This window comes from Chionomys nivalis, chromosome 12, assembly GCF_950005125.1.
Source record: "Chionomys nivalis chromosome 12, mChiNiv1.1, whole genome shotgun sequence".
Lineage (NCBI taxonomy): Eukaryota > Metazoa > Chordata > Mammalia > Rodentia > Cricetidae > Chionomys > Chionomys nivalis.
In genome coordinates this window covers 44252087-44323666 of record NC_080097.1, presented here as the reverse complement: position 1 = coordinate 44323666, position 71580 = coordinate 44252087, and the positions used below count along the sequence as shown (strand labels likewise).

Sequence of the window (71580 nt, the reverse complement as noted above, 5' to 3'; positions counted from 1 at the left end):
CCCAGTTCGAAAGCATGACGACCTAAGAAACCACATTGGTTGAAACACCATGTAGGATCCTGAAATGACTCCTTTGACAGCCAATCACAGGCCTCAAATGGTGTGAAACACTGCTACACAGTTAGGATCTCATTCAGCCAAAAGCAAAGAATTGTCCAAAGAGCTGGGAGTCAAACCAAGCAGGTGGCTCATAAAGGCTAGGAAAATGCACTTCCTCTGAGCTATCCCTGGAGCCCTAAGAATCTTCCAGCTTTAGCCTCTCTGACCTTATCATGAGTTCATAACGTTTTCTAGAAGTCAGTGTGAATTACTTAAAAGAGTGGTTCTCAACACATGGGTCACCTAAGACCACCAGAAAACACACATATTTACAATATGACCATAACAGTAATGAAATTACAATTATGAAATGGCAGCAAAAATAATTTTACAGTTGGGGGTCACCACAACATGAGGAACTGTATTAAAGGGTCACAGCATGAGGAAGGTTGAGAAACACTGGCCTAAAGGACATCATAAACCCCACAGCACGTTGGAGGTAAAGGCCATTTTCTAGTCCAGGTCTAACCTGGTGACTGATATTGTCAATTTAACGGGGCCCAGAATCACCTAGGAGGCAACTTACTGGTCTCTGAGGAAGTTTTGAGATTTGATTAACTCAAGTGGGAAAGCCCAATTTTACATTGGGAAGCACTTTTCCCTGGGCTGGGGTCCTGAACAAAATAAATAATAAACGAGAAAGAGAGTTGAGTGCCAGCATTCATTCACCTCTCCCTGCTTACCAACTGTGTGGGCAATGTGGCCACCTGCCTCACTCTCCCACTTCCCACGGCTTCTCCACCACGACAGACTATACCCTCACATTGTGGACCAAATTAAAGCCTTCCTCCTTCAGATGTTTCAGTCAAGTATTTTGTCACAGCAGCAGAACGAGGAACTAATATTGTTCCTTTAGAGCTAGCTTACTAGGCTGCTTGTGACAAACTTTTATCCTGTGCTGTGCCCACAGAGAAAATAGATATTTGAGCAAACTACAAAGTTGCAGAGGAGATTTCAAAAGGATCCAGGCCTTCCAGCATCTGTTCTTGGACCATCAGATAGCAAAGTGTTCCCAGGGAGACAGTTCTCTAGTTGAAGGCTTGCCTGTCTTCCAGCAGGTTCTGGTGAAAGAGACCTAAGTATACCTCACATCCAACTGGCCTAACCTCCGACAAGGGTTCGTGAGCCCTGGATGTCAGCTTCCTTACACAGCGTGCTGGCCAGGACACCTGTAAATGTGCCAACAGCTTCCAGACACCTGTCCTTTCTCAGGCCCTTGTGCGGGGTGTCACCATTCTCAAAGACGCCTTGCTCCAGCACACAGTCAAGACTACAGGAAGTGGGCCCACTCCAAAACATCACCACAGCTCATTAACTCCTCCTATTAGTCCAAGGCAATTCAGGATCATTCAGCGTGAGATGTGGGATCTGGGAGGAGAAGGCCCCCTAGCCCAGCCTCATTGCTTTCTCCCTTTGCACAGCTTACAGGACTCAGCATCCAGCCAGGCACTATCACATGACTGAAAGGAAGACACAGGCTGCTTTGCTTTGTAGGGTTGAGGGTAGCATGGTTTCTACATTTGTAGGGTTTGGGGGTAATGTCACACATTTTTGATAAACTAGAATGAAGGGGAAAAGGGGGAATTAAAGAGAAAATAGGGGAAAGGTCTTCAAGGAGCCCTGAAACATAAACAGAGATGGTTTGTGCCTTAAAGCAAACAGGAACTATCTTGCAGGATGCTGTAAACAGAGGCAGACAACAGTCACTCCATGCCCGTGCTTATGATTAAATGAGGTGTCAATTTTGGCTTAACTCTTCAAATTAAAAAAAAACAACTTAATCTGCAACTTTTCTTCCACCTTAAAAAATGTCTAGCCAAGCATGTTCAGAGATTACAACAGAAAAATCAAATGCCTCAAACTGCCTAATATCCATGGAAGAGAAGCAAGGTCTGTGCTTCGGTCTTGGCCTGACAGCCCACCAGGAAGTGTGGGGAAATCCTGTCTCCATGTCAAATTAGTAGCATAGGGGCTGCAGAGATTTGAGTCACCAATTCAGGGCACTGGCTGCTCTTCCAGAGGATACAGCACCCACATGGTGGCTCATGGCCTGTAGAAGGCATAGATGTAAAGATCTGGAGAATCTTTATGTTGTTGTTGTTGTTGTTGTTGTTGTTGTGTATATGTGCCATGTGTGTACAGGTGCCTGTAGGAGCCAGAGAAGGGTGTCACATCCCCTGGCATTGGAGTTATGGCTGACTATGAGCCATCCGATGTAGGTGCTGGGATCTGAATTCAGGTCCTCTGGAAATACAACAAACAACCTTAGCCATTGAATGATTTCCACAGCCTCAAGAACACAGGTCATTACAAATCATTTCAAGTCATTAGAGAACTATTAATTAGTCAATAAATTTACATTTTGAAGATGATCTGCTATGGGAGCACATTCCACTCCTTCAGCCAACAGCCTTTAAGATACCAGCCCACTTGGGCATGGTCTCTTATACTATAAATGCAGCTGTAAAGCCTGTGCTTGCTCTCTTGGTTCCGGCTCTCGCTTCCGGCCACTAGACTCTGTTCCTGTTCCCCATTCATGCAGAGGATTGTCATCTAGGACAGTGATCTGTAAGTCTTCCCTAAACAAATAACCATTTATTATTCATAATTCTGAACTAGTGTGGGATTATTTTGTGACTTCCACCATCAGTGATCAATAATATATTTTAAACAAAAGAATACCAAAACTTAGCCGGGCGGTGGTGGCGCACGCCTTTAATCCCAGCACTCAGGAGGCAGAGGCAGGTGGATCTCTGTGAATTCGAGACCAGACTGGTCTACAAGAGCTAGTTCCAGGACAGGCTCCAAAACCACAGAGAAACCCTGTCTCGAAAAATCAAAAAAAAAAAAAAAAAAAAAAAAAAGAATACCAAAACTTTCCTGTAAACTACCACAATGCATGACAGGTACAAATCTAAGTGAAAAAGATGATTTGTGAGGGCATGACTAGACCTGAGCTAGCTGTTTAGGGCTCCAATTTATGGGCTAACTTAAGTCAACACTAACTAAATCAATGAACACTATCCTACCCTAACTCAAGGTCATAGGTGCATACTGGGAGAAACATAGATTAGGAGAAAGCAAAGATTCACATATCAAAGTCAATGTCTGGTTTTGAGACTTGCACTTCATTCCTAAAACTCATGAATATGACCTCTAACCAAACATGGGACCAAAACACAAGGCTGTGACTACTATTCCTAGATTGCATCCCTACCACAGTTGCTTTCCACATTTCTGATACTTTTACCTGCCTTGGAAACCCTTTTCTTCCTTTTGTGCTGCCTCATCCAATCTTAACATGAGGGCAGGTGCCTGGTCTTATTGCAACTTGATATGCCATGTTTGGCTGATATCCCTGGGAGGCCTGCCCTTTTCTGAAAGGAAATGGAAGAAGAGTGGATGAAGAGAGTGGAGTGTGAGAGAGACCCAACAGAGAGGAGGGAGTGGACACCTCAGTTGGGATGTAATAAATGAAAGAATAAATTTTAAAAGAAATTAGAGCCCACCCCCTTTCCTACCAGAGCTGCCATGAAAAAAAAAAAAGGACAACTTCATCAGCAAGAGATACTCAAATATGTAAAGCACCAGGAGAAGGGGAGTGGGAGGGGCTTTCTCTACATTTCCCCTGAGGATGGAGTGGAGTCTCCTGTGAACCAGAATGACACAAAGGAGGAGAAAACAGGTCAGAAGACAGGGCAAGGCAACACGAGATCTACTCTTCCAAATACCCTTTCTGGGCAAGCAGAGACAATACAGACAGAAGTTCCATTGGGTGCCTCCACTTATAACCCTCCTGTCATCTACACAGCCCCTCAAAAGAGACTCACATTCTGCCTCTGGGACAAGTGGACACCATCAGGGGAGTATGGGAAAACCTCTAGGAAGACAAGTGACTGGTCCCTCCCTTTGTGGCTGAGCTGCTGTGTTTACTGAGTGGCGACAATATGCATGGCCCTGCCCGCACATCAAAATGACCCTTGTAATATAACTGGGACTGAAATACCATCTCCACTCAACAGATGACACAACCAAGGATCAAATCAAAAGTTCCCTGCTCAAGGCATCCATGTGCCAAGATCAATCTTCCTCCACAATGTTCCTTACTCTGTTCATTAGACCCTAATACTCCTAGGTACACACACTTGGCAGGAGTCAAAGCTGGGACCCAAGAAGACTGCAAGGAGAAATCTTTGCCTGAATCCTCAGGGATGAGGGAGAATTATTCAAAGATGGGCAGGCAATTGGGTATCACTCTCTTCACCGAGGATCCAAGCAAAGCATTGTGTGAGAAGTCTAGCCTGGACAGAAATGGAGAAGAGGTGGTCATGTTATACTGGAAGATAACCAATCATGAAACAAGGGAGGGAGGGAAGGGAGGAGGGAGGGACAGAAGGAGGGAAGAAAGGGGGGAGGGAAAGAAAGGACAGTGTAGTAGTTACTTTTTCTGTAGCTATGATAAAACACTTTGGCAAAATAATTTAAGGGGGATAGAGTTTATTTTGGCTCACAAGATAATCAAATTGGCAATCAACATTAACATAGTCTCATCCACCATGACTGACTGTATCCTCAAATGTGATCAGACCATTATATATATATATATATAAAATGATATATAATTATATATATATATATATATATATATATATAATGTCTAAATGTCATCATGAAACCCATCACTACATATAAATACAGGAGACTGGAATCAAATTTCTAGAAAGAAGCTCCTTCTTCCAGCTTGACTGTGCTAAAGCTGACCTTCCTCCAAGGGCATGGCTTCCCTCCATGATCCTCTGAAATACAGTACACATTTCCCACGCTCTTCCATTACAGCTGGGACATGTGGCTTTTCATTCTCTAGAAAGCCTTCCAGAAAGCATGCATGCTGTCTGGCTCGTCTCCTCCCTGACTTTCCTCACGGCATTCCTGTTTCCCTAGGAAACTCCTAGTACTCACTAAACATGCCAAGCAGACGGTAACCTTCACCCCAACCCTATGCACTGCCACCACCTGGATGACACTCATGTCCCAAAATCACTTGTCTACACCAAAACTACTTACTTCACTTCTAAAATCTTTGTCTCTCGGACTTCTAGGCCCTCCTCGAGGGAGACATCCTATCATGACAGCATTCTGCTCCCTTTTTCCAGTCTACTCTGGCTTCCCAGAGTGTCCAGGCCCTTGGTGCCTTTTGTCTAAGGCTGTCCACCTTCCTGTTTCACCTCCACCTCATCTAGACCAGGCCAGAGCAGCAGAATGTTAGCATCCTCTGCACCTACCCTCTTCTGCTGCCTTCTGCCTTTGGGCTAAGTTCATCGAGAGACCAAGGTGCCGAACTCTATGTTCCCCAGGATGAACGGCGGGGCTCACACAACCGTGGAGAGCAGCCATTCCTGGCACACACTGTTTGATCTTAGCTGAAGTCTAACTTCTGCTCAGGAGGCCCGTCTCCTCCCACAGTTAGCATTCTTTCCTCGTGGTCTGCAGTGAGATTCCATACTCCACAGCCTCTATGAGCTTTCTGCCTAGCAACGAGGTACCACCACGCTCCCTACGTCATTTTTGCATCTGATTTTGAAAATAAGGCATGTCTTCCAGTTAATCCAAATCCAAAGTATTTCTCAATCTAGACCTACCTTCCCAGACAGTTGTTTTAAAGTTCATTCCTCTTCCATGTTGGACACATCTGTGTGGCATGAATTTTCCCTCTTTTTCTCGACTTTCCATCTTCGCCCATCTCCGTAACTCCATCCATCTCCTTGGATTTTTAGCTTATAATTTTTCTTGAGCTTCTCCCATCTTTAAAATAAAAAGTGACTGTGTCTCCAAGTATCACTCGTTTTAATTACATCATATTTTTATATACACGCATATATACATGTGGAAGTCAAAGGACAACTTGTGAGAATCGGTTTTCTCCATCCATTACGTGAGTCCCAAGGATCGAGTTCAGGTCCATGTCCTTGGTGGTGAGCACACTGAACTGCTAAGCCATCCCACTAGTCCTCAAACTTTCACTTCTAGATGATACCCTTCATAGCCAGCTGGGCAATTAAACACCCCCAATTCCTTAATCAGATACATAATGTTAGGATTCCCGCATTATGTTGGCCCCTGTCACCTGGCAGGATGAATCCAGGCAGTACCTTGGCCAACCCAGGGTCCTATGGCTGCTACATCAATATGTAGTCTGTACAGAGGTGCAGAGAGAGGTCCCTTTAAGAGACAAGCTCCGCCTACTCTCACCCTCTCTGTCTCTCTATATGTCTCTCTGTCTCTCTGTCTCTCTCTCTCTCTCTCTTTCTCTCTCGTTTCTCTGAAGAGGTATGCTGCTTCTTGCCTCTTCTTCCTCTCTGTCTCTCTATATGTCTCTCTGTCTCTCTGTCTCTCTCTCTCTCTTTCTCTCTCGTTTCTCTGAAGAGGTATGCTGCTTCTTGCCTCTTCTTCCTCTTTCCTTATTTCTCTTTCTCTCCCCCCCCACCCACTCCATTTATCTCAATAAAAGTCCCATGTAAACTTTGCCTGCATGGCGTGTCTGTCCCTCACCTGCTGGGGGCTCCCACCCACTGCATGCCCCCTTGGCCTGCCAAGGTCTCTCTTGCGCCATTTTACAATAAGCACAGATTCTAAACTCAAATACAGCTATAAGGTTTACAATATTTTTTTAAATTTCTGTATTGGACTGGTGCGACATCTCAGTGGGAAAGTGAACTTGAGTTTGAACACCAGAACCCAACTCTAATAAACTGTCCTCTGACAACATGTGTGCATGTGCATGCACACACACACACACACACAAGTGTTAATTATTTTAATTTTTGCAATTTCTTTTTTAAAAAATAACGTGTTACCTTTAAAAACCATCTTTTTAAGTACTCTCTAGTATATTCAAAACTGGTCTCAAAGTCATTATATAGCCAAGGACAAATTGAACCTCATATACACCTGACTCCACCTCCTGAGTGCTGGGGTTATATGTCACCTCACCTTGTTTTGTGCGGTTCTGGGTACTGAACTCAGGGCCTCAGGCATTCTGGGAAACCACTCTACCAACTGAGCCACATCACCAGTCCTAAATGTTTCTAACTTGCATTTTATTTAATTTTACATGTATAGCTCTTTTGTCTGTATATATATATGTATATATATATATTGCATGCGGTGTCCATGGTGGCCAGAAGAGGACACTGGGTCCCCTGGAACTGGAGTTGTGGATGGTTGTGAGCCACATGTGGGTGCTGGGAATCAAACCCAGGCCCTCAGGAAGAGCAATCAGTTCTCTCACCCCTTGACCCATCTCTCCAGTCCCCTGATGAGTTTTTATCTTCACGTTCTCTTTTATCTCCCTGCTACAGAAATAATGAAATCTCAGCTCCCTCTCCTGTCCCTAACCAGATATACAAAGGCCCCTTTTCCAACTCATCTTCCTCCTTCCCCGGGTTGTGATACCATGACTACTGGCTCAACTATTCAGCACATACATAATTACATCTCCATATCTTATAGCTCGACGTACTGTAATATTTTTCTTGGTTCACATTTCTTTAATACAAGTAATTTTTTTCTCCAAACTATTTTTCTTTGCTCTAATTCCCACACTGACCAAAAATAAATCAATTAATTAATTAAAATTTCAATACAGTGAAACATGAGGAAACCCATCACTTGCCCTTGTCTCTCTTACATAATCCCGCCCGCGTAAGTCCCACCAGAAAGGGTTGTCTCTCTCCTGGATGTTTAGATAGCTTCTCCCTGAGCTCTCCTTCAATGTCATCCAGCTTCCTTCTTCTTCTTCTAAAGGGAAGCCATGATTCCTAGTTCCTAAATCTTCCTGATTCTTCATTTACAGCTTCATTTTAATGAGCATAGAAGAGTCTTTCTAAAAAAGAAGTAAAAAAAAGATACTTTTTTTTTTCATTTTGGAGACCTGGAAAGTCTGTATACACTCTTGACCAGTCATTTTTTTATGGCAAGAGTTACAGGTTGGATACTATAGGCTGTCTCTCTCAGCAGGAACTGCTGAAAAATGTTACATATTTCTAGGACCCTGAGCTGGGTTTATTTTGTTGTTGCTTTTTGTTTATGTGTAGTTGTTCAAGATAGGGTTTTCTGTGTAGCCCTAGCCATCCTGGAACTTGCTCTATACATTTGTAGACCAGGCTGGTCTTGAACTCAAAGAGATATGTTTGCCTCTGCCTCCTGAGTGCTGGGATTAAAGGTATGCGCCACAACTGCCTGGCCTGAATTTTTTTCTTCTTTCCATTATTCTATACCCTCATTGGCCCTTTCAGTCTGGAAAGATTTCCAAAGTTTGCTCCTATTTTTTTTTTATATAGTTAACTACACTGTTCTCTGTTTTCTTTCTTTCTGGTCAGACATTTAACCTCCTGAGATGACTCTTATTTTTTTCATCTTTTCTATTTCTTATCAATGAGTCTTTTAGTTCTATCTTATGAGGGAGGCTCCAGGACACTGTCTAATTGCTTTTTTAAATTTCTACCAACACATTTCAGTCTTCAAAAAGCTCTTTTCTGCTCCAGAGTGTTTCCTTAAATAACAGCCGCTCTTCGATACATAAGTCAACAGAACAAAACATAGGCCCAAACTGAGTGCGTATAACTGATGTGTGACAAAAATGCCAAAAATTACACCTTGGCAAAAAGAGAGCATGGACAACAAATGTCGCCAGGAGAACGACATCCACACACAGAAGAATGAAACTGGACCTCCTTGTAGCACGAATTCTAAGACAGGAGTGATATGGCGAGGCAAGAGGAGACAGGAAGGATCTCATTACAGTGCGAGCAGCAGTCAGTCTGAGGAGACAGTCTGAAGGGGCAGTCTGAGGAGGCAGTCTGAGGGGGTAGTCTGAGGAGAGAGTCTGAGGGGGCAGTTGGGGGAAGTGTGAGGAGACAGTCTGAGGGGACAGTCTGAGGGGGCAGTCTGAGGGGGGCAGTCTGAGGGGGCAGTCTGAGGGGGCAGTCTGAGGGGGGCAGTCTGAGGGGGCAGTCTGAGGAGACAGTCTGAGGACAGTATCACTCCTTTGGTCTGAACTGGCAGAGGTAAGAACTCTAGTGGCTGCTGCTCTGCTTCTCTGATCCTTCAGCTTTCACCCCCTGATAGCTGACTCCAAGTTTTTATTAAGACCAATTAGAATTCATGTTACATCTATTACTTGTGGCCCTGCGCACGCACGCACACGCACACACACACACACACACACACACACACACACGAGAAACTCAGAGATTTCACTGAGACACCTGAAGCCTCTAGGAGCAAACAGAGGCAGTACCCTACAAGATAAAGGTTTGGAAAGGGACTCTCTGAATAGGAATCGATTTTGTCAGGAATTGAGGCCAGCAATGGGCAAATGGGGCCTCATAAAACTAAAGAGCTTACTGTAAAGTAAAGGAAATGATCAAGGGAAGAGGAAGTCCACAGAGCAGGAATGAGGGAATCTTCACCAGCTATCCATCTGACAGAGAATTAATATACAGAAATCCAGAATATATAAAGAACTCAACAAAACAAAAACAAATGTCCCATTTTAAAGATGGGCTATGGCTCTGAGCAGACAGTGAGCAAAATAACAAATAAAAATAGCTGAGAAATATCACAAAAAGTAGTAACAATTAGGGAAACTCAACATCATTAGCAATTAGGGAAATGCTAACTAGAATAACACTGAGATTTCATTTGACGCTAGCCAGAATGTCTAGAAGTCAGAAGACAGCTGACAACGAACTGTGGTGAGGATGTAGGGAAGGAGGAGCCCCCATTCACCATTGGGGGAATTACCAACTGCTGCAGCCTCTGTGGAAATCAGCATGGAGAACACTCAAAAAATATAAAAATAAATCTACTCCTTGGCATGGGACTCAACATCCTACTCCACAGATATTTATTTAGCCATGTTCATGGTGGTTGTATTCCCTGTAGCTAGGAAATGGAAACAACCTCAGTGTCCTTCAGCTGATGAGTGGATAATGAAAATATAGTGCATGTTTGAAATGGAATATTATTCATCCTTTAAAATGGGATTATTAAATCTAAAAATAAATAAGAGAAACTAAAAAAATATTAGATTGAGTGAAGTTGCTCCTATTCAGAAAGTCAAAAGCTGTAAGCTCTCTTTCATATGTGGTTCTTAGCTCCAAGTCTTTAGATCTGAGTCTATAACCTGAATTAATGTGAGAAGCCAGGCTAGGAAAGCGGTCCCTAGACCAGGGAGTAGGGGGAAGAAGCCATGCTAGAGAGGGGCGCTATAATAGCAACAACTAGTATGAAGGGGAGATTTGGGGAATGGGGGAAGGTGCTAGGCAAGCAGCTGATTGCCAGTGCAATCAATTGTCCTGTCCGGCTCTAACACCCACAGATCATAGTGGCCAGCACGGTCAAATATTCTCAGCGGTGCAGTGATGACACTTACATTTAGAAATAACCAACAGCCTTGTAAGACTTAAGGCCGCTCAGTAGTGGGGAAATCATGCTTGGTACTGTAAACCCAGTTGACTCCCTGGGGCTGATGAGGCTGTGGACCCAACTTCATTCTAAATATCTATCCTTATAGCCACAAATAAGGGCAGCTCCTCCACCGCACTCCATCCCCATCAAAGAAGCTTCTTTTAACAACAGCCATTACAGAAAGCTACAACTGGTCAAAATACAAAGAATAACTGACAACAGGGAACCCACCCAGAAGGGGCTACATTAACAATACAATACACCTATAACTAAGACTCAGGAAACGTTGAAGAAGATGGGGTATAAACATTATAACAGGTATCTGACAGGGCTGCTGTACCCAAGAAATCTCAACAATGAGGCCACCTAGACAAAATCTATGAAATGACAGTAGACGATGGCATGCCAGTGTGGATGGGGCAGTGCTCTCTGGGGGGGGGGGTGAGCTTCCTGAAAGGTTGTCCAGTCCCAAATGATTAACCCTAAACACATACACGTGAGCAACACTAACTGGACTTGGTAGGCTGTACTTATATAGTTATATGTATATGTGTGTTCGACAGCAATAAAGAGGAGCCCCTGAATTTGAGAAGGAGTGGGGTTAAAGAGTGAGAGCGCAGGAGGAACTGGAGGGAAAAAAAGGGAGAAATTCCGTAAGTATATGAAATTCTCAAAAAAATAATCAAACAATATCCTGTTATTGTTTCACGGGTATATTTCTTAATCCAAGGATAGCATTAATCTATTTTGAGGGGTTGTGGTTACTTATTATGTGTGTTGGTTTGATGTGTGGGTGTCAACCCCTGCACACATGTGGAGCCATTTCTGTCCTTCCACATCTACTCGGCTTCTGAGATTAAATTCAGGCCAAAAGCCTTGGAAAGCAAGTATCTGTACCCACTAAGCCATCTCGCCAACCCCTCTGTGGTGGTTTGAATGAAGATAACCTCCATAGGCTGTGACACTATTAAGAGGTGTGGCCTCGTTGGAGGAAGTGTGCCACCTGGAGTGTCCTCTGAGGTTTCAGATGCTCAAGCCAGGCCCAGTGTCACTCCCTCTTCCTGCTGCCTGCAGATCCAGATGTAGAATTCCCAGCTCCTTCTCTAGCACCAGGTCTGCCTGGGTCCCGCCATGCTTCCCTCAATGAGAATAAAGGGCCAAACCTCTGAACTGTGAGCCAGCCCCAGGTAAATGCTTTCCTTTATCGGAGCTGCTGTGGTCATGATGCTTCTTCACAGAAATAAAAACCCTAAAACACCCTATTTTGAGTCTTTATTGTGTTTTCTGCTGTTTCTTTATCTGTTGAATTTTCTATCACATTCATTATAACCATATACGTATATGTAATATACACACATATATACATATAATTTTTGGTATATTCTGAGTTCTAACTCTTTATACCTAATGGTTAAGCACCAATCATTTACTAAATGCACTTCTTGAACAGATTTAGATCCAGTCTTCTGCGTGGTCTATGCCAAGGACAAGATTTCCCAGAAATCACTTATTCTCTTTCTGCATGGAGTTGGGGGTGGGGGCTCTACTTGAGGGGTGGGAGAGGAAGACTAAGGGAGCTTGTCTAAAGCTTCACTTAGTGTCCTGCTTGCAACAATGTAGCTGCAAAACTAGTCTCCGGGTTCTGGAAGAGGAATGAAGGTGGAGAGAAAGGACAGAGGGCGATCAACCTCAATATGGGAGAGCAAGCATAGCTAACCGCTCAGTAGGCAAGTATCCTCTCATCCACCCTGTCTGCTTTCTGTTCTTGGCTTCCTTCAGTGGTACCTGGAACCTCTGATTCCTAAGCCCTTCTGACTGGCTTCATCCCCTGCTCCACTCTTACCGACAGTCAGGTGTTCAATTTCCCTGAAGGAAGAGGAGGGAAGGAGGAGAGGGAAGGAGGACAAAAGGGAGAGAGAGGGAGGATGAATACAGGAGAGAGAGAAGGAGAAGGGAGCAGAGAGGAAAGGGAGGGAAGGAGGAGGAAAAAGAGGGAAGATGAAAAGTGAGGAGAAAGAAAGGCTAGAGAAGGGAGATAGTAAAGAAGGCGGGACAGAAAGAGAAGGGACAGGAAGGGAAAGGACAGGGATGCTGGGAACGCAGGCCTTTATTGAACACCAGTTCGGTCTTACACTGCTCTGGGCCTGCCACTCTAAGGCCAGGCAATACCCTTGACTGAGCACGGGTAGCCTTATTCTTATTATACCTGTGAGGGAACGCTTCTCAGCCGTCCTATCAGGTAACTTGGCCAAGGTAGCACAATTAGCAAATGTAGGTTTTCCAACTCAGGGTTCCGTGACTCCCAGGACCCACCTCCTCTAACCTGTCTTGGGTTGAGGGAAATCCAAAGCCGCTGTGACTACAGTCACCTCTTAGGTATAGGGCTTCATGTAAGGTGGTCTCACCTCTGGGTTTGGCCTTGGAGGTCCTTCTACATTCTGATTCCCTCAAGTCTCGCTGGCCTTCAATGGCAGCTAGCAGATTATTTCCTCCTCTCTGGAAGGGGCCCAAGGCCCTGTATTCTCAGCTGCTTGGGCTGAGATCTGAAGGCCAGACCAGTCTCTGACGTCACTCGGCATGCCTGCTACTTCCACTGGGCGGTTTATGCTGGCACAGCCCAGAGCAGGGGCTGGCTGGGAGAGGATCAGCTCAAACACTGTTAATAAGAGGCAGCTGGACTTTAAAAGCCTCCTTGACAATGTAAAGAAACGAAGTCAGATGTTTGTGGAGCAAGTGTTGAAATGGATGTGCTGGGGGCTCCTCCCTGCTTCCTTCCCTGAATCCAAATTCAAGTGTAGGCAGAGGAAACAGACACTGGCTATGTGAGTCAGGGTCCCTAGACCCAGGAGGGGTCACATTAAACGGCCTTCTTGTAAGTACCTCGGGCCACGGCCCCGTAAGGCAACATGAATAAAGCGTTTGAATGGAAAGGGAAAAGGGGCACAGAAGTTAGTTCCTTTGAGGATTCACTTGATGGAACTGGAGAGGTAGCTCAGCCAATCAGAGCACTTCCTCCTCCAGAGGCTGTGAAGTTCCCTTCGGTTCCCATCTCACAACCTCCTGTGACTCCAGCTCCAGGGGAGCCAGCGCCCTCTTCTGGCCCCTTTCACACAGACACGTAGACAAGAACAGAAAACTCTTTAGAACCTAAAAAAGATAAGCGATAGAGTCACACCACCCACAGTAGCTGGGTGTGTTGTGAACGAATCCTCTTCAGGGATTAGAAATCAACCAGACCAGGCAGGATGTCTTACCACAGCTATTTCTCTTGCGGTTTGTTCTCATATCTTCCCCTCCAGTAACTCCAAGGCCTCTGGAGCCCACAGTGTGTGTTCTGTCCTCCCTTACTCACGAGATTTTTGGCTGAGGTCTGTCATTTTGGGTCCTGTCATTTCTGCTAGCCAGTGACTTCTATAGATGGCCCTGTGAAAAAGCTGCTCTTCATATTCAGGCCAAGGAAGCTCATATGAAAGGCTAGTGTTCTCCCTCCTGCTCAACCATGGGACCTTTGGACTTCACCATCTTTCTTTCCTTGTCTACTGTGGTGGTTTGGATATGAAATGTTCCCAGCGGCTCACGTATTTGAACATCTGGTCAACAGCTGGCAGTGTTTGGAAACCTTCGTTGTAGAACCTTCAGGAGATGGAGCCTCCCTGGAGGAAGTGAGTCACTGGATGTCTGCCTTAAGTGTTTATGACCCAACCCACTTCCTGTTCACTGTTTGCTTCCTGAGTGTGACTGCAATGTGGCCAGCCAGCTGCCTACTCCTGCCATTTTGCCTTGTATGCCTGCTGTCTTCCCCACCATGACTATGTGAACTATATCTCTCTGAAAGCATAATTCAAAATAAATGCACCCCTCCCTTAAATGGCTTTTGTCAGGGCATTTCATCACAGCAATAGAAAAGTGAGGCCCCTGCCAAGAAACTTCTCCAGGCATGGGGAAGGTTTAGTTGAGATCAGTTCACATCTCTCCTCCAGACACATAAGATGAAAAAGAATCATCCAGATTGAGGACCGGAGGAAGCCTCTTTCATTCTCAAAAGCAGCCTGTGTGAGCCAGGCTTGGTGGCAGACACCAGCGATCCCAGAACACGGGGGAGGCTGGGTCAGGGAGACTTCAAGCTGAAGGTAGTAAGTGCAAAGGTCCTGAATCAGAGCAGAGCTGGGCATCTGGCGCAGCTGGAAAGTGCCAGGTGATGGCGGACAATCAGACTGATGAGATTGCGTGATGCACTTAAAAACCAATGAGCAGGCAGAACCAGCACAGACAGGCCCTGCGGGCCAATGAGAGCAAGGTCCAGCGAGGGTACCGTGAACAGCAGCATAAGGAGTGTTAGTTACAAACAATTGCTTCCTAAGACGGTTTCTCTCTGGCACCCATGTAGAGAACACACGGAAGAGGAACTATAGCAGGGCGAGGGAAGGAAGGGAGTTGCTGGGTAAAATAAAGAGGCTTCCGGGCTTGGCAGTGGACATAATAGAGACAAGTTTTGGAGACAGAGCCAATAGAATACTTGAACACTATAAAGGATGACAAGAAATGGCTTTGGAGAGTCAGGGATGCCAGCTGATGATAGAGTGTTTGTCTGTGTAAGGCCCCAGGCTCGGTGGCCAGAACTGAGAAGGGCGGAGGAAGGAGGGAGAGAGGACAGATGGGGGAGGGTCAGGAGCAGCTATGGTGCCTGAGCTCAGCAGGGAGCTGACTGTGTCACTTAACCTTCGCTTAACAGCCACACTGAAGTCAAAGGACACCTTCATTTTTCACCCTTCCATCCCTCCCTTCCCTAAAAACCCTACTACAAGAGGCTGGAAAGATAACTCCATGGCTAAGAGCACATACAGCTCTTCCAGAATTCCAGAGGACCAGAGTTCAATTCCTAGCACCAATGTCAGGCAATGCACAGCAGCCTATAACTCCAGCTCCAGGGATCCAACACCCTCTTCTGTACTCTGAGGGTAGCTGCATTCACACACACACACACACACACACACACACACACACACACACATTTAAAAAAATAAATATTTTTCTTTGATTAAAGAGAAAACTTGCAGCTTTAGGAACAGGGTCATCAGAAGCAAAACAAGGTATGGGGCTCACTCAGCCCCACCCTCCTCGGGCCAGATGTCCCCTCCCATTCTTTCTCCCTCACCCTTGCCAGCCACTCTCTTCCTGATTCGCCCCTCTGTCCTGACCATATCCTAAGTCCAGTTTCACCCACTTTCCCAGGAAACTTTCTCTTCCCAGCTTGGTGCCGTCTGCTACAGGAAGCAATCACTCGGGTGCCCCAGACTGAAGCAGTTGCATAATATCCAGCCAGGCTCCCAGAGCTCCACAAAGCCGTGCTCCCAAAATACCCTGTGAATGAGCCCCAAATAATGCCTGAAATTGTATCTGGCCTGCTATGCCCGGCGCACTCACATAGGAGGTGGGTGTGGCTAGGCCAGACCAGACACCTGATAGTTTCTCACCACTAAAGAATGACTGGAAAAGGGATTAGGATTAAATGGACAGGGGGTAGCTCCAGTGATTTGGACTGCAGTGTGAGGAGCTGACAGGAGAGCAGTTTTCAGAGCTAAGCCCTGGGACCACAGCCCTGCAGTGAACAAGGGACTCTTCGTGGAGGCCAGGATCTCTGGGATCATTTCTCTTTAATGGACAGAGTCACCCCCACCCTGTCCACAGCACACAGTTAATCAGTGCTGTGCTAAGGCTGGACCATTGTCCTTCTCCAAAGCCAGGCTTCTGTCTGTGAATGACCATGGCCACAGTGAAGTCAGTTGTCACAAATGCAGGCCAGACTGGGGTGCTGGACACAGACCACAAGGTGGTACTCCTGAGCAGACTTGAGACCATGAAGAGATTCTCTGAACTGAAGAATGAGATGCTGTGGTGTGGGATGTTTGCACACTGTGTGAAGATGTATCGCTGCGATTGGTGTAATAAAAAGCTAGGTAGGAGGTATAGGCGGGACTTCTGGGCAGAGAGAGAACTCTGGGAAAAAGAAGGCAGAGTTGCCAGCCAGATGCAGAGGAAGCAGCATGGGCTATATGGAAAGATCAGGTAACAAGCCACATGACAGAACATAGATTTTAATTTTAAAAAAAAAAAGGCTAATTTAAGTTATAAGAGCTAGTTGAGACAAGCCAAGATGAGGTTGAGTTTTCACAAGAAGTCTCCATTTCATTATTTGGGAGCTGACTGGCAGGACAGAGAAAGACTCGCCACTATGCTCACCTACAGTACCAGCTACTGAGAGACTGAGGCAGGAGGATCACTTGATCTAAAAAATTGGCACCATTCTAGGGAACACAGCTCTCTCAAAAGAAAAAAAAAAATATAGGGGCAGGAGAGATGATTCTGCAGTTAAGATCACTGGGTGTTTCTGCGCAGGACCTGTGCTTGCTTCTTAGAACTCACATGCGGGCTAACAACCACTTGTAACTCCAGTCTCAGGGGCATCCAGCGCCCTCTTCTGGCCGCTGTAGGAATTGTGCACATTGATGCACAGACACACATGCAGGCAAAACACCCTTACACATAAAATTAAAATAAGTAAATATTTAAGTAAATAAGCTTTCTGGGTTTGTCCCTGTTGAAATTCCCCATGTCACTTGTTTTGATATCATGGCATTCTAGTCCTGATGCTAGTTTGACAACACAGTGGTCAGGAAAAGCAAATCAGAAACCAAGGATGGAAGCATAGTCCCTAGGACCAGAGAAAAGAAGCCAAGCTTCCCACTTATGGGGCTCCCTTCCCACCTATGGGCTCCCTGACTTCCACAGCAGAGCTTAAGAGGCCAATGCTCCTTGTTGCTCTTAACCCTGGCTCACACTTCAAGTTGACCCTGCGTGTCCCAGCTGCTCTCGGCTCACCTCAGGCCCCCTCTGCAAGCCAACCTCCACTCCTTCACCCACCAAGAAAACTGAGGCCACAGGCTAACCACCTGCCTTTCCTGGGCCCAGAAAAGTAACTAATGCATAGATATTCTACCACATACAATAAAAAAAAAAATGAATGCAAAATCTAAGATGTCACATAAATGACCAAAAAAAAGAAGTCATTTAAAATCCTCTCCCCTTGAGAAACCATCTCTGAACCCCATCTTTACTGGCGACTCTTTGGGCTCTGTTGGTTCCACTATCACAGTGCCTGTTTAAACACCTATTACTTCCCGCCCCACCTTCATGCAGCAGCCGTCAAACTGCCAAGAAATCATTCTGGTGATGCTCGGTGTTTAAAATCACCTGCAGGGTCCCAGTTATACCATGAGGGCTGCTCTCTGTGTTCCCATGTCTCTGAGCTGTCGTCATTAGGGGATTTCCCCCCACACGCCCACCCAATATCAATTATTAGTCTCAGTGTCACTGGACCAAATGGATACTCCTAGGGGATCCTTCAGTGCCTCTGAGGCCGGGAACCTAGCAATGCACCTGGTTTAGCTACACACCTGGATTATATTAGACACATTACAAATGTTTATTAACTGAACTGTTGAACCCCAAGCACTTATCCCATTAGTCAGTCCCTTCCTGGGGAAAATTCGAGAAAAGTAGAAAGTGAAGGACGTGATTTAGGGAAGAAGGAAGGGAGGGAGGAAGGCAGGGGGAGAGAGGGAGGGAGAGAGGGAGGGAAAGAAGAAGGGATGGAGAGGAATGGCAGAAGCAGAGGACAGAGCAGAAAGAACAGGCAGGGAGGCCTATCCAGCCCTGGAGTTTCAGCGGATGGGACACACCCCTCCCAGTGCCATTCCTTGCCTCCTGGGGTGTCTTGTTCTGGAAGTCTGACTCATTCTTTATCTTGGGGGACAGCCAGAGTCCTCCCATATCACTTCCCAAGTGGGGTCTAAGACAGACCCTGCTGCACACAGAGGTATTCCAGATTCATCTTCATTTGAATTCAAATATCCCATTGGTCAAGGCCCTTGGCCGCCTCCAGAGAGCCCTGAGAACCGCGATGGGCGCCTGTGGGCCCTCAGCAGCTCGACAGCTGCGCCCTGTTTAGCTTGGTGATTTCATTTTAAGACAGGGTCTCTTGTTGTTCTTAGGGAGAGGAGGGGAGCAGGCAGCAGGGGAGATTCTGAGTGATGACAGTATCCTTGGGGGGGTATACTGAACATCAGGGGGAAATTACCTTCCTGATGACTCAGAAACAGGAAACAGTGACCCAGAGGCAACACACGGAGGGCAGGCGTGCACATATGTGATGACGTCACTTCCCCTTTGTGAGGGTGGGATAGGAGTGGAAGAAGGGAAAGACAGCAAACCGCAGGGGGTGGGGGTGGGGGACAATCTTCTGTGTGTCTTTGCTCACATGCCCACATCACCAGCCCCCCATTCCTGTACTTACGCAGGGATTTTGCTTATGTCACGTGACCTGTTTCCTCTCTTACCCCCCTCAGGTTCTGGCTGAAAAGACAGAAGCCAGAGTGGGGGGCAGACACTCAGTCCCTGAGAAACCAGCACACCAGTGGTAGGAACCTCTGAGCACTCATCGAAAGGAACCTGGCTCCTGAACCCCCAAACTGCTTGTCCACTCCACAGGTGCCACCCCACTACCCCTACTGTACTACTAGGAAGGGAGGGTAGCACCCCTCACAGCTAGCAGCCCCACACAGAGCAAAGGTGGGGAGACTCAAGAATGCGCATTTGAGCATCCAGAACCGAGTTTGAGCCCAGCAGGTGCCCACTCCAGAGGAAAGTGTATAGTAACTATGGCACTGGGTGAACACTAGGTACTGAAAGTCCATTCTCAGTAGTACCAGAAAGTGGTAACCCAGGCTCCTAGGTGGGCCCATTCTGTCAAGCACTGAATCAGCCCAACCCCCAGTCTTCCACCATGACAAGGTCTTCCTTTATCCACAAGCCATCAACTTTGCGTAGAATCTTCTCTGTTTGCACAGCTTCGTCCTCCACCCCCAGGAGCCAGCAGGTGCAGGAGTCCCAGCAGAGAACATGTGGGGAAGGAAGTTTGTGGACTAGCATTCCACACGCAGCAGCTTGCTCATGGCCTCTTCTCTCCATGGGAGTTCAGGGTGACACACGGCCCAGCTGTAGTTTCTATGACAGCACACAGACCACGGACAGAATGTCACAGACACCAGACCGTGCACAGATGCTGACCCGGGGTCCACCCACATTTGTCTTCTCTCTCTGTCTTCTTTAGAAAAGGAGAGGGGGACAAGGGTCAAGGTGCCACCCTGCTTAGCCAGTCACTTATAAGAACCAATCTGTGCCACTCCAAACAAGACTGGCGTGATGCCATGAACCCAGTCAGCAGTTTCTTAGGACCCCGGGACTTCTTCCCATTCACACTTGAAACAATGCCTCCGCTTGAGCATGCAAGAAGTCACCACGGAGGGGATGGGGAAGAAACAGCTCTATCCAGTTTTGTCTGGGGAAAGAACCGGTGGGGCCAAGTGAGTGTGGGAATACCACGGCCCTGGGCATCATATGGTCCCCCTGACACCATCATGTGGTCCTCAGCTCTGGAACACCCAACCCTTGTGGTCTAGCCATTACTTACCAGGCAGAATGCCTACTCAGAACACATTTGAGGCTGGAGATGAGGTAGATGCCACGGTTCGAGCTGGGTCATTGCAGCGAGGCAGACTCCGTGGACAATTGCAAGAAGGGACAGAAAATGACTTGCTGGTATGATGAGAGGTATCTCTCAGGTATTATCAAATATGGTCCCCACATTTACCCCTGAAAGTAGCATTGCTATGGAAACTGAGGCTCAGAGATGCCAAAGAATCCTGGACCTCAGCATGGACCCTGCCATGCTCACCCCGCAGTGATCTCTGTTGCCTTTGAGGGTGCAGGAACAGGGCATACACACGGTGTCACAGAGTACCCATCTCAACAGAATGTGTCCCACTGGGCTAGAGGGGTGGCTCAGTGATAGGGCACTTACCTAGCATGCACAAGGCCCTTCGTCTATCCTCAGACCCTCAAAAAGGGAAGAAAATATCTCTCTCCAGTTTCTCCCATAATGAAACCAGAAGTTGAGCCATGGATACTCATCCGTGGGGACGTGAAAAGGTTTCAGAGGTTCCCATCCTCTCATCTATAGGCTTCAGACATCTGACCAAACCAATTTTTTAAAATACTAAATCTTTGGAGGTTAAAATAGACAAGTGATGTCTACAGCTTGGGGTTGGATGGGAGGTAGAACGGTTGAACTTCTGGTGAAGATGGAGTCTCCACCAGGAATGATCAACCCCAGGCTTGGTTGGACAGCTGCAGACATCCCACTACACTGTGGACTTCAACTGGGTAGGTTTGTTGGCATGTGAATTAAATTTTAATGATACAGATTAAATTTAGTGATATAACCCAACCTGGCCTACACAGCAAATCTCTGTCTCAATACTAAAGTAAAACCAAAGTAGTAACTTAACATTCTTATTGACAATAATTTTTTCATACAATCATTCATTCTGATCGTGGTTTCTCCTCCCCCAGATCCTCCCCACTTCTCCACCCAGCCAACTCTGTGCCTTCTTTCTCTCTCTTTAGAAAACAAACAGGCAAATTAAAATAAACAAATATAAACCAGAATTTTTTAAAAGAAAGAAGAAAACACAATAAGCATGCACACGGAGAGACACACATACACACAAAAACACAAAACCCATAAGAACACAAAATCAGAAACAAGTAGAAGGCTAGCAAGATGAAAAATGTCCATAGAAAGAACATCAGACAAAACCTACAGAAACATACCATTGAGTTCATTTTGCGTTGGCCACCAATGGTTGGGCATGGAGCTTACCTTTAAGTGTGCTTTATATACGCAGTGAGACTCCATCAGAGAAAACTAAGTTTCCCTTTGCAAGTGACTGTCACTTAGAGAGAGCTGCTTGGTTAGGGATGGGAGCCCACATCCTCTCTCCCCTCTCAGCACTAGGACACTATCTAGCTTGGACCTTGGAAGGTCCTGTGTGTACTGCCACTGTCTCTGTGAGTTCATGTGTATGTCCATCCTGTTGTGTCTGGAGGATGCTGCTTCCTTGGTATCATCTATGCCCTTTTTGACTCCTCTTACCCATAGTTCTCGGAGCCCTAAGGGGAGGGGTTTGATGAAGGCATCCCATTTAGTATTAAATATAGCATTTACCTTTGAGAAGTTTTGAATTAATTGCAACAAACAAACATGTGCAAAAGGCAAGGTGTCACAAAGAGGCATTGAAGGATGCCAGGAAAGGGAAGGACCAGTTCTGGCTACAGTGTTAGAGAAGTCAGGGCTGGTTGGATTTTCCTAGATAGGGGGAAGGAGAGCCAATGTTTCTAGGCCAGAGGAATAGGAACATGGGTACAGACAGACCACAGGCATGAATTCATATATGACTGTATGAATCCTTCCCAGAACATGGTGACCCAAGAACAGAAAGTTGTTGAGCATACAGATACAATGGTAGCTCACAATACCATGTCAACTGTCCATGACTGTGTAACAAAACCCCCAAGACACAGAAGATATTGACAACTCCCGTTAGTCCACAGTTAGCCAATCTACTGTAGGCTTGGGACAATGAGTTACTTCCACCGCACAAAGGACTCTTGGTGTCCCTAACACCAAGACGGAAGATGACTGAGTTCATAGCCTGGTATCTCAGCCAGAGGATGGCTGCTGCTAACCTAGTGCTAAATATCTGTCTCGGCTGGGCAATGGTGGCGCACGCCTTTAATCCCAGCACTCAAGAGACAGAGGCAGGCGGATCTTTGTGAGTTCGAGGCCAACCTGGTCTACAAGAGCTAGTTCCAGGACAGACTCCAAAGCTACAAAGAAACCCTGTCTTGAAAAACCAAAAAAAAAAAAAAAAAAAAAAAAAAAAAAAAGTCTCTAACTCCTTTCCTCCCAGCCTTGTGCTTTGTATTTCATAGGGCTAGGGGTAGAACCCAGTGTTTCACACATTCTGGGAAAGCGCTCTATCTCAGCTGTGCCTCTAGCCCCAGGCTTTCTCACATGGTGTCTCAAGACACCAAAAAAAGCAAAAGTAAAAGTTACAGAGCTCTTGGGGCGGGGCGGGGCGGGGGGGGGGGGGGGGAAGTGCTGCAAAACGGACACAGCATGACGTCTGCCAGGTTTTGGCAATCACAGTGAGGCCTAAGTTCAACCCGAAACTAGAGAGGAGGCGAAGTGCAGAGATGTGAGTTTGAGAAACTTGATCTCCTGGGTGTCTGCCATGGTATCAACTAGTCAGCCATGAACTTGTCTCCAAAGCATTTCCCGGCAACCTGACTATGGGAAGGAAGTGGGAAACCTCCCAGAATGTGGGACTGAAAGCAAAAGTAGGAAAAACTAAGTTCCGGGCTGACAAATTTGGGTAGTTGAGAATATTCATGTGGGGGCAAATATCTCTCGCAAGAGGCGGTGGTCTACATGGCCCAACATCTAATAAAAGTTGAGAAAGACCTCTAGCTGAGCGGTGGTGGCATGAGCCTTTAATTCCAGCACTCAGGAGGCAGAGGCAGGTGGAGATTTGTGAGTTCAAGGCCAGCCTGGTCATGAGTTCCAGGACAGGCTCCAAAGCTACACAGAGAAACCCTGTCTTGGGAAGGGGGCAGGGAGAAAAAGAGAAAAAGCCCCCTGGTAGCACCAGGATGTGCTGCTAGCAATACGAATCCTCATCATGTACATCAGAAGCTACCACCTCCTGTGGAGAAGTGCAATCAACTCAACAGTTGAAATGTGTCTCTGGGGGGCAAGGGGAGTCTTGGGGAGATTGTGAGAGGCTTTGCATATGTATTGGCCTTATCTCCTCCCTCTCCTCTGCCTTTCCAGACAGGCATGCTGTAACCCAAAATCCAGTTCAGGGAGTGAGTGAGATAAAAGACAGACACCACCTACATCAATCAGTCTTCCTTTATACAGCATGATGGTAACTAAGAGATCCTCAGGTTCCCCTGAACCAATTACATGGAGGGACCCTGTTCTCCTTCTGGGCCTTTCTCCCCCATCTTTACATTGCATTCCTATGAAACCCAGCCTGCTCTGGGCCCACGTTCTCCAGATGACCTACTTCCCTTGCAGCAGACTGCCTGACTGTGAGCACAGATAAAGCAAAGCCACCAAATGCTGCCAATAACACCCAATGAATTGCACCAAGAACCACAGCCCACCTTGGACGTTTTCACCATCAGGCAATCAATTTTGCTCCTCTGAAGACTTGGATTTTTATCAGCAGTGGCTGCTTCAACCAGAAACCATTCCTTGGAGCAAATAAAATACATCTCTGAAAAATCAAACTGGAGCAAAGTACAGGGACTATATAGTCTGCAGACAACCAGCTCCCAGAATTCCCTGCTAGGTCTGATCAGGAATGTTTCATCCACTCTGAGGTCTGCAGCCCTCAGGATCAGCTGTTAGGGGGACTTCTAGTACACCCCCATTGTTTCCTTTCTCGCCACCTTCTACTGTCTGGCATCCCAAGGGTCTTCACACCTCATGATGCCCAGAGTTTCCTATCTGAGCAACTTCCAGGGAAGTTTTCAGCCCCATCACAAAAAGTTTCTCTAGGTTCCTAAATTATCCCTTCTTCCTAATATTAAATCTCTGATTTCCGAAACTCTGAGGACCTACATGCAGTGTGGTGAGCAATCAGTCATAGGCATTATTCACCTGAAATCTACTGAAAAGCTAAATTTTCAGAGTTCTGGCCACAAAGGAGGGGAGAAGGTACACTCTCAATCGATAATAGCACTTTGACCAAGCCTGATGACTTCAGTTCAACCTCCAGAAACCACGTGATGGATTGATAGAAGGTACCCTCTGACCTCCACGTGGGCACTGGAACATATGCACCCTCACACACAAAGGCATTCACACACAATTATACATACATACATACATACATACATACATACGGGGAAAGGTGAATAGGGGCTTCATGGGGTAGCAATATGCTATGATCATCATTTTATATTGAATACATATATCATCATGTTAAATACCTTAGCTGAAAGGTGTGTGTGTTTTATTTGTGAATTCTCCTCATAAACCTGGAAGAAAAAGAATTAAAACCAGTGGGATTTCAATTGACTATGATGTCACCTGAACACCTGTTTGATAAGAAAGCTCTTGATGACCTGGACAATGAATGTGTCCCCAGATGGAGTGCAGGCCAGACAAGGGCAACATTTGGAGACGCATCGATGAGACTCTTCCTTGTCTTATTTAAAAAAGTCTGAACCAGAGAGAGAGAGAAAAAAAAAAATAGAAGGATACGGACCACTTCCAAACACGACACCCCGCCACACCTCCTCTTTCAAAAGTTTTCAAAGGTTATTTAGTATAAATGTCAGCCACCACCCATGAAGACCCTTTGTGTACACACAATTACACTGTCATGCCAGGAAGAAGGAGAGTCGCATGCCACTCGCATAAACAAGTCGCCCGTGACATCCCACCACTATAAACCCCAGAGGTGAGGGCTATTTCCAACGAAACTCATCTCTGACGTCACGCCCTCGGTCTGGCAACCATGACTTTCCACTCGACAAGACAGATAACCTGGGCCTGGGGCAGAGGCTGGGTGCCAACAACTCCCAAGGAGAGGGAAAATAAAGAAGCAAAGGGAAAAAAGGAAGACTGACAATTAACAAGGAGCGCCATCTAGGGGGCTTATGAGGTAAGACATTTCTTCAAGCACAGGCCAGCCTGGGAGTAGCACAGCCACCATCCTGGAACCTAGACCCTAGACTTTTTGCGATCTCTCCATGGGTCCTACTGGACAGCACATCTGAGGCTGCGTTCCTGGCACTTCACAGCCTTGCCAGAGTCCAGAAGACTGCCATCAGGGCATCGCAGGGGCAGTCTCTGCTTGGAACACCTAAGACAGCATGAGGAACGTGGCAACAGCGGCGGCGTAGCAGATGCTCTTCTGTGGTTCCAGGGCAGTAGTTTTTAAACACGGATACCATATTTGCAAATTTCCCCAAGTGATCATTTGTAATTAGAAGAACTAATAGTTCCATAGTCAAGTGTAAGATTCATTACTACTTCTTATATACTTAATAATCGTCCATATCCGTGGGGTGGGGTGCATTCTCAACACACACACACACTATGAAATAAAAAAGTTCACCTGCACAACTGACTCAAGGTTCCCATCCATGCAAGAATGCAGATAAGCAGAATTCTCTTTCCTTCTAGTCTTCCCATGCATTAGGGAATGCCTTTCTACCTGGGAGGCTCAATCCATAGCCTCAAGTACAAGGCTGTGTACAGTAAATGACCAGGAAGGCCATGTGGGCAGAGATAATGAATCAAAAGTCAAAAATCATGGCAGCACAAGGTGGTGGTAGGCCAGCATGGAGTGGAGTTAATGAGGAACCTCCAGAGGGAAGAGAACGGAGCAACACAAGGGAGGCGTGGCAGCACAGAAACGTATGGGTGGTTAGGGGAGCCGGTGTCTAGGTGTGCCCTGACCAAGCGTCAGCACACGCCAGCACACTGGTGTGGCTGCCCTCACACAGACACTTTTTCCCCTCCACAGTTCCCCTCACTGCTATGCTATGCCACGTCCCATAGGTCTCAGTAACACACACACACTGACCTCAGTATGTCCTCAGAGGCCGTGACTCTCTGAATCCTGGGCCACCATTTCCATTTGCCTGCCCACGTGGCATGTTCCAGAGAAATGAGAAGCAAACTAGAGTGGCTGCTGAGTGCACTCACCGAGGAAAAGAAAGAAAGGAAGCATCGTGGCCTCCTTTCCGGGACCCCAAAATAAGAGACAGAGGTCTTGACTCCCGGCTGGCTGCTCACCAACTGTTTCTGTGAATATCAGTACCCAGAGAACATCCACAGGATTTCCACTCTCTGCGCGCCAGAACAAGAAGTGGAGCAGGGATATAGGAAAGTGGTAAATACAGACAGGTTAGTGATAGCAAGGAAGCTCGCAGAGGAAATGGGTGGGTTAGGAGAAAAGGTAAGGAATTCAGCGGCAGGCTGGCAAGGTGGCTGCTCTTCAGAGACCTGGGTTTGCTTCCCAGCACCTACAAGATGGCTCACAACCATACATGATTCCATTTCCGGGAGACCTGACGCCCACTCCTGACCTCTAGAGGTACCAGGTATGCATGTGGTGCTCATACATCCATGCAAGTAAAACACTCATTTGTATAAAATGAAATTTAAACATACACACACGCACGCACACCACACACACACACGAAGAGGACATTCGATGGCATCCATGCCCAACATACCGGGACCTTTGTAGGTCACTTGTTCTGTGTGTACTTTGTGAACACGTTGTGTTACATGTTAATCTTCCTGGGGAGGGGTTTCTGGTTTGGTTTCTTCACATGTTAATTTGATTCCATTCTCCATCCTTCTCTCCTGCTACATGGTTTAAAACTTAAAAAGTGGTGAATGAATGCCTTCATTTCTACCCACCTCCCCCTATCTGCACAAGATTTTGTCAAGATAGACAGATGCATGTTCCTGAGCGAGCCAGGACGGCGCTTTCATTGTTTGCTCTGTTCAGGGAGGCCCAGATGTGGCATCATCAGAACCTTCAATCTCACTGTGGCGTTAAATGATATCTGTGCTCTTATGCTGAGTGGGAGAGAAAATGCTGGCCAGAGGGGCTCTCGTGTTCCCTGCTTGGGCTCTCGGACTCTCACCTCTGGTGGAACAAAACACAGCGCTCACCTCCAAGGAAATAAGAGAAAGTTTATTCTTGAGTGAAGTACGTTGGCCCAGGAACATGAGTTCAGGTTGCCAAAAATCGCACGTAGCAATGTGGAAGCGGTTCTGTGCAGTTCTCACAGTTACAGAATAAAAGAAAGCCACGCATCAGGGCATTTTCCAGATGTGTTGATGGAGGCAATCAAGGTAGACAAGGTTGCCAGGTGGTGATGGCGCACACCTTTAATCCCAGCACTCAGGAGGCTGAGGCAGGAGGATCTCTGGGAGTTCGAGGCCAACCTGGTCTACAAGAGCTAGTTCCAGGACAGGCTCCAAAGCTATAGAAAAACCTTGTCTCAAAAAAAAAAAAAAAAAAAGTAGACAAGGTTATAGCAAAAGGGGGGAAGGCCTCTGTGATGGTTTTCAGGTGCTATCCAGTGACAGTCTTGACTTGTGAATTTGTAGAAGCCAACAGACTAATAGATCACTACTAGGTTTCCCCTAATAGCCGCAAGGAACTTGGGACAGACAAAGGGGCCAGCAAAGAATGGTTACTAAAGGGACCTGTGGATAGTCCCAGACCGTTTCATTCGAGATCTGCAGCTTTCCGACTTTACCCAATGAGGAAATAGAATCGGCCTTGCGGACTTTTTCACACGGGTGCGGCTTTGTCCTAGGCACTTCAGATCAAGTCTCTCCGCCTCTTGCAAAGTTTGCACACATGAAAGCCAGAGATGACCTTCAGAGACAAGATCTAAAAGCCTCCCTTCCATGCTCCACGTCTATCGAAGGAATAGACGTGGGGACAGAACTCTGCCAAGCTGGGATGGGTGGAGGTCTTCTACCCCCTCGATACCTTACCAGATTTATACTCTTTAGCCCAGGCGGGTGGCAGCACAACTGTAGCAGGAAGAGTCTAAATTCCACACCTCCTACAAAGTGGACATCTGCCCTGGCGCTCAAGTGGGTCTCAGACACATAGCCACAAAATGCTTCTCTAGTCAAGGCAAGTAGATATAGAGCGGGCTTTATACAACAGGGCTGTCCAAATGGCAGGTTTCTCTTCCTACTGGTGCTGATCACAAACAGCAGAAATACCAACGATTTCACTGGCCATTTTGTATGTTGGACGTCCAGCTACACAGCACATAATGCAGGACCTGTGTTGGTCATTTCTCTTATAGTACATGCCTGAAGTCTGAAAAAACTCCTGCATACAATGTTTGGACATTGTAACAGTTACTTTTTTGCTTCTGTGATAAGATGCTATGGTTAAAACAACTTATAGGAATTTACTTGGGTTTATGGTTCCAAAGGAACAGGAGGAGCCCTTTGTGGTGGGTAGGCAGGGCAGCCAGCAGCAGGCATGGGGCAGCAGGAGCAGGACACTAAAATGTACATCTTTTACTGGAATTAGCACCTATATCAGGCTATATACTCTCAAAGCCTGCCCCAAGTAACCACTTCCTCCAGCAAGGCTACACCTCCTAAAACTTCCCCAAACAACTGCAGACCTAGTGCTCAAATCCCTGAGCCTATCTGTAGGAGACATTTTCATGCAAACCACCGCAGGCGCATAGAGCTGCACAGCTTTTGCCACTGATCCCAAGGCAGTGAGTGCTCAAGAGCCTCCCTTCCCATAGTAGCTGCATTATAAGTGGTCACTTAAGATCTGCACATAAACAGACCCCGAGATGAACCTGTACGGCTTCCTCGGTAGTCAAAAACCTTACTTACGAAATCAGCGAAAACATAAGCAATTATCTTTGCTTTTGTTTTTCAAGAAAGAGTTTCTCTGTGTAGCCCTGGCTGTCCTGGAGCCTGCTTTGTAGACTGGGCTGGTCTCAAACTCAGAGATTGGAGAGCTCCTGCCTCCTGAGCACTGGGACTAAAAGCGTGAGGCACCACACCCTGGCATAAGCCATTATCTTTTTTTTTTTTTTTTTTTTTTTTGGTTTTTCGAGACAGGGTTTCTCTGTGGTTTTGGAGCCTGTCCTGGAACTAGCTCTTGTAGACCAGGCTGGACTTGAACTCACAGAGATTCGCCTGCCTCTGCCTCCCGAGTGCTGGGATTAAAGGCGTGCGCCACCAATGCCCGGCTAAGTCATTATCTTAATGAGACATAAAAGCCTATTCCTTTACGCAAATGTTACAAAAGCAGCATATTTTTAAGAAACCCTCGTTGCTTTAGACACAGAAAATTGCGTTTTAATTTTGCATTCGTGCATTAAATTTTGGAAGGGTCTTTAAAATAAACTTACATTTTGGAGCATCTTTTACAAAACTTTTTGATAATAACAGCAATGACCATAAATGAACTACCTCACCAGGTGCATAAGTGTATCCCAAAATGTGGTGGCCTCTCTAGTCAGGGCTAGAACACGAACATTGAAAGACCTCACCCTCGGGCCGGAGAGACGACTCAGCAGCTATGAGCCACTAGCTGTTCTTGCAGAGGCACACACACAGACACAGAAACAGACAGAGGAGTGAAGGGGGGGGGGGGACAACCTAAAAAGATTCTGCTGTTTTGAAAACCTCAGCCTAAATGGGAGTTAAAAACCACATGATTCAGTGTCAACTTATCAGGGCTTCAAGCGGACACTTAATTCCAAATTACACTTGATTCTCCATGGATGAAGCCTGAGAAAGTCTGTCACACAGACCAGCTGAGGAGCTTGCCAGCCTGAGTGACATTTGCTCTCCTTCCAGAGTTTCCAGGGCAGCGCCTTCTCTTAAGAAGCCCAGAAGGAGCTCAAACCAAGTGGGTGCATGACATAATATTTCCAGCAGAGGGCAGTGTTGGCTCAAAATTTCCACATTTCTCCCTGGTCTAGCGTCTTGAGATATTGGTTTATAACAATTTAAAAGCGCTTAAAATTACCCATAAGCCCGTCCATCACTCCTTTCAATGACATGAAATGTACTCCTCTCTTCCAGTCTCACCTCCTGAAAGTCAGTGACTATTAACACTCGGTTGTATTCTTCCTCAGTCCGTAAAGCTAAGTATAAATCCACTGTGAAGCACTGACTGCTCTTTCAGAGGACTGGGTTCGAGTATCAGAACCCACATAGCAGCTCACAACTATCTGTAGCTCACCAGAAGATCCAACACCCTCTTCTGCTGTTGCCAGAACCAAGCAAGCTTGTGGTGTACAGACATACATGCAGACAAAACACTCACACAAAAAATAATAAAAATGTTCGAGGCCAGCCTGGTCTACAAGAGCTAGTTCCAGGACAGGAACCAAAATCACAGAGAAACCCTGTCTCGAAAAATCAAAAAACAAAATATTAATAATAATAAAATAAAAATGATTATTTGGTTACTGGAGAGAGAGCTAAGAGCACTGAATTCTCTTCTAAAGGCCTTGGTTCAATTCTCAGCACCCACATGGCAGCTCACACCTGTCTATAACTCCAGTCCCAGGACTTCTGACACCCTCACACAAATATACATGCAGGCAAAACACCAATGAACATAAATTAAAAATAAATGATAAATAATAATAATTTGTTTGTTTTTCGAGACAGGGTTCCTCTGTGTAACAGCCCTCGCTGTCCTGGAACTCATTTTGCAGACTGGGCTGGCCTCAAATTCAAAGAGATCCACCTGCCTCTGCCTCTGTCTCCTGAGTGCTGGGATTAAAGATGTGTGCCGCCACCACCCGGTTAAAAATAATATTTAAAAATTAAATACATTATGTTTTTACACACATCCACGAATATGCTTAGCAAATTTGGTTTTTCCCCAATGTAACACATAAAGTTTCTGAGCTCACAGCTCATATTTTACTTGCTTAATATAATACACCATGATCATCTTCCTTCTGCACCCAGTTTTAAAGTGGCCACGTGCTAAATTTCATGTCATGACCACAAAAAAAGGGGTACTAATAAATATTTTTAGCTTTTCAGTTATAAATTAGATATTTCCCACCCCTCGGCTTGAATCTTGATGTCCTGGAATTAAAATACAAAGAGTTTAGACTAGGGATATAGTTATTTGTCTTTTTATAAAATAATTTTCAATATTCATTGCTGGGAACTGAACCCGGGGCCATGGGCAAGCACTCTGCCCCTGAATTCCGCCCCTGGTCTATGTTATTTTATTTTATATCTTATCAAGTTTTGAATAGTTTTTAAACATAGTTTGATATATGTTATGCATTAAAAATAATTACAGCAGACAGGCAGTGGTACATGCCTTTAATCCCAGCACTCGGCAGACAGAGGTAAGCAGCTCTCTGTGAGTTCTAAGCCAGTCTGGTCTATAGAGTGAATTCCAAGACAGTCAGGACTGTTACACAGAGGAACCCTAATAATAATATTAGGTCTGTAAAAACCTAATAATAATAAAAGCAATAATAAAAATAATGGCAAATTATTAATGTTCTTACAGCAAGACGGCTCACCAGGTAAAGGGAATTGCCACTAATCCTGACCACCTGAGTTCAATCCCCACTACCCACATGGTGGAGGGAGAGAAAATTTGGCGAAGGTAATTGTTAGCATTAGTTTAAGTTACTTTTCCCATTACAAATACTTTCAGACAAAAACTTTCCTGAAGTCACTGAACTGTACCAGCCGTACAAAGGAAGGTTGTTTTTTAAAGATTGTACATTTATCTCGCCGTGTTTAAAGTGTGTTGCCTTTTATATATTACAAACAACTTAAAAAATAATGATTCTTATCTCCATCTTTCACATTCCCCACAGACAAAATCAGGGAAGCCAGGAGACAAGCACTTTATTGTGGGTTACCTGGGAAGAACTGCCTGTCTTCATCCTGCTCGTGCTATAGCTTTGGAGCCTGTCCTGGAACCAGCTCTTGTAGACCAGGCTGGCCTTGAACTCACAGAGATCCATCTCCAGAGTGCTGGGATTAAAGGCATAAGCCACCACCGCCTGGCTCCAGGGTGTGTTTCTTTCACTGGCTGTGTTCAGAGTCAGGATGCTCAGCAATTGGTTGGTTTACTGCCCAGGGATTGGTTGGTTCAGTTCATTAGTTGGTCAGTGGGTCAGGGGCAGAAATGGCTCTGATCTCAGAGCCAAACTGTTTCTTTCACTGATCCTTTTAGCCTTTTGGCTCTAATCTTAGAAACAGGCCATATTTTTTTTTGACTGGTTCTGATTCTAGGGACAAAGTGCATTTCTTTGGCACTGGTTTCAGAGTCAGGGCATGTTTCTTTGGTCCTGGGTTCAGGAAGAAAGATGATTCCTTGTAGCGAGCTGCGTGAAGCCACATCTGATAATCAGCTCCTAATTATGGCTAAGACCTGACTTATGCTGTGATCACGCAATGATTGTCAGCTGCTTGCATATGCATGGACCTATGGGCAGTGCCCACCTGGCAATCCGGGGTTGGTTGCCCATGCCTACTTAAGGGCTGGGAGGGTTTGCCAAAGGAGAGAGGGAGAGAGGGTGAGAGAGGAAGGGAAAGAGAAGGAAGCTGTGAATAAAGTCCTGAATAAACTGCTTAGCAGGAAGAGCTCCGTGTGTCGCGTGTCTTCCTTGCTGGACGAGGGGGCCTTGACAATTCCTTCCCTGACTCAGGTCTCAGATCCAGGGTGTGGTTTCCTTTACTGACTCTGGGTTCAGAGTCAGGGTGCACAGGGATTGGTTGGTCTCCTGCTCCGGTTGGCCCTTTTACAACGATCATCAGAACAGTCCTCTCCCATACACGACGGTCATTGGGAAATGTCACTTGAAAAATCTTGTGCTAAACCTAGTTGGAAGGAGGAGGGCTTGGTGTTCTCAAAGGCTCAGCGCTTAGAGTACTACACTAGCAAATAAGAGAGCAGGGAAAGTAGAGGCTAACTCAGCTCTTGACTTGTTCTGGAAGGGAACAGGAGTCCACGTAGTGGCTGCTCAGACAGAGACCCCATCACAGAAGTCCTAGCCCCGCAGTGTTCTGTGGCTAGAGGCTGGCATGCCAACGTACCGTTTCAATGGCTACATATAAACACAAAGACGTATTGACAAGACTCGTGTCAGTTACGTGAGCAAGACAGTTTGTTTTTACATATATATTCCCAGGCAATCTTTACAATGGGTCTACTCGGTAAGTCTTGCAAAAACCAATACCGACTAGGGCCAGGGAAATCAAGAGAAGAAGTACATAGGTCATATGCCAAAGGCCAGAAGGACTGGGACAAACTGGAGACCAAATACCCCCAAGTGTGACTAATCCCTAGAACTCATGTAAAAGCGGAAGATGGGGTCCGGTCTACAAAGTTGTTCTCTGACCTCTACATGTATGCCCGGCCTTGTGTGCCCACACTCATACATACACTACACATATATAATAATAAATTAAATATATATTCTTTCTTAAAACCACAGTGAAATTATTAAAATCACGAAGTCAACATGGGTGATATCTCGTTTTTCACCAGCTTTCTTAATAATGCCTTTTATAGAAAAAAAAGCCTCATGTTTCAGGTTTTGGATATCTTTACCATCCCTGATTCTAGAAATTATTTAGGTTTCCCTTGAGGTCCATAACATTGGCAATCATGAAGGCCATAAGCTTTCAATAGAAGGTGTTTTCCAAAAATGACCATGACAATATATTTATTTTCATGTGACCTTCTAGAACATTGCTGCCACTCCTGATGAAAGGTGGAGTCTATTTCTCCTCTCTGGGATGCAGAACGGGATGGATCCAGAGCTGTGAACAATTGAGGGCAGCAGGCACACTGCTCTGTGAGTTCTGGAGCTAAGTCACAGGGAGGATAGGGCTTTTCCTGCTTCTTCCTGCCTTTATCAGGAAAGCTGTAACATCAATGCAATTAAAAAAAATAAATAAGAAACAGGGTAAATTGTAGGTCCATTAAAATCCAGAAACCCTGGGCTGGAGAGATGGCTCAGCAGTTCAGAGCACTGGCTGTTCTTACAGAGGACCCGGGTTCAGTTCCCAGCACCCACTCAGCAGCTCACAACTGCCTGTAACTCCAGCTCCAGGGGCCCTGACACCCTCACACAGTCATCCAGAAACCCTCTGCCACTTAGGGAGAGATATGATCTCTATTCACAATGGTATCCCAACCCCTCCCCTCTGTCAAAGGAAGCTGAAGTCCTGGCTCTGTCTCCCAAATACTTCTGCCCCTTCTCTCCTCTCCCACCCCCATCCCACCTACCCTCCCCTCTCCCTCTCTCTCTCTCCCCCCTCTCTCCCTCCCTCCCCTTTCCTCCTCTCCTCTCCCTCCTCCTCTCTTTCTTTTCCTCTCTCCCTCTCTCTCTCTCCCTCCTTTTTCTCCCCCTCCCCCTTCTTCCCTCCCTCCCTTTCCTCCTCCCTCTCCCTCTTTCTCTCTCTCTACCTCCTCCTCTCTTTCTCCTCCCCTTCCCCCCATTTCCCTTCCCTTCCATAACCCACTAAATAAACTAACTCTCTCTGCTTGGCATGCCTATCCTCCTATCACCTGCTGCCTCCCACCCACTCTGAACCCATGCCCAAAAAAATCCCCCCCCCTTAAGTTGTTTGTATCAGGTGGCTATTGCGTGGAACCTTTCTTCTTCTTTTTTTTTTTTTTTTTATAAAGTTGGCATTCTTTTTACTTATTTATTTATTTTTGGTTTTTTGAGACAGGGTTTCTCTGTGGTTTTTGGAGCCTGTCCTGGAACTAGCTCTTGTAGACCAGGCTAGTCTCGAACTCACAGAGATCCGCCTGCCTCTGCCTCCCAAGTGCTGGGATTAAAGGCATGCGCCACCACCGCCCGGCGGAACCTTTCTTCTTAAAAGTCACAGTAACACACCTGTACACACAATGGTCCATTGTCCTTCCCTCTATACCCCATTTCAACTCCTAGTAGGCTACCTAACTATGTGTTACAGTGTGTGTGTGTGTATGACATAAGTGCCCTGAGAGGAAAAATCAAGATGGCCTGAACAAACATCAGAAGACCTACGAGGACATCCAAAGACAGAGTGCAGATAATGGGCTGTATAGACAGAGGAGAAAAGCAAGTGCCTGGTCAGCTTTAAATAAGTATTGACTGTCATTACTCTTCACCCCTTTGTTCAAGCTGGAAATGGGATGCTGTGGTTTTAAATGAACAGCTTGGTTCATGTACTGCCAGGGCTGTGCATGATTAAATCAACTGTATTTACATCCAGCTACGTGGCAGGAAGTCATGTCGTAGGAAGGAAATGTCCTATGCTGGAATCCCAGAGGCAGCAGCGCAGACCTAAGAATGTGAGAGGATCCTAGGCCCTCAGCCCAGCAGAAGCCCTGGCCTCCAACTTGTTTTCATTTTGATTTCTCTAGACAGGTCTCTTCTACATATTTTAATAAATACGGCTTCATCGTGTCCACTTCTGTCTGTTCCCAGACATTGTCTAGAGAGATTGAAAAGAGATCCCAAGTAGAAACTTAAAGATCTGAATGATTAACAGATGCACAGTTATTCAGAGCCAGGCATTTACCATCTTTCTGCTACCCCTGTTCCCGAATCTTTCCACTTTGTCTGGATGTGGGGAAGGAGGTTGGATTAGCAGCTTGATTTATTTAAATTTGCTTCTGTCTAGCTAACCTTCTATGGTACCCCAAGCATGAGCTAGGCCCTCTGATCAGAGGCCCCGTAAGGCACCCAAGCACTGGAAGGGAACCCAGATGACAGCAAAAGCAGGTGTCCTACCACAGGACACTGGATGTCAGGTTTTCAGATAATTTTATTACACAAAGTGGTCTTGCTCAGAACAAGAGCCCTCCCTGATTGGCTTTTAAATGAGCCCACTTCCACTAATGCTCCACCAGTGACAGGCTGTCTGGGAGGAGGTAGACAGGGAAACACTTGGTTATCGTGACCATTTATCTACATGGCACCAAATACTGACTTGTGGCTGTGCCTGCCTGCTCTATCTGGGCCCATGCAGTAGCATCTCCAACCCTTCAAGTGAGACTTATACTGTGGCCAAAGGCCACTAGGCACACTGTAATGGGCTACTTTCTAGCCATTCCCGGAGTCCTGGCAATGCGTGAACCATGGCTTTCCTGCACAGTTGTTTTGTTTAGGGAAGGATCTTGAAGCTGAGAGAGAAGGCCTGTAGTCCCAACACTCCAGAGAGACAGAGGCAGAAGGACCTACAGGTTTAAATCCAACCCAGTCTACAAGCCAAGATCCAGGGCCACATAAGGAGAACTTCTTTCTAAAGTGCAAAAGAGGTGAAGAAGGAGCCTCACTATGTAATCCAGGCTGACTTCAAAACCCATATCCTCCTCCCTTAGTGTCCTCAGTTCTGGGGCTACAGGTGTATTCCACCACACCCTGCCCTCCTCCTTGCGTTTTGGGGGAAGCATGTACAAATTCTGGTCCAGGGAACCCTGGCGAGTTTGTACTGGTTTCCCCTGGTTTCTACAGAGTCCAGAAACATGCATGCCTGCAACTGCATTGTAAATAGAATTCTCACATGCGAGACACCAGGTTGAGATGGGTAGACCCCAGACACCTCAGAAGGGACACACAGACAGACCAATTGCCTTAGGAGTCAGTAATGTTGAGTACAAAGATGTTCTGAATGATCTTCTGGAACCTGATTTACGTTTCATTCAGCCGAGCGCCTGAGAATCCAGAAGGGTGGTGCTTAAGTATACTCTCCCCAAAATCCCTCCCAAGTCTCTTAACAACAGTTTTTAATCCACAAGTCACATCACCATGGCGGGCTTCTGTGTTTTCTAAGGGGTGTGCTTCAGTTATCTTTTAAAAGTTAAACTTCTGGGGCTGGCTCAAGGATTCAGCAGGTAAAAGTGCTTGTTGAAAAGTCTGGTGACCTGAGTTTGATTCCTGGGACCTTTGTAGAAAGAAAGAACTGACTCGGCAAATTTGCCTCTGGCCTTCACAGGCAAGGTGTGACAAGCAAGTGTCCATATATGTACAGAGGTGGGGAGGGAGGGGAGGAAGAGGGAGAGAGGGCAGGGGGAGTGTTGTGCCTCAAAAAAAGGCTGAAGGAATGGATCAGCAATAGCGCCTTTGCCTGGCATCTGCACAGGTCCCCATTCCTATCCTCAGCATCCCAAGAAAATAAAATTAACCCTACAGACACTACACACATATGTACCCAGTTTGGAGATGTTCTTCCATTTGCACGCAGGCGGGCACTTACATTCACAGCGAACAACAATAATGCTAACTTCCTAAGGAGACGCAACTTGGCACAGTGGACTCCACTCTGAAAGTACTAGCTCACTAGGCTGACAGCTATAAATGAGTTACTGGCCCCGCTGCACCTCAAAATCCATTCCTTTATCTCAAAGGGGTATCGATGACGTCATGGAAATCCACACAAAACAACACTCCGGAGGCTAAAACAATATGTGTGAAACTCAGCACTCCTCTGGGAACATCTGGCAGCACTCCCAGCTTTTGAGACTCTGGGAACATCTGGCGGCACTCCTAGCTTTTGAGGGCTCAGCGGTACATTGTGGCGAGTATGAAGAGCCCTGCAATCCCAGCACAGAGGCAGAAATAGCACGAGATCCAGGCCAGCCTTGTCTATCTAGAGAGCCCTTGTTTGCAAAACCGCAGCGGTATTCTGTGGTTCCTTCAGACCAAGCTGCAGCCTTCTCTGGCATTGCTGCTCCCTGCTACTCAGGCAGGGAATTCCTACCGGGAATTCACTGACCTCAACGTCGCTCTCTGGGCTGCGCTAAGGAGTTGATCTGGACACACACTTGCGCACACAGGAGATCTGGAGTTTATTTTTCCATGGCGTGTTGGTGGCCTGGGCCTATCAGCCTTTGGTGGCAGACGGTGGAATGTTAATTGAAGTGGAGCTGGGAGCTGATGCTGATAAGCGTTGCCTAGCAGCGTGCCACCCGGTCTTCACCGTCCCTGGCAACCTCCGAACTCCCTGCGTGTTGGAGCGCGGTCTTGCTAACTGCGATGAGTTCCTTTTCCAAGCAAAAGGTGTGGAGCAGAGGGAGCTAGGAACTAGAGGCTTCCGAGAGGCAGAGAGCCTGCTCTATACCCTCTCCCAAGCCAGCCAGGCTGAAAGTCCGGAGTAGCCTGTGACACCTGGAAATTGAGCTACCAGACAAGCGATAAAGTACTAATACAGACTGATAGATGGCGGCTGACAGATGTCTAGGTGATAAACAGGGAGACGATAGAAGATAGATAAACAGATAAAGCCACCCCTCATACTTGCGCACACATATAGACAGATAGCCTTTATGTTTCTGGGGTTTGAGCCCAGTGCTTTACTAATGACCCTTAGCACAATTTTTATACACTATATAATTAAACAATTAAAAATTAATAAAGGAAATCTCCATTCTTTTCTCCACCTAATTTCTTTACCTCTAAATTTTCTCACCTATTTTCAAGGATTCGCAGGAAGAATGTCTAAAGTTGACCACAAGCAAATGATTAAAATGGTCCCTGCACAGCCATTTCTAATAAATAATAATAATACAGCGTGAAACCTTCTACGACATCACATACTTGAATACACTAAGATGAAAATAATGAAAACATATGGTAGAACAGCTAACCTCAGCCAGGCTTACCTCACTATGACCCACATCCAAAAGGAAAGGGGAAAAAGAACACAGGGGACATTGAAAATGCAAGACAACGCTTTATAGGGGAAAGTTAGCAAAGGGGAGGAAAACATTTGCAGTAGTGGACCAGAATCATTGCTATATAGAAGGTTTAAAAATTACCAAAGGTGGGCTGGAGTGATGGTTCAGCAGTTAAGAGCTCTGGCCACTCTTCCTAAGGCCCTGGGTTCAATTCCCAGCACCCACATGGCTGTCTGTAGCTCTTCCAGCAGATCTGGCATCCTCACACAGGCAGACATGTAGGCAAAATACCAATGTACATAAAAAAAAATAAATGAATCCTTAAAAAATATTAAAGGAAGGATAGACTCTATGCATATACATTTGAACATGCATAGCTACAGGCTTTCTATGTCTATTACATATGCATATATACATTCTTACATACGTACGTGTATATGCTCCTCAAACATAAGAAGACGCTACATCACTGTGATGCTATTTCTTGTCCATCAGATGGTTGAAAACTCAGAATACAATGTATCCCATTGCCCACTGTATGGAAAGCAGGCTTTCCCACACAACACTGAATTAAATAACACCCATGCAACTGCTCAAACAAGGACAATTGCTTATAAAATGCATAAAAACGTTCAGTTTCAACTGTCAACCCTACGTCCAGGAAAATACTCTACAGGAACAAAATGCCTCTAACCATACAGAAATGCATGTGAATGTCATTGTTTGTAACTTGGAAATATTGAAAAAAAATCTAAGGTCCATTACAAAAAAATCATAGGGACATAGTGGAATAAACTAAAGTTCAGTCATCCCGTGGAATACTATGCAACTGTAGAAAAGAATAGAGGAGCTGTCTGTAGACCAGGACAGTGTCCAGGATATATTGTTAGGTGAAAGCAAATTGCAAGAGAGAGTGTTTAGGAATGGATGGGTACTGGGGGCAGCCCTTATCTGTAGAAGAGGCCTGGGCTCCTTAGTGACAGCTTTAGCAGGAAGTAAGCTTCCCAGGTTCGTCAACCATAATAATCACAACCATAGTAATCACACCCACACCCTAAGTTCCAGGGGCAAAAGTGTCACTATAATTTATAACATTTGCCCCCCTTGACAGTAATTAGAGAAGCTGGTAACACACAGAAACAAAACACTGTGTGTCCTCTTCCCAACTGGCCTGGACACCTCTGGATGGTCTTGGTATGGGTGCTATTCAACTTTGGGTTCTGACAGTCTTAGAAAGCCTGAGCATGGTGGCACACTTTTGTGATCCTAGCACTCAGAAAGGAATCTAAGCAAGAAGGATGGTGAGCTTGAGGACAGTCTGGGCTCACAGTGAGACTCACATCATCTCACAGAAAAACAACTCTAAGAACACACAGTGGCCATGTGTCCTGTTTGCCTGGGGTTGCCATGGTTCATTTCTTTACCTGTGTTTTATTTCTTTACCTGTTAAAAGTGGCCATATACCCCCTTTTCCATATGCAATAGACACTCAAGAAATATCTATTAAATTTAATGGAACAATTCTGAGTGTGTTAAAATAATAGTCTCACACTTGTCCATGGATCGGCAAAATTCTCTAGACATTTCTTAGGAGCAAGCATAATGTAATAAGAAGTTGTAGGAGGAAACAGAAGCTGTGGTTGCTAGGCAGCTATATTCGTCTTAGCTTGAGCAAGCACGTGTTGGAAGTGAGGAGACACATGAAGGGTCACCAGATATAATGACCTCTCTCCAGATTCTTCCTCTGTTTACTCGGAATAACAACCATTTCTGCATTAGACTGAGCTATTCTGAGAAATGAGGTGTACATGTGCACTAATTCTTTTTTTTTTTTACAAAAAAAAGAAGAAATATACAAAATAGTCCAAGTCTGCTTCCCAAATGGGTTCCCTAAATTTTTCAAGTCTTTGGAAGTAACTGAAGTGGGATCAGGGACTGTAGAAGGAAAGAGAGGAGGTTTTACCTGGTGATGCAGGGCTGGGGGGCCTTGTGTTGGTGATATGAGGGGTTGTGGGGGTCTTGTGCTGGTGATGTAGGTCTGTAGTCTTGTGTTGGTGATGGGAGGCTGTACTTAGGTGTTGGTGATGGGAGGCTGTAGTCTTGTGTTGGTGATGCGGTCTGTAGTCTTGTGTCGTGATGAGGGTCTATAGTCTTTTGTGGTGATGTGGTCTGTAGTCTTGTGTTGGTGATGCGGTCTGTAGTCTAGTCTTGTGTCGTGATGAGGGTCTGTAGTCTTTTGTGGTGATGGGAGGCTGTAATCTTGTATCGGTGATGGAGGGCTATGGAATCTTGTGTTGGTGGTGCAGGACTGTAGTGTCTTATGTTGAAGATACAGGGTTATGGTGGAAAGAACTAGAACTGAGATTACCCAGCTTCTAATTTTTCTCAGCTGTTCTGCAGCAGGATCCTAAGTCACCTCTACATTCTCTGCATGCAAGATAGGGACCTAAGTGGAAGCCATTGCTGGGAAAACTCACCAAGTTCGTTTAGATGATTTGTCTGTAAATTATATAGCATGTGAGTATTATCTGAAAATCTTCAGCCAGAGTTAGGAGCAGCAGGAGGAGGAGAACATAGAGGGGGAAGAGGGGAGGTGAGGAGGAGGAAGAGGAGGTAAAGGTGAGATAGAAGAGGGAGAGGAGAGGCTCCAAACCCTAAGTAAATGTAGAATAACTTACTTTGAACAAAAGATAGCCTGGTAGAGAACATCCTCTCCGGCACTGTTGCAGCAACCAGAACGTGCTCTGAAGCAGCACTCCCACACAGCTGGCCTTCAGGGTACACTGATACAAAACACCCATTGCACCAGGCAGTGGTGGCGCATGCCTTTTAATCCCAGCACTTGGGAGGCAGAGGCAGGCGGATCTCTGTGAATTCGAGACCAGCCTGGTCTACAGAGCTAGTTCCAGGACAGTCTCCAAAACCACAGAGAAACCCTGTCTCAGGAAGAAACAAACGAACAAACAACAACAACAACACACCCCATTGGTATCACTCTAGTAATGTCTTTACAAGGAAATATCTGAAAGAATTAAAAATAGGAGAATATGTGTGCATTTGTTCCTGTGTGTAGTAATATCAAAACGAGTGTGAAAAGGGTAAATTAAGGAAACTGAGACTGTACTAATCTGGAAGAAAGGGGAACAGGATTAGAGGAGTTAAAAATGTAATGCCACAATTTGGTACACAGTTTAAGCTTTAGTAATGTTCCACATATTAAAATAATCATGTTATTTTAGCATTAGGAAATGGATTTTGGCAAAAAAAAATGCACAAAAAGCAGGGTGTCAGCAACTGTAGCACGATTAATAAAATCTCAGAGACAGAAATTGGGGTTCAACCTGAAGGTCAGAAAAGCAAAACAGTCAGTCACTGGCTCTTACCTCTACCTCAGTCTGAAAATGGTGTTCCTGCCTCCAGGAAAGCTCAGAATGAAACTGAAAGCTGTCTTCTCCCATTTTATAATCATCTCTAGTTCTGGGATAAAGGGTGTGTACTACTACTGCTTGGTTTCTGTGGCAACTAGTGTAGCTACTGGGATTAAAGGTGTATGTTATGGCTGCATGATCTGTAAGACTGGCCAGTGTGGCTGTTTTACTTTTCTGATCCTCAGGCAAGCTTTATTTATTAAAATACAAGTGAAAAGCCACTACAAGCAGGAGCAATTCAGTCTCTCCAGGTGTGTGTGGAGGGGTGGCTGCTCCCCAGGTAAACCTAGAGATTGTCACCAGCCAAACAAAGCCCACACCTTTATCCAACAGATATTCACAGTTATGCCGATTCCATCCCCTATCCTGAGAACAAAGCTTCAAGAACAAATTCATGAGGCATCCGTCTAGCCCAACCAAGATCCTACCCAGAGGTTAAAAACCATAGGCTTCCTGTAAGCCCAGGCTGGCCCATGGTAGCAGGACCACTAGACTTTTGTGGCTTATATTTGAAAGTCTCTCCAGGGGTAGAAGGATTTTCTAAGCCCTCAGTTCTATTTCCTAGGATAGAAGAGGAAAAGAAGGGAGCAGGAGGAAGGAGTTGAAAGATACTGTTATTCACAGGTGAGAAGAGCCTCAATAAATACTACGTACAACTTTCATAAAGTTATGCAAAGTAACACATTTTGAGATTCAATCTGTCTTCTATTTCAGTCAGGGGCATGCACCTATTGTTCCATTACTCTAGAAGGGAAGGCAGCAGAGTTGCTGGAGCCCAAAAATTCAAGACTAGCCTGAACAAAATAACAAACCTTTTCTCTCAATAAAATAATAAAAATAAAATAATAATGCTGCTAATAATAATAATAATATACAGTCTTCCCTGTTGGGGCAGAAAAGGCCAGGAAGGTGCTCAAAATATGCAGCTAAGATAAGCCTTTGGTTTGAATTTTCGGTTGTGTGATCTGGATGGAGCAGGTCACATCCATCCCCACTCCTAAGACAAAGCCATCCCTGTCCAATTTTAAGAACACAGTCACGGGGTGGTGACTAGCATCTTTAACCCTAACACTCCGGAGGGAGCAAGCCTGGTCTGCAGAGCGAGTGCCAGGACAGCCGAAGCTACACAATAAACCCTGTCTGGAACTCCCCCTTCCTGGCACGCGATGAGAAGAGCACTGGGGAAATCTGCACACAAAAGTGAGGGACGCCAGGTAGTGCACGCCAGTCAGTCACTGTTGTGCTACTCAAGAACCCCTAGACCAGACCAGATGCATCCATCGCTTCTGTGGGGTTGGGCGGCTGCTAAGCTGCCTTAATTTAATTGATGGTTGGACTTCAAACCTCCGGACCCGAGCAGGGAGAGGTGATGGCCAGCGAACGTCCAGTGAAAAGGAGCCGAAAACAAAACACCGCTTTGCGAATTCCCGTGCCTGCCTGCGCCGCAACACAACGCTGGTCTCTCCCCAGGCGCCAGGCGAGGATTTGGAGGGTGGGTTAGGGATTTCTCTGCGTGCTTACCTCTTAAGCCCTAGCCTGACCAGCGCTCGCCCTTAAAAGGATGTTTTTCGCCATTTCTGAGCGGATAGAAAACGTTTTCAAGTTTCAAATAGCGTGTGATGATCTCATTAAACTAGGAAGGCGAAGTATTTGAACTCAGGACTGTTAACCTCAAGTCCTACCCAAGGCTTTTTTTTTTCTTCTAGATTTCTTAGTGGTGCATCTTATCCTCCAGCGAATGACAAAGCCCTGGCAGCTTCAGGCTTTAGAGTTTGATTTAAGGTCGCCCCAGACCAAGGAAAGCTGGGTCCAGTTCAGCATATCTGGAGCGCCTGGGCTCTTATCCAGAACCCTCAAAATCGCAAGTATTCCTCGAGCCATCGGAAGTGCGCCTAAGTAAACCTCCATCAGAATGCCTTTCCCCTGCATCTCTGGGAAGTAGGTGGAATAGCATAATTTTCCAAGGAGTCCCAGAAGTTTTTAATTCGCGTTAAAAAAAAAATAGTCTCAGTGTTTCCTCTACATATGTATACTGAGGATATCACAGGGGATAAAGAAATAAAGCATCTACGAATATAAAGCTTTATTTACGGTGATTTTAAAAGAGACTAAAATTATGAACTCATTCTGTTTAGATCCATCTGCAATGTGAAACATTTCATTGTTGAATCATACTCAGAAAATATACTTATTTATAATGGATAAGTATGTAAATTTAAACAATGCAAAAAAAACAAGACTTATTTCTGAGTGGATGTTTTCAATCTCCTCCTCCCCAATTTTTCCACTTTTCCGGAGTACGCATAATTTTATGATTAAAAAAACGAAAACATGATGTTTGGAGTATCATAAAATTTAATATCCCTGGGGCAAAAGGTAAGGAGTATTGGTTTTTGAGGGGAAACGCTATGGGCACGATGGCCAGGAAGAAACAGGACCACCGTGAAGTCTTCCCTGCCCCTCCCCTCTCCCATCCGCATCTCTGACTAGAAAAAAAAAAAAAACAGATCTGGAGGCATATAATTTCATCATAAAGATTACATGATATGTATATGAAATTATTACAACTATTTAGTCATGAAAATAAAGTTTGCTGAAAATTTTTGTGAAGTTTTTGTTTCAGAATTGTATCCCCCAGACCCGGGAGATGGCTCAGACTAAAGATGCTTGACAGATGGATCCCTGGAATCCATCGACTATGCCCTCAAGTTGCCTCTAACTTCACCTGGGCTTGCAGCCCCTCCCCCTCCCTTTCCACTAAATAATTTTGTTTTTAATTTTTTTGTGCTTTCTGACAGGAGAGTGGGAGGTGAGTTGTCATCGGGATTTTAGGAAATAGCAACTAAACCTCTCGTATAAGGGTGGATTTTCATGAGACGGGTTTAAAAACATTTGATCTGAAATTCCCTTAAATCTCTAGTGAGATCTTTTTAATTTTAGACGGTATTTTTAAATCTTGTGTTGGGAATGCAACACCGAATCCCGGTTTCTTGATCTCATTAGCATGAGTCACTGCGGCTGGGGGTCTTGATTATACGGTGTACTGGTGTACTGCTTATTCCTCCAGCGGACGCTTCTTTCTCCTTAACTCATGAGGAGGTTCGCCCTTTGTCCCAAACCCCACACCTTGAGCTCCAACAGCCAAGGCCTTATCTGCTCACTCTCCCGGTGTTCCTACCGCGAACACCAAGCGCTATGTACTCCGCCCAAGCTGTGTTCAAGGAGCTGTTCTGAAGAGCTAAGACCGGGCGAAACTTGGACTCAAACACGTTTGCTCAAGACAAGCTTTAAAACAAAGACAAGGTGAAGAAACACCGGGGAAGAGACGAGATGAACTCATGTCTAAGTTTCTCTGGGGAGAGAGTTTACCTTACTTCCTAACCATTCCAGAAATACTCAAAGATAACCGGAATAGCCCCGCTCCCCCGCAACACCAGCCTCTGAGCCTCAATTTCCCTTCCCTGTTAAGTGACAGGTCCACGCTGCGCAGCGTATATTGGACTTAAAAAAAAAAAACTTGCTCATTGACTTTGTCAGTCGTTAGTGTCCCTAGATTCTTCTAGCACCAGCTGAGACCCACACACACGCACCTCGCATCTCATATCCTAGGTGCTCTCCAGCTCTCTATCCCTCGGTTTTTCTTGAGTGTGTACTGGAAAACCAGATGGACTGATTGCTCGGAAACTCAGAGCTAGCTCCTTCCAGGTACACCCTCTCAGAGCCTCTTCTCTGTCCAAAGCCCTCGGAAGCTCCCGCAGCACCCACTTGAGATACAGGCCACGCCCTACTTTTCTTTGTTTTTGAGAAGGGTCAGTAGGAACCAATCCTCCCAAAAAGGTGACGAGGGATTGAGGACGAACAGAAGGGCCCCAAGGCCAGCGTCTGGGGAGGAAGGTGCAGGGTTAGCACGTGGTTTCTGTGGAAGCCAATGGAGGACCGCAATTTTGTCACCCGGTCCTAGTCCCCCAGTCTGCAGACGAGGCCAAAGGAAGGTGCGGCCCTGGACATTAAATGCGCTTCCAGGAGTCGCTTGAGCCTGCCTTCACAAAAGGGGAAGTTAGGGGTGTGCGACTCCTTGTCAGCTCCGCGCCGCCCAGACCTCCGAGATGCTGCTGAGCCCGATCACCTCCACTCCCTTCTCCGTAGACCACATCCTCAGGTTGGAGCGTGAGCCGAACGAAGCCGACGCCAAGACTCTGTCACAATGGGAGTTTCCTAAGAACCTAGAAAAGCCTCAGTACCTAATAATGGGCCCGGAATCCGGAGGGTTAGAGGGTGGTGACTGGGCACAAGCTGGCTCAGACCCTCTTCGGTGCCCCTGGGAGACAGTCGTGGAGATGGAGCCAGGTGAGTATGAACTCAGGTCTTTCCTACAGGCATTATTGAAGGAGTGAGTCGTCACTGGCGAGAGACAGCATCTTCCGGAGTCCCACCCTATCTTCCCTCATTTTACGAGTCCAAAAGACAATCTCCCTGCTCCTAGTCCGGCCTCCTAAGGGCTTGAATTGTAGGGCGTTCCTTCCCGCAGCTGCCCCTCTGCTAACCACAAATATGTGATTCCAGTGGAGCCTGGTTTGGAGAGCTTCTTCCCCCCATAAAATCCCTTTACCATAACTTAGTTCATGCTCCATCACTGCTGCCCTTGCCTGCCTAACCTTACCTTTCTGGAGGAAAACACACACACACACACACACACACACGGACACAGACACGGACAGACAGACACACACACACACACACGGACACACACACACGGACACAGAGACATGGACACAAACAGACACACACATTTCTCCTTAGAAGAAATGAGAGGGGAAGAACAAGGGTGCCTCTCCCTCCTTCCCCCTCCCCCGTGTGTGTGTGTGTGTGTGTGTGTGTGTGTGTGTTGCTTTCCAAGTGGACCTGGCATTTTAGAATAACTGCACCCTAGCCCATCTGGTCGAAACTGCAAGGGCAAGCAGAGAGGCCCAGGAACCTATCCTTGTGGAAAGAGAAGGAACAGACAGGGAGTTTTATGTTCTGGAAGCCTCTACAACACAGGTGGTATAGATAGGCAGGAAAGACCTGCTATTGGAAGAATGAAATGGCCACTGTCCTCCCCCACTGCCAGTGTGTCAGGTGAGTGTTCCCACCTCCAGGCTGAGGTGGGGAGGAGAATAGGTTGGCACAACCAGCCTTTTTCACCAAGCCAGACCACATATAATCATGGCATAGCCACAAGAGCACCTTCCGAGTTACCCTCAGATTTGAGGTTGTCACCCGTCCTCCAGAAGCCTGGACATTCTGTTGTGTTTAAAAAGAAACCCGTGGGTTTTCTGCAGTGGACACTAACCGTTCAGTTCCCTGGGCATGGGTCTGCTGACTTGAAGCTCCTTTCAGTTTTGCTGAGAAGGACCATGGCCGTGTCTCTCCCCCATTATCCCAGTCATAGGAACACCTGAGTATGTCTCTTGCCTGGCAACCTGTCTTCTGCCACTGTGATAGCCACACAGGGCCCACCCCAGCCTGGCCCTGAGGGCCTTCAGTCAGGGGAATGTGCCATCTGGTCGGCTTCACCAGGACGTGTGACATGCATCCCCATCTGACTCTTGCCTTCTTGAAAGCAGGGCTCAGAGCCCTCCAACTGTGACTCAGAGGGTCCAGGAAGCTAACTCTATGTATTTATTTGTGTTTTGTATTTTTGAGATAGGATCTCACTACACTGAATTTAACCTTTAGTGTGTCAGTTGGTTGGGAGGTGGGCATAGAGGATAATTTTCATTGTCTAAGAATGAAATCCAAGGAAGCAAAATGCCATTTGATGTTTGTCCTACCATAGCTAAATTCTATCTGACCCAGGACGCCCAATAATAAATCGAGTTTATTTTCCTTCTTCAACATGAATGACCTCAGATTGAGAAAGTAAATTTTACATAGTTTTAGAGTTCTACAGTTCAAGTTTCTACTGTCTTTTTGGATTTACCTGGGAGGGGGCTCTTTTCCTGATGGGAACTTTGAAACTATGGCTGGCCTGGAGCTGGCTTTGTAGATTAGGCTAACCCGAATTTAAAGCGATTGGAAGGGGCTTTGCTGAGTCGGCTGCTTTCAGATGACGTCTCTTGCTTGCCGGTTCAGCATCACTGGAGGTCAGTCTCATTTAATTTTAAAAGGAAACAAACCCTCCCGGTTTCCACTTTTGGTATCTTAGGTATCTATCTATGGTTTCTTTGCGCAGAAGCCCTTTACCTGGGGGGGGGGGGTGTTTTTCTCTGCTCAAACTTATTTAAACAACAACCAGTTCCCCAGAGGTTGTGCTCCAGGCCAGAGGCTGAGAGTCAGAATCTCAACCATTCCACCCCTCTTGAGGATGTTGACCCTGCCCAGCTTACACTTGCTTGGTGACCTTAGAAGTTCCCTTCGGTGTCCCTGGATTTCTCCAGGTGTGAGCTGAGGTTTTTAAGTCTGCTCAGGAAGTCTCTTGTTTTTAATTTGTACTGTAGAGCATCGTGTTTATGAAGTTTAAGGTCCAGCCCCATTCTGATTGGCCCGCACACTCACGTTTTAAGATTCCTCAAACTCTTGGACTACCAGACACAATTGAAGAAAATAAGCACACCTGATCTAGAATCCACAATTGGCGAAACGAAGACTCACAGTCTATCAGATTTTACTTAGGCTCTGGTGGGTACGAAAGCGACAGAGATAAGAGAAATAAGAGCACTGAGACCCGCCTGGGAGGAGGCGGGCAGAGAAGGGTGAGGACAACGGGATGCTCAGTCAAGGCTGCCAGTGAGAGAGGACTGGTTAGTGAAAACAACCTGAGTCTGTTGCTGGCTGTTAATGGTGTTCCTTCCACGTGATTTTAGACACTCCCCCGCGCGCGACCTCCACGCTTGGAGCTGGGAACCCGAGGATGGAGCGCGGTGCGGGCAACGGCGGCGACAGTGTACACCGAGGCGACCTGGAGGCGGCCAGGACGCGGCAGCGGCGGAAACCCCGCGTGCTGTTCTCGCAGACCCAGGTGCTGACCCTGGAGCGCCGCTTCAAACTGCAGCGGTACCTGTCTGCGCCGGAGCGCGAGCATCTGGCCAGCGCGCTGCAGCTCACGTCCACGCAGGTCAAGATCTGGTTCCAAAACCGGCGCTACAAGTGCAAGAGGCAGCGCCAGGACCAGACCCTGGAACTGACGGGCCACACGCTAACACCGCGCCGGGTGGCAGTGCCGGTACTGGTGCTGGATGGCAAGCCCTGCCAGGGTCCCGACGCCCCCGCGTTCCCGGGTCCCTACGCGGCCACTGCTCCCCATTCTTGCTTTGGGGGCTACTCCGGGCCTTCTTATAGTGCTAGCTACGCGGGCCGCTACACAGGCGTCGGTCCCGGGCCACTCACACCACTGGCCAGCTCTGGCTTCAGCCCAGGTGTCCCGAGTTCTGTCCCACAGGGTCATCTGCCCGCCACGCTACAAAGAGTCGCGGCCTGGTGAAAAGCTGGGCTCAGCTACAGCCATTAAGGGCCTGGTGCCTGGTCCCCTCCCCTCGCCAGAGAATTAAGCGTCCGCGCCGCCAAGGGGCTGGAAAGCAGCGATCCCCGCATTGTCCACCTCACTGATCTCACGACTGACTTGCCCAGAGGAAATCCCCCCTCCAACCCCGGCGGGCGCTGAGAACATTCTTTCCCTCGGAGGTGTAACCGGGCTTTGGCTGGCCACCTAGATGCTGTACAGAGAGGATAGTATGGTGGCTGACAGTGGAAGCAGGTGATTCTGAGCCACAACCCGCTTTAAACAGTTACACGCATCCTGGAGGCCTGGGGATCAAGGCGTTCCGCACTCCATCCCCTAAAGGAACAAGTGCACGGCTAGAGGGGATACGAGGTTGAGAAGAGAGAAATGTCAAACAGCTGAAGATACCAGGAGACCACCAGCCTGAAGTGCCACCCTGGACCTCCCAGAACATTCACCTTCCAGCACTTTCCCTGGCGGTGACTTGCAGAGGGGTCCTCTCCACTCTCAGCAACTGCATTTTGTGCAGGGAACAGCCGGATGAGTAAATGAATTAACGATATTCGAGTTACACCAGGACCCTCAAGAGGTTCTCAGAGGGCGGGATGGCATACACCTGTAATCCCAGCACTCAGGAGACCCAAGCGGGAGGATTGGGGAGTTCGAGGCCAGTCTGGGCTACATAAGGAGACCCTGTGTCCAAAGCAAAATAAAATAAGTCTAGTGAGATAAAGCCCATTCAGCCCTGAAGGTAGGTTATCGGGTTTTTCCTCGCACTTTTTCTCCTGTTTGTAGATACTCTTGGGGGACATTTAGAGTCCCCATCAGTAAAAATAGCCCTGCCCCAATCTAAGGTAAATCTAAAAAGATAGTAGAAATTTTAACTGTGGGGTCTTCAAAATTATGAAAACTTTACAGTTCACCCAATCTTAAGTCATTCAACGTGGAGACTGAAAATAAACTCAATTTATTAATGGAAGCATAGAGTCAAGTAGAAATTTAGCTTTGGTAGGACAAATAGAGCAAGGCCTTGAGTAGAAAAATGTGATGTCAGCTTCCTTGGACTTCATGAGAATCCCAATTCTGTACCCCCTCAATTGGTATCAATAGCTAAATTCTATTATTGAACAGGTTTCTGTATTTAGTTAAAAGGGACTCCCTGAAGTTTTCCCTGGACAGCAACCCCCGGGTTGTTCCCATTAAAGTGAGGAAGGAGTGGGTTTGATCTTCTCTGGAAGAACTGTTGGCCGCTTGCATCCCTTAAGAGTTAAAAGCCTCAGCTGGGGCACCAAAGCCCCTGTTCCTATTTAAAATTTACTGCCACTTCCTCCTTTTTACATTTATTCATGGGAGAGGGAAGAGATGCAAGCCATGGTGCCTGTAGAGAATCAGAGGTCAGAGTGAAGGAGACAGCAGCTCTCTCTCCTTTTACCCTGGGGTGGGGGTGGGGGCTGGAACCCTGGCTTGGGGGCAGCAGCGCAGAACCATCTCTATGGCCCAGGATCACTTTCTCATGCATCTTTTGTTCTCTTCCTCTTACTTCTCGTTTCTTTGCTGTTAATAAAAGTTTATTTAGAAGTGCATCAGTGTCCTCTAACTAGCGTTGTGCCCCTGGACATAAAAGACAGAGGTGCAGAATAAAGGTTGGAGATGCAGCTCAACGGGGCAGAAGTCTTGCCTGTGGGAGACCCTCAGCTGGATTCCCCATCACTGCAGTGCCACAGGCTTGTTATCCCAGCTCTCTGGTGGGGAAGCAGAGGCAAAGGGGCTATCCTTGGCTATGAAACCAGTATAGATCTGCTCCAGCAACATGAGACCCTGTCTAAATAAAATAAAATTTTACGAAATGCAGTACACATATTTCAGATTTGAAAATCCCAATAAGATTTCCTCAAGTAAACTAAGCTAAAGACTCCTGCTCAACTCCCTATCCTGTGAGAATCAGCAGAGGAAGTCTCTTAACTCTCCCTTTGAAGGGTGTGCTCATCAAAAAGGGGGCATTTGGACACCGGTGCTAAAGAGGATAGACATCTTTCAGTCCAGTGTTGCCAATGAAGCCTATCTAAGCTTTCCTAAGTAGTCCCCGGAAAAAGCTCCCTTGAACAGGCCCCACCCCAGATATACAGAGTATCGTGTTCTAGATCTTTGGAACAGAGTAGCAAATTAATGTTATCTCCTCTCCCTTTCCTGCCCTTTCAGCCTAGAAAAATCAGAGATGCAGCAGTGTGCTGTGATCTGGATTAAGTCAAGTTAGACCTCCAGGCCTTCTCACCTACGGGGAAGCTTTGGAAGAAAGCCGAGAAGATGGGGGCTTTCTGAGTGAAAGCCAGGGCAGGTTTGCTGAGCTGGGTCATCGCAGCTGCACCTTCCCAGTAGGGGCATACGAGCAAACGAGATATGGCTGCCTCCCTGTCCTTCAGGGCTTTATTATCTAACTAAGCTAGGGAAAGGCAATTCGATAAAGGTATCTGAAAATAGAAGGTGCTGTGTACTGTGTGTCACTCAGGACAGACAAAAGCTCAGGAAAGAAAAGCCAGCCGGGGATGGTGTGTGGTGAGGGGAAGCTGTGGGGAAGAGGTGGTGACTTTGGTGCTGAGTGTGGAAAGGACTGTTTCTCTGGGAGAGGTCCAGGCCTTTGCTATGGAGACAAACAGAGGTTTTGATGTTGGGGTCCTGTTCCAGAGGTCTGAGCTGCACATCAAAGCATGCACTAGGGAGTTTGGGGGTTATACACAATTCACTGAAATTCCATTGAGTGGCCTCCCTTTTCTATCAAACATGCACTGTGGGACCACATCACAACCAAGCTTGAGGAAGGCACAGAAGGCACAGTATCCTGAAGATTCCACACCAACCTTGTGGACCATCATCTTTTGTCACACTCCCTCCTCCCAGATCGTTGTGATACCCCTATTTGGCTCACCTCAAACATAAAACCAATAACAATGACAGAACCCGATTCACACACATCCCAGAGGGAACTCCTTTTTCTGAAGACAGTAAGGGAATCTGGGTTTCTCTGGACACCAAAGCTTTCTTCCTTAAGAAAAGGGGAGCAAGGAAAGCTTTTCTCCCTTTCCCCACAGCCTAACAGTTGCTGTGAAAACCGCCCACCCACACCCCAACCTTGGAAGTCCCCAACCCTCAGCTGTCAATCTTCCCTGTAATCAGTCCCGGGCTAAAAGCTGCCCGCTTGCTCTGTGAGTCCCTTGCTGGTGAGTGCTTATCCTCGCGGGGCTTTTACTGGGGAGTGAGCGTCCAGTAAGCAAGCCTAGCCTTATCGGCATCCTTCAGAGCCATCACTCCGCTCACCTCTTAATGTTCACAAGTCCCCCAAATGGGAAGTAATTGACCTCTAAACAAAACAGAGAAGCTCTCAGAGAGACAGCAAAGGTTCCTGTTCTGACTGTCCCAGGGCCAGGGGCTTCACCTAAGCCAGGTGGGTGAGTCAACACATTAGCAGACTTTCTGGCTCCTGACCCTTCATCTCCCAGCCCGGCTGCCACCCCACCCCCTGTTAAGCCCTCTGGTTCCCAGGCTGTGTACCAAATAGAGTCTAGACAGGAGCTGGGGGAGATTAGAGTGATATTCTCATCATCCTTATCACCACCACCATCATCTCTGGGAGTGGGGGGGATATTTAAATCTTTTTAAAACTTCCATTTGGAACATGTGTAGAATTCCCAGTGTTCATATGCCTTCCTTATATGAATCGTCTCAATGACTAGCTCTTTTCCTTTGCTGGAAAAGAAGGGAACTCGGGTTTAAAGGCAGTGCCCCTCAGCCCAGCGCCTTCAGAAGGATGGCAGTGAATTGTTGCATTATTCTGGCCCTAGTTTAATTAGGAACATGCTTTGTGACCTTGGGTCAGCCTTCTAACCTCTCTGTGCTTGACTTTCCATCTGCAAAACTGAGGAGTTAGAACTCTGGGGTCGTCATTCTAACTTTGGGTGGTTAGACACACCCTTTTCATTTTTAATACAAGGGGAAATATAGATGCTGTGTCTAGAATGCCACACCAAACACCTAGACACTGTTTAAAGGACATTTGTGACGTGAGCAGATTCTGTCAAGGACTCAGAGTCACCCACTCAAGCACGGGGTGCCTGTCCTCCTGCAGCTCTGCTCCCCACCCTCTCCCCAAATGCAGCCCCTCTCTTACTCCCCATCCCACAGAGGAGGTCCCAGCTACTGAGATGAAGAATTTCGGGCTTCTTATTACAGTCATGTGAATGCTTCCTTCGGCTGTGACTTAATTGTGTCTGGTTTTAAAGGGCCCTGGGAATCGACCTACACGGATTCTTTTGTGACTGGCCTCCTTTATGCCATGCGCTGCGCAGGACTCATCCAGGCTGCTGGATGTAACTTAGGCCAGTTGGAGTGCTGCATTAGAAGGCACTAGGTGTGTGCACTTTAATGCGTGTGTTAACCGACAGTGTAAGCCATTTACAGCTGAGGATGGCAACACTGCTTTAGTGGTGCCATTTCTCATGGGCACAGCTGTAATCTACAGCTGAGGCTTGTCTCTTCTTGCTGCAGTGACTGGCTGGGCAGTGATCTACCTGCTAGTGGGCTTCTATTTATTTGTGAGCAGTTGTGTGTGTGTGTGCAATTATGTGTGTGTATGTGTCTCTTTCTCTGTCTTGGTCTGTCTTTGTCTGTCTGTCTGTTTGCCTCTGTGTGTGTGTGTTGTTATGGATTAACCCAGGATCTCACACAAGCCAGGGAGTGCTCTACCACTGAGACACACCCCCAGTGCCAGTTTTCCGTTGATAATGTGAATACCCACCTACCACCGTCTACCCTTGTAACTACTTCCCACTCACTCAGGATTCACCTCCTCCATCAGATACAGGCAAGCTGCTGCCCCCTCTCTATTCACAGATTCAACCAACTTTAGATATTTTTTTAAATGCTTGAAAAAAAAAACCCAACCATCCCCAAAAGGGAGGATTGCCTTTCCCTTAAATACTGTGTTGAGTCCCTGCATGTGAAGAGACATCTAAGTATTATAGTGAGTACCTTCGGTCACCTAGAGGCACCTGGAAGACCAAGGATAGCATGTGTGTATGGAGGGGTGTCTGTGCAAACACTGTGCTGTGTTAACAAAAGATCTGACATTCATGGATTCTGACATCTAAGGGGGTGTGCCCTGGAGCCAATTTCACAACGACCCCAAGGGATGACTACATCCATCCAACAGAAGATACATGCAATGGCCCCAGAAGTGACAGTCACACTATCAGTGACCACTGTACCTCTTCCCCTGACCCTCTGGTCTCTGTCCTGTGGCTTTGTGAGCAGCTACTTCCCAAGTTTCCTACCAACCCCATGACTGTCAAGTGACTTTGTTTCCTTCATACTACAAGTAAAAACTACAGAAGATGGATTTTTTGAAAAGATCAAAAGGGGATAAATAAAAAAGGGGGAGCAAGCTCAGTGGGAGATAGGTGAAGTCCTGTGTGGTCAACACCACAATATCCATTAAGAAAATAAAAACTAAGAAAAAAGTTAAAGGATATATAATGTTAAAGGGCTGAGCCTGGGGCTGTGGCTCAATTGACTGAATGCTCACCTAACACGCAGCGAGCCCCGGGTTCAATCTCCAGGGCCACAAAAGGAAGGCGTGGTGGCTCAAGCCTACCTATAATCTCATCACTCAGGAGATACAGGTAGGTAGGTCAAAAGTTCAAGGCTTCCTAATCCTTTACTATCTAGTGAGTGAGAGAGACCAGCTTGGGGTACACAAGACCCTGCTTTCTTTTGAGTTTCTTTGGCATTTTTTGTTTGTTTTTCATTCTTAGCACAGAGGGACAGGATAGATGGATAAGCAGTTAAGAGCACTTGCTGCTCTTGCACAGGATCCTAGTTCAGTTCCCAGTACCCACAAACATTTTTAACTACAGAGTCAGGGGGTCCAATACACTTCGATGACTTCTGTAAGTACTAGGCATGCGTGTGATGTACATGTATAGATTCAGGTGAAGCACTCGTACACATAAGATAAAAAGCACGGAGAGGGGAGGGTGGCATTGGGTGGGAGTGGTACCACCGCACCTCCAGGAGCCAGGGCAGGCTGCATTTGAGGTTTTCTGGTTTTTGTTTTTGTCTTTCATCTTTGTGTGCATTTCTGTGTATTCACAACCTCCAGGGTTGAAGATCCTATATTCAGTGACCAGGGAATGGGAATTTTCAGCCCCCCCCCCAGGTTCCTTCTCCTCCCTGACAGCAGGGAGAAAGCTGGGAGGGCTCTGCCATCCTCCGGATTCTGTTTAGGTTCAGCTAACTCCTCCCAACCCCCAGCATCGACCTGGGAGAAAGGTGGATCTTGGTGAGATGCTGTCCAGATTCCAGGGTACTGGAGATAAGATCTGCCCAGCGGCTGACAGGAGCCTCCCCGTGCTGTCCCAGTCTCAGGGTCTGTCCTTTGAAGCTGACCTCAGACCAGCCTGCCTCCTCCCCAACCTGTCTCAGTGGCTTCTGCCTTCTCCTGTCACCAACCCAGCTTAATGGCCTGAAACCTGTGGCCCAGGAAATGGAATCCTAAGCAAAGCCTTTAGTGAGCCAAACTTTTCACCAAGGTTCCTGTCTGTTGTCTTTCTGTACCCCACCCCACCCCCAGGCCTCATCTCCACAGTCCCCAGGGAAGCCCGTCTCAGAGTCCAGACTGCTCTTAGAGCCCTGAGAACAGTGTCTCAAAGCACTCGCCCTTCACATCTGTCTTTTCTAAAGAAAGTGGATCTGGTCTGGACAGTGTGTCTCCACCCTCAACCTGTCCAGGAACTGGGCCTCTGGGTTCTATTTGCTGACTGTTACATGGATCAAGAAGTGACTTGTTGCTGTTTAGCTTTCTTGCACACCCCCACAAGGTTTTCAGGCTTTGACTTAGGGGGTCAGAATCCTGGAGAACTCCCTTCTTGTTGTGACACTCATCTGACTCCTGGTGGAAGTCTTTGGGCCCCTGGTAGCAGGCACCCTAAGAGTTTGCATCATCTAGGGACCATAGAGAGGGAGCCATAGAGAGGAAAAAAGTCTCTCATCTCACTCCTCTGGCTTCTCTCCTGTCAGATGAGTCCAGATAGCGAGAATCAAGGGATATTCCACTGAGCAGCACAGGGAAGGGGGCTAAAACTAGTCTCATCCAAAAACATCCTTAAGGGCTGGCAAGATGTTTCAGTGGGCAAAGTGCTTGCTGCATCGGCATGAAAACCTGAGTTCAGAGACCCAGAAACAACACAGGAAGCCACTATGGTGGCATAAATTTGTAACCTGAGCCCTGGGAGTAGAGGAGACAGCCAGGTCCCTGGAAGTTATCAGCCAGCCAGCCAACTGAATGGATGCACACCAGCTTCAGTGAGAGACCCTGCCTCGAAATGTAGAGTGGAGAGCGACTAAAGACGACACGTGGCCTTGACCTCTAGCCCTCACACACATGCACCCCTAACCACACATGTAAGGACACCCGCATGAACACGCTCAGATATCCACAAAGGACCCACTGCTAAGGTTAGCACACTTTCCCCTGTAGCAAGAAAGGGGATAGAAAGAGATGAATGCATAAAAAATAATCCTGTTCTCAAGATGCTGAGGAAGCTGGTCAGAAAAGGTACTACGAACAGCAGGAAGGATACGCATGACTCTAGTTGGAGTGAGCCCTTTAGTTCCCTGGTGGCACTGGCTCCTACATAGGCACTGGCAGTGAGGACACATGTGGCAGAGGGGTCTAGCTGTCACCCACCGTTCCTCTCCTTCCTTTGCCAGTAATTGAACTCCCAGTTTTAGTCTGGCACACACCTCCCAGCTGAAGATTCTTTCCCCGTCTGCTGTGCAGTTGGCAGTGGTCAAGCAGCGAAGTTCTGACTTCAAAGATGTCTGTGGAAAGAATGGTGCACTGTCCGGGAGAGCGCCTTCAGTGGAAGCGGTCTTCTCTTCCTGTGGCTGCTGGAATAGGGATAAAATGGAGGGAGCAGCAGCCGAGATCCTTAATGCTGAAAGAGCAGGAAGATGGGAGGGGCCTAACACCTAACACCACAAATTGTATCAGCTTTTGACAGTGTAGCCCCTAACTGCTCCCTGAGAGGAAAACTAATTTTCTTCTTCTTTAAATCCACTGCTATTGTGGCTGTTGTTACAGTAACCGAACAGGTATTTTACAGAGAATGTAGGTATATCATTAGAAAAGCAACAGATAGGAGGACAAGAGATGCTCACAAAACAAAACAAGTCCCAGTGGCCCAGGAGATACTGACAAAGAGAAGGGGCTCAGGGCAGCGCCCCTAATGAGGGGAGTAGGATTTGGGCAAGTGAAGGAAAAGGACAGGATGTCTGCATGTCTTCAGAGGGGACACACAGGGCACAGCTGCACAGAAACAAAGGACTTAGGGTGAAAGACAAGAGCTCCCAAATGACCAGATTCAAACTCACGCAAAACCCCAGGTTGAGGCTTCAACATCCTCTGCTTTCCATTAAACCCTAAGGCTTCCCACTCTCATTGAAGGATGCTGGTCCTGGCTTTTAGGGTAATGTCCCCGTCCATGCAGCCATTTGCCAAAGAGTCACACCGGATGCCTGCCTTCTGGCTCCTTGTGGTTTTTCGTCACAGCCTCACGGGGAACGTCCGATGAATAAGGAAGTACTGACCCTTTCATATGTCTCACATATATAGGACTTCACAAATGCCCATGAGACTCGGCTCCCTGGTCAGGGTCACCTGGGATGAGAATCGGTCTCGCAAATCTGCGTGGAAGGGTTACCTGTAAGGTCGACATTCTTTGAAGTGAGGAAACTGATATTGCATGCAGAACTTTAAATGACCACCAGGGGACGCCATTGCTTCCATTTTCCTCCAGGGAATGTGGGACCGCCCAGCATTCCTTGAATGTCACCCAGGTCTCCGGGTTTTTGCTGTTTCTTCTTAGTTAGGTGAAGTCCATCCTTTCCTGATGAGTGCGACCAGCAGATGTAGAATACCATAGGCACGACAGTTTCCAGGAAAAACACTGTGCGCTGAATAAGAGAGCCCTCCAGTCAGCCGTAACTGTCACGTGAGAAAAATCATGGTTGCAGTTGACGAAATTAGGGAAGCTGAAGGATTTACCCAAGGTCACCCTTATAAATGTGTTAAACTAGACTATAAAGTCATTTGTTTGTAGGTCTTCTTTCCAGGGCAAAGTGCGGACGTTTATTCTAAGATGTAGTTGGTTTTGATTCTTGTTTGTGACTCTTGCTGGCTTGCTTGTTTTGACAGAGTGGTCCACGCTGAACTCAGGAACCTCCTGTCTCAGCTTCTTGAATGCTGAGACTGCAGGGCAATGTCACCAAACCAAGCATAATAAATAAATAAATAAATAAATAAATAAATAAATAAATAAATCTTTCTAAAAACAGCTCAGAACAGAACTCACTATATGGAACGTGCTGGCTTCAAATTCAGAAATCGGCCAGCTTCTGCCTCCTGAGTGCTAGGATTAATGGCATATGTCACAGCAGACTGTTCTCATCCTCCTTCCAGTCTCAAAAGCACTTCAAGGGAGAGTTGAGCTGTTCTGGACTCAGAGTGCCTGAGTTCCCCTGAGTTTCAGATGGCTTGGAGAAGGGGTATCGTTGAGTCTACTGAGTTTGCCTTAGGTCTGTCACCAAGAAGCAGGTGAATTGTTTGATCTCTTCATTGCTGTAGTAAAACACCTGAGACAGAAGGGTGTCAAATAAAGTTTATTAAGCTCACATTTTTAAGTAATAAATCCAAGAGCAGGTTGCCCCTTTGCCCTGGCAAGGCCCCACCTTGGTTGCAAAAGGAGTTTGATGGCCCCCATGGTAGGAGCGAGCCTATTGTGACAGAGGAAGCCAAACTGTGTGTGTGATGGTAGGCTCACTTGTTTTTTTTTTTTTTTTCATAACCTCCCTCTCAGGAGCAAACTGTAAGATCAGTATTCACTGTTGGAGAGCACGACCCAGTGACCCACCACTTCTTAATGCCCCCACCCCAACCTCTCCTCACTGCTATGCTGAACACCAGGCTTCCCACCAATTCACACCATACTCAGAAAGCAGTAACCCTGCACAGAGCTGCTCACTGCACAAACACGACCTGAGCTCAATCTCAGGGACTCAAAGTTATCAGGGTATGTGTGCAACCTATCTCTCTCTCTCACGCATGCACGTACGCACGCACGCACACATACACACACATTTAAAAAAAAATCCTGACAAGGGCACTTTAGCTGGGACTGCACCAGGTTGTTTCTTTGTGGATATCTGTGAGCCCCAGCCATGGGGGTGGGGGGGCATGCCCTCTAAGGCCAGATCCAGACAGAAGCTACCCACGTGTGCTGGGAATTAAAACCCAGGTCTTCTGGAGAATGGCAAGCACTCTTAACCACTGTGCCATCTGTCCAGCCCCCAAATTTTCTTACTTATTCCCCCTCAAAAAAGTAAAAAAACAAAAAAAAAACAAAAATTAAATAACCGCTATTATCTTTGCCTTTTCCATCTTCCTTCCCCCTCTTTCCTTTCTCTCTCTCTCTCTCTCTCTCTCTCTCTCTCTCTCTCTCTCTCTCTCTCTCTCTCAACATTTGAGGTGGGTATGATGGTTCTTGCTTGTAACCCAAGCACTCTGGACATGGTTACAAGAGGGTCAGCACAAAATCAGCTCCAGAGCAAGTTTGAAGACAGCTTGTGTTTTATGAGCTCCTGTCTCAAAACACAAAACAAAACAAAAACTGAACAAACAGAAAAAAAACACATTTCAGTTTAAAGCAATAAAAACAAGATAAAGAATGTTTCAGAGAACAAAAATAAAACTGGCCTGTGTGCTGACAGCCAAGTCACTAGTGTGTGATTTCAGGCAGGTCTCTCAGAACCTGTTTCCCTGCTTCCAAAACGATGTCCCGAGGCGCCTATCTAAGTCTGTGCACAGAAGTAGGACTCTTGCCTGCTTCCTATCTGTACCCGTCTCCTCTCTCCAGCCCGCTGTGGGGGAGGGGTGCTTGGATAAACACATGACCGACCAGAATGCAAGGTGTCCTCTGTCCTAAAGCCTCGCAGGCCCTGGGCACTGCTGCTGGGTGGTCTCGAGGGTCTGCCCTTCCATCCAACCCCAACGCTGGGTGGCCACTTCCCTTCCAAGCTGTCCAAACACCATCCAGGCCCAGCCTGTCCCCAATGCTGTCACTGGGAATGCCAGGCCTCACCACAGGCCCAACACCAACTCATTGCTAGCAGCTTCCATACCTCCTTGTGGGCCAAGGCTGTCCCAGCCAAAACGGAGTTTGGGGAAATATATGTGGGGGCAACACAGTCATAGAACAAAGTAGTTTTCTTTCCAGACAGCCCCATGGGTTCCCTGGGTCCTGTCTAGTTCAAGGTGGGTAGAACTTTCTGCAGAGCCACAGAGTGTCGCTGCCCATGTCCCCACCCCAGGTCTAAGAACCAGCTTTGCTACCTTCTCAGGTGTCCATCTCCTCTCTGATCATGGTCATCACTGCAGGGCACCTAAGGCTCTGACAACCCAGTGTCCTGGGACACTCTCTGAGCAAAAGTGGCAGAGGGAAGGTATCAAGTTGCCAGGGGTAGTCAGTGTTGGGGGAAGGTCAGAGGACCCTCCCCTAGACAAACATCCCCAATGTGTCTCCCAGGTGAGGGCCTTGGCTAAGCTGTTGAACAGATCAGGAACGGCCACCCAGTCAGAGGATGGGGACACTTCTGCGGACACAGTCCAGCAGCTGTGGAGGGGGAGGAGGGGGCTGGTGACCAGGGCAATATTAGCAAAATACTCTTAGGTTCCTATTGCTTAATAAATCTTCTCCGTGGCTTTTCTTGGGTGCTACACACAGATGAGATAAGGGGCATCATAAGGTTGATGTTATCTATCCACCAAAGTTCTCCAAAGCCTGATTCCCCCGGTGTTTACAGAGAGGTGTACAGGAAAAAGTGGTGGGCAGGCATTTGGAGGTACACAAAGGCTTGGGATAGAAGGAGAGGAGCCTTCTGATAGGTGTGAGATAGGAAGGCTGGCCAGTTTCATAGTGAGAGTAAGGGTCCAAACGTGTAGGAGGTCTGGAACTCACTGCGTGTGTGCTATAGCCACACACACATACCCACAATCACGCTGCATCCTCTCTCCCTCACAGAACAGCTTCCACTGTCCCAGGGTCTTGTTCAAAAGCTTGTTAGAAATGAAGACTCACACTTCCCACCTAGCCCCACTGAGGAGCAATCTGTTGTCTAGTAAGACCCTGGATTCTGAGATGGGCTGTCAGGGGCCAGGGTCTTATCTCTGTCCTCTTGGGGTACTATGGTTTAGATGCCTCTCAGACCTTCATGTGGAACGGTCATTGCCCTGGTAACAATATAAAGAGGTGGGAATCTTGGAAGGGATAAGGCTCTAAAGGTTCTAGAAGTACTCAGGGATGAGTTAACACTGTTAATAGGAAAGTCGGCTCCTGATTGGATAAGCTTGGCTGGGAGCTCCCTCCCTCCTCCTGTCCTTACCTTTCTCTCATTGCCATCTGCCTTGTTATGAATAAGAAAGAAGTCACTGCAGGCAAAGCCCCTAAGTCTTGGGGTCTTGGGCTTTGTAACTCTAAAATCGTAAGTCTTTCTCACTGCTGCTGCATCAAAGTTGTTTTAGTAGAAGCAGACCCCAAAATTTAGTGTTCTGGGTCAGTTCCCCAAATAACGGAGGGACAAGTCTCAACACCAATATTGCTGAGCATCCACGAACCCTGGGGAAATGTTCCTGCTCCACCCCAGGATTTGAAAAATCAGGGGGCGAGCACTGTGCCAGGAGAATTGTTTTCCTTTTCATGTTGAGGGAGATGGGGTCTCTGCTGAGATACACATCCCAGCACATCCTCTCTCGGTGAAGACTGGGGACTGGAACACAGGTCTGAAGTGGGGAGAAAGAAAGAAGGAAGGAAGGGAGGGAGGGAGGGAGGGAGGGAGGGAGGGAGGGAAGGAGGGAGGGAGGGAGAGAGGGAGAAAGGGAGGAAGGAAGGAAGGAAAAGGAAAGGAAAGAAGGAAAAGAAAAGAAAAAAGAGAAGAAAAGAGAAGATCGCATTGTGAAAATGTTGTGAAGAAGGGAGAGAAAGAAAATTCACAGCATAGGGGTGGGGCCTTGGCATTTCTCAGGCAGCTGGATGTCAGCCTTGATCTTCCACTCCCGCTTTGGTATGGTCAGCCAAGAGTGCTCCCTCATGACTCCTCCACTCCTGCTTTGGTATGGTCAGCCGAGAGTGCTCCCTCATGACTCCTCCACTCCTGCTTTGGTATGGTCAGCCGAGAGTGCTCCCTCATGACTTGTCTCAGTCCTCTCTCCCAGGGTCTCGCCTCTCCCTTCTTTTTCCTTTTTACTCTCTCTGAATGAGCACAGGGGCTCCCCCAGGACACACCCCATCTCAGTGTATGTGCGGGGAAACGGGATTCTGAAGGGCTTGAAAGGTATTTTAACAGGAAAACATTAGCCTGTGAAAATAACATCATCTGGTGACACATGATGCTCTCAGAATGCTGTTTCAGTTTCTGTGGTGGGTGCACGTGTGGAGGTCAGAGGACAACTTTGTGGAGATGATTCTCTCTTTCCACCTTCATGTGGGGTCCAGGCTCTCAGGTCACCAGGCTTGTACAACAAATACCTTTACCTGCTGAGCCATCTTGCTGGGCAATATACATCAAGCTTTAAGAAAAAAATTCCAATCTGTGTTTTATGATAGTTTAACTTGGGGCTCTGAGGAGGGATGGCACTGATCAGGGCTGACAAATTCCTGTCAACCAGAATCAATTCCTCAAACACTTCAATGCTCACAAGACTAAGCCGACAAACTCCCTGGCCCAACCCAGCTCAGATTCCAGCTCCACACAACCAGGCCAAATGATTCCAGTTATCCTAAGCCTGCAGGACTGGTGCCCTGCCTCTCCCCTACTTGCCCACGCTAACCACTATAAAGATCTGGCTTTCTCTGCACTCTTTCTGCCTCTTGCCCAGCCCTGGTACCTCTCCCATGACCCAGCATGGTGCTGTTTTCTGAGTATACAAATGTTTTTCCTGGTAACAGTTATTTCTGTCACTGTGTCTCTTCCTACACTTAAAAAACAATCGTGTGCACAGGACAGACAGTTCTGTAATCTCTGCACGTGTCACCTGGACACGTGCTGGAGGGTGGAACTGGATGCTGTTGGGGATGAATGGAAGGAGGGACATAATGCAGATGGGGAAAAGCATTGAGCTGGGGCTTCCTGAGACTCCATGCCTGGTTATACTTTATAGTCAGTCTCTTCAAACCTGAGGTTTTGTCGGAGGAACACGAAAAATTGATGGCTCTGGTGTGTCTTTTATTTCTAGCATCTATTGAGATAATTTCTAAAATGTTCAGTGGCTTTGAGGATTTTTAATATGGCTAAAGGCTGAAAGACTACAAATAAAAGCAGTTCCAATAAAAGGCAAGCACCTAAATATATGCTTCAATTTTAAAAAGAAAAAGAACTTAAAGTTCCAATAAACAGAACAGATGGATTACCCTAAGCATGGAAGTTAGAAGTCCTCACTGGATCTCTGCAGGCCACAGCTCATTTCTTCAGCTTCCACTGGCTACTGTATTCTTTAACCAATGACCTTCTTCACCATCGAATCTAACTATAGCCAGTAGACTTTCCCTGACATCCCTTTGCTCTACCCTTGCTTCCGATGCCCTGAATTGTTTTCTGACCAACTGCCCTACCTACTCCATCTCATATTCCCAAATAATCTTTCCACTTCAAGTCTAGCTCAGTACCAACACCTGCAGCCTGTCTCTTGCCATTTGCAGAGGATATTCACAGATTAGGGAACCCGTAGATGGACATCTGTGCGTACCCGTTATTCTGCCTCCCACCATCCCATGGCTTCTTTGCTGCCCTTGGTCATTCTGGCTCAGTTTAAGCTGCACAAACACAACAAGGAGATGAAGCCAACTTATATTCCTGTGACTTTCCTTGGGATACAATGGAGAATTCTACCAGCCAGTGAGACGAGGCCTCCTAGTAACAGATGTTGAGTATACAGATAGTAAGCCTTTATTAAATGCTTGTTGGATGCCAAGAGCCAAGTAGTTGTGAGTCAGAGGTTATAAAGCACCCAGTATGGGTGATAGGAACCAAACTTAGGTCCTCTGGAAGAGGTGTGCACACTCTTAACCACAGAACCATCCGAAAACAGCCCCTGGGTTTGTAATTTTTATTTGTAATTTTAAAAAATCTCAATCTCTCTCTCTCTGTGTTTCTCTCTCTCCCTCCCTCTCTTTCTCTGTGTTGTCTTTGTCTCTTTCCCTCCCCCTCTCTCTTTCTCTCTCTCTCTGTGCTGTTCTGTCTCTCTGTTTCTCACTCTCCCTCCCTCCATCTCTTTCTCTCTCTCTCTCTCTCTCTCTCTCTCTCTCTCTCTCTCTGTGTGATGTCCTGTTTCTCTTTGTTTCTCTCTCCCTCCTTCCCTCCCTCTGTCTCTTTCTCTGTGTCCATGTCTCTGTCTCTCTCTCCTCTCTTCTCTCTCTCTCTCTCTCTCTCTCTCTCTCTCTCTCTCTCTCCCTCCCTCCTACATATTTGAGCACCTGCAGATTCAGAAGTAGATATCAGAGTCTCAGGATCTGTATTACAGAGGTGTAAAGCCAACTGATGAGTCCTGGGAGCTGAGTAGGTCCTATGAAAGAGCAGCAAGTGCTCTTGACCACAGAGTCATCTCTCCAACGCCAGGTTTATAATTTTTAAGAACTATAAGTGAGTAGAAAGGAACAGACCTTGTTCAACTCTCCCTCCCTCCCTTCTCTCAGCCTGACTCCATGTCACCAAGCAGGCACAACTGTCCTATTGAATAAACATATGCTCCTTATCTACATCTGGATATAAATTATAAGGATCATTACACTTTTTATATACACAACTGATTTTCTGTGACTGGACTAAAAAATGGGTTCCCAGGTCAGGACAATGTGTATTTATGAGTTTCCAGGGCAAAAGCTGAACTAGCTGTGTTGAAGGATATGTTCATTTTTAGTGTAAAGAGATGCTATCAAGTTGTCATCCAAACGTGCAACTCCATTTATTCTCTGTGCACAGCAGTTCTTCGCAGTCCGGATGGCACTTTAGCGAGATCTTTCGCAGTCTGATGGCTGGAAAGGAGCATATCAAGGTGGCTTTGATATGCATTTCTTCTTTTTTAAAAAAAATTACTTAAAAATAATGTTTATATTTGCATATCTGTATGTATGTGCATGCAGGGGCCTGCAGGGGCCAGAATCATCAGCTCCCCTGATGAAATTGGTGTTACAGGCAATTTACAACTGCCTGACATAGAGCTGGGGTTTGAACCCCAGTCCTCTGCAAGAGTAGTAAATGCTCTTAACCACTGAGCTATCTCTCCAGCCCCTTGATTTGCAATTTTTTAATAAGCATGACTTAAAAAAAGTCCCTGTGTGCCTGTTTGTGTTTACAACTTTGATCCATCTGGGATTTATTTTGAGACTAGAACGTTATACTTTCTCAGCAGTGAAGACCTGTGCCTGACTGATAACAACATCACAAGCCATCAAGTGCAAATACAAAACTCATGCTCAAATAAACCAACACTGAACATATGTTAATGGCTGAGATAAAACAAGGCCAACAGATGCTGAGGAGGCTGCAGAGGAACTGACCCTCGTTGCTGTGGAAACAGTGGCACAGACGCTCAAAGAGCTGGATTGCTGTTTTGCATCTCTTGTATCAGCTAATTTTTTCCTGAACTCCGTGACCAAATCTCCAATGGAAGTAATTTAGAGGAAAAGGCTAACTTTGATTCGCAGTTTGAGGGGATAAGTCTGTCACAGGGGAGGTGCAAGAGGCTGTTCACATCTCAGTCAGCCAGGAGATACAATTTTCTCTCTTCTTTTTCCCCCTTTTTATTCTCTCTTGACTGCAGAACTACACACACACACACACACACAGGGTAAATATCTGCCCCTCTCCCACCCCCGTTAACCTTCTCTGAAAACACCCTTTCAGGCGCACCCAAAGGTGAGCCTCATTAATGCCCTGGCCAAGCTGGTGATCCAAAGCAACCATCACATTACTTGCCCTACCACAGGGCAACTGCATACTCAGGGAGAGGAAAGCAACTTCCTGTGCTAGGTTTCTGTCACTACAGCCAAACCCCAGATGCAGGCTAGTTAGGTAAATGGATGATCGATTGCTTTAGTTTATGGGTCTAGAGGTTCAAGTCCAAGGCTTGGGGGCCTCAAATGAAGACAGCACAGTGTGGCAGGAGCATGGGCCGGTGGGAGAATTCATACACTGGGGCCAGGAAAGGAGGGGAAACAGGGGTTCTAAAATCCCTATATCCTCCAGGACCTGAGGACCTCTCATTTGACTCCAGCTCTTAGAGGTCCAAAGCACCTCCCCAAAGTACAACCCTGGGAGCAGCATTTATATGTGGTCCTGGGAGGGAGGGGGATTTATTCACAGTCTACACACAGACTCAATAAATGAAATAAAAAGATGCGATCATGAGGGCCATTGCAGTTGTTATTTTTGCAGTTTCCTGTGAACCTATAACTATTTCAAAAATATATATATATATATATATATATATATATATATATATATATATATATTAAAGGAAAACAGTCTAGGTAAAATGCAAGAGGAAAGGCAGCTTTTCCGAAGACCTTTCAGTAACTCATCTCGGTTTCCCTGGGCAGTTGCTGCGTTCTCAGCGACCTGTTCCCCTTCTCTCAGATCTACAGTGAACCCATCTGAGCAGATTTCCGGTGAGTGGGAGCTGCCTTAGACAATGTGGATACAAGCTGCATAAAGTAATTCAAAAGAACATCAGTGTAGGCTTTCCTAATTTATACTGTATGTTATATTTTAGCCCATTCTTTTTATAGTCCAGAGCATTGTTCCGAACCCTGTGACATCTCAGTGACGTACAAAGGGAGTCTGGGCTTGAGTGTTCATTTCTTTTTTCAATTTTTTTGTGGGTTTTTTGGTGTGTGTGATGTTGTTGCTGTTGTTATTGTTTAAGATAGAGTCTTTTTATGCAACCCTGGTTGTCCTGGAACTCTCTATATAGACCAGTCTGGCCTCGAACTCTCTACCTCCCTTTGATGGCATTAAAAAGGCCTGAGCTGCCCACACCCGACTTGAATGTTTATTTTTTAAGAATGTTCTTTCCTGAGGTCACAGTACATGGTCAACTCAGTAAATGTGCCATTGCCATACTACTTTGTCCTTCCCTATTAGATTTTTGCTGGTTGTCCAGATGTGTCCAGCCGGGAATCCAGGGTGGTGTCAGCGTGTACCTGGCTACCAGACCTAGGACAGTCTTAAACTCAGTAGATCTGGCTCTGCTGTCAATTCTTCTTGTTATTTATACAGTTAGGGTAGGCGGCAGAGACCTGCCTGCTCAGCTCGGTGGGCCAGAGCGCTTTGACAGCCTCTTGAGAGCTACACTCAGGTCTTCCGCATCGCTATTACCGTAAGGGTTTGGGGTCTATGTTCAGACTGCAGAAAGGGCTTGAGCTGCTTGTGGTGAGTGGGAGGAACCAGGGAAAGCTAAGGGCGCATCAAGGAAAGACTCTGGAGCCTACCAGGCTCAGGACTGGCCTCTTCACGGTCACCTGGAGCCCGTGGCGGCCAATCGGGGCGCAGCGGTGTCCTGGCGGCCAATGGGCAGGCTGCGCGGCTCTCCCCAAGGCTATAAGTGCGCGCGGCCAGAGTAAAGCAAAGCGATGCACAGCAGAGTCGGGATGCTCAGGACCGTGGAGCCTCGAGAAGCGCGGGTGGAGTCGGGTGGCCGCGGTCCCTGGGCAGCGCCACCCTCGCAGTCCAAGCGGCTCACCTCCTTCCTCATTCAGGACATCCTGCGGGACCGCGCAGAGCGACGCGGGGGACACGCGAGCAGCCCACAGCATCAGCGCCAACCAGACCCGAGAAGGGAACCTGCTCAGGAGCCTGAGGAAACAGGAGGTCGCGGCGTGGCTCTAGGGGACCCGCCAAATATCCGACCCAGCCCCGCGGAGACGCTAGCTGAACCTGAGACAGGTAAGCGGAATAGACCTGGAGGCAGGCGCGTTGCGCTAGAATATGACTGCTCCCACGTTGGTGGTCCCGAGCTCTGAATGCAGGCATATGGGGATCATGGCCACAGGAGGGACTTCACCCTCCTCGGCACCAAACCACCTTTGGCATCAACCCTGAGGGCCGCTAACAATTTTGCCATTGGCTTGACTCTTTTTCTAGCGACTCCGGCCAGTGGCGACTAGAACTAACAACAACAACAAATCTATTAATATTTATAAATCAAGCCCATCCCCAGGCTCCCTTTGCGTCTCCATTCCACGAGCCATAAAATTATGAATGTCCCTTTAGGTCTTTAGAATAATGTCGAGTCGCCTTTTGTCCCTCACCCAGCCCCCCATCAGTTCTCATACAACTAAGCCGCAGTTACAGAAAGGGGATTGGGTTTGGGAAGAAGATGAACTGGCTTATCCCCACAAGCCTTAGTTAGTCCCTGTGATGCCTCGCTTTCCCTGGTCCTGTCTCCCACCTTTCTTTGCTACACACATCCAGGATCCCGGTTTCAATGACATAAAGTGGCAGAAAGTTTAACTGTGAAACACACTGATTATTAGAAACGAATACATAGTATAAAAACCTACTTACTTCTCCTTCGGGCAAGGAAAAAAAAAGAAATGTATCCAAGATGACAGTGGGCTGTTTGTTTGGCGGCTGAAAGCAGAATTGAATTCTGGGCTAACATGTAACTTTTTTCATTCTCTCCTCCTCTGTTCTTCTCCAGATGGGCATTTTGAGACCTATCTGTTGGACTGTGAACACACTCCAGGCGACTTATCAAGCAACCCCCAGGTCCCCAAGCAGCCTCAGAAGCGCTCCAGGGCTGCCTTTTCTCACACTCAGGTGATCGAGCTGGAGAGAAAGTTCAGCCATCAGAAGTATCTGTCTGCCCCTGAAAGGGCTCACCTGGCCAAGAACCTCAAGCTCACCGAAACCCAAGTGAAAATATGGTTCCAGAACAGACGCTATAAGACTAAACGAAAGCAGCTGTCCGAAGACCTGGGAGTCTTGGAGAAGACCTCGTCTTTGTCTTTGCCAGTGCTGAAAGAAGACAGCCTGTCTAGCGCCTCCTTGGTTTCCATGTACACCAGCTACCCCTATTACCCGTACCTTTATTGTCTGGGCAGCTGGCGTCCAACTTTCTGGTAACAGCAGTTCAGAGGACAAGTTCATAGATCAGAAACTTCCTTCCCCTGGGGGTCTCTGGGGGAAAAAACAAAAAATAAAAAAAACGACGAATTGGCTGAGGTCAAGGAGTCGGGAGCAAGAAGTGTGCAGACCCAAACCAGTTGGGGGTTCCCAGGGAATATTCCAGTTCTTCTCTGGGGAGCCAGTGAAAGACCTGGGGCAGTGGCTGTTTTTAGTATCTAGTCACAGTTTCGAGTGTTCTGTAGGTCACCGCTCTCTGCTCCCTGTTTGGAGAGAGCCAGACAAGTTCGTCCATTTCTAGAACTTAGAGTGACTTTGGATGCAACAGCTACATCGGGTCCTAAGAAGTCTTTTGCTGCAAACTCCATTTTCTCCCATAACTGTGCATCAAGGAAGGGCCAAGCAAAGGGGTGAAGGCCCCCTTAGATGAGGATGTCCTCTTGAATTAAACTCGGGTGAAAAAGTCTCTTGTTGACCTTGGACAATGACCAGAGGTTCTCTCTGCCCTTGTAAAAGTGATGGTAAATGGAAAATTTGAAAAACAGACCTGAGCGATTGAGGCAGGTCGGCCTGTGACACAAGGGGGGTGGGAGGTGGGACTTTTAACCTCTTCCTGGGTTTGGGTTTGCAGTAGGTGCACCACTTCAAGGATTTACAGAGCGGCGGAGTGGAGCAGGCTGCACACAGAGAGGGTGTTCCGACAAGCTGTGTAAACTGTTTGCCTCCAGGGGTGGGCCTCAAAACAGGCTCTACCTGTCCAAGGCAAGGGCCTAAGGGCTTTCCCCACTCTAGGTGAGCACCTCAGTCATGACTTAGTAAAGAAAAGGCCTCTGCCCACCCTTTCTGTCTTCACAGGAGAACTTGAGTCAGGAGCTGAATTCACACTTCATTATGACAGAGGTGCCGAATTTATAACAAGGGGCCTTCCTTTCTTTTCTTTCTTTTTGTTTTCTTTTCTTTTTTCCCCCTCTCTTCCCTACAAGACATCTTAGTTCAGGCTTTTAATCTGTGCATGCCTAACTTATTTAGCTGAAGAGCTGCTCCCCCACTCTCCAGACAGATCAGAAATTGACCAAAAAACATAATTAAAAAGCAACGAACTAGCAGCTCTTGCTTCTTTCCTTTGAAAACCCTAACCATGGAATCCCTATTTAAAGACGCAAGAGTTGACAATCAGAACAGCTTTCGTGAGGCTTCTGAAGGCTGTGTGTTCAGCGGCTCACAGCCTTGGGGTTCTGGGATCCCAAAGGCAGAGGAGGTTAAGTCCAAAATGAAGGGCTGGTATGATAAAGGGGTCTAGGAAAGACGCAGTGGTCCATGGCTGTCAGCCCAGGCCAACCAGCAAGCGGGGGAGGGGGAAACTGTCTTCCAAGAGCGCCTTCCCTGCTGCAGCCTCCATGCTCAGATAAACTGTGGCAAAGCTTGGAGAACTGAGTTCTCACCTAAAATGCTAAAAAGAGTGGAAAAGAGAAGAGCTTGCCATTCCACTTCCATCCTGTTAGCTCAGGTAACTTGCTCGATGGGAGATTCGGGAGGTGGGGGCACAGCTATTACAAGTGAGGCTTTCTGGGGCCAGGAAATCCCTTTATCCCCACCACTCAGTTCTGTGCCATGAGAAATCTTTTTAATTTCCTCCTTCTAAACGGGCCAATTTACTGCTGGTGGCAAAACTGCCAAAGGGAGTTGATAGAAAGTTGGCTGCTTGCAC

At 46.9% G+C, this 71580-nt stretch overlaps 2 protein-coding genes across 2 annotated transcripts; both read left to right on the top strand.

Moving 5' to 3' along the window:
- Nucleotides 1-46272: 46272 nt before the first annotated feature.
- Nkx2-6 (NK2 homeobox 6) lies at nt 46273-49628 on the top strand. The gene is made up of 2 exons (XM_057786884.1): nt 46273-46513; nt 49012-49628. The coding sequence occupies exons 1-2, from the start codon at nt 46273-46275 to the stop codon at nt 49626-49628; spliced, it is 858 nt and encodes a 285-aa protein (XP_057642867.1).
- Nucleotides 49629-68395: 18767 nt separating this feature from the next.
- On the top strand, nt 68396-69872 carry Nkx3-1 (NK3 homeobox 1). Its single transcript, XM_057786885.1, has 2 exons — nt 68396-68690; nt 69448-69872. Exons 1-2 carry the CDS (start codon nt 68396-68398, stop codon nt 69870-69872), a joined length of 720 nt encoding a protein of 239 aa, XP_057642868.1.
- Nucleotides 69873-71580: the final 1708 nt, after the last annotated feature.

What these genes read in the sequence shown, in the direction of transcription:
- Nkx2-6 (XM_057786884.1), top strand. Translation starts at nt 46,273, where the DNA reads ATGCTGCTGAGCCCGATCACCTCCACTCCCTTCTCCGTAGACCACATC. An exon ending in AGTCGTGGAGATGGAGCCAG is followed by an intron (nt 46,514 to 49,011) that starts GTGAGTATGAAC and finishes ACGTGATTTTAG; the next exon opens with ACACTCCCCCGCGCGCGACC.
- Nkx3-1 (XM_057786885.1), top strand. Translation starts at nt 68,396, where the DNA reads ATGCTCAGGACCGTGGAGCCTCGAGAAGCGCGGGTGGAGTCGGGTGGC. An exon ending in GCTAGCTGAACCTGAGACAG is followed by an intron (nt 68,691 to 69,447) that starts GTAAGCGGAATA and finishes GTTCTTCTCCAG; the next exon opens with ATGGGCATTTTGAGACCTAT.